The sequence below is a fragment of the Hemitrygon akajei genome, chromosome 23 (genome assembly GCF_048418815.1).
Source record: "Hemitrygon akajei chromosome 23, sHemAka1.3, whole genome shotgun sequence".
Taxonomy (NCBI): Eukaryota; Metazoa; Chordata; class Chondrichthyes; order Myliobatiformes; family Dasyatidae; genus Hemitrygon; species Hemitrygon akajei.
Window position 1 is genome coordinate 11814587 of NC_133146.1, and position 72089 is coordinate 11886675.

The window sequence follows — 72089 nt, forward strand, 5'->3', positions numbered from 1 at the left end:
CGATCAGGAAACTATCAATTTCCACATTAAATATACCCACAGACTTGGCCTCCACGGCAGCCTGCGGCAAAGCATTCCACAGATTCACTATTCTCTGGCTAAAAAGTTCCTCCTTACCTCTGTACTAAAAGGTCGCCCCTCAGTTTCAAGGCTGTGCCCCCACCATAGGAAACGTCCTCTCCACATCCACCCTATCTAGTCCTTTCAACATTTGGTAGGCTTCAATGAGATCCCATGCATTCTTCTAAGTTCCAATGAGTACAGGCCCAAAGCTGCCAAACGCTCCTCATGTGTTAACCCCTGCATTCCCAGAATCATCCTCGTCAACCTCCTCTGGACTCTCTCCAATGACAACATATAACCATATAACAATTACAGCACAGAAACAGGCCATCTCAGCCCTTCTAGTCCATGTCAAATGCTTACTCTCAACTAGTCCCACCGACCTGCATTCAGCCCATAACCCTCCATTCCTTTCCTGTCCATATACCTATCCAATTTTTTTTCAAATGACAATATCAAACCTGCCTCTACCACTTCTACTGGAAGCTTGTTCCACACAGCTACCACTCTCTGAGTAAAGAAGTTCCCCCTTGTGTTACCCCTAAACTTTTGCCCCTTAACTTTCAACTCATGTCCTCTTCTTTGAATCTCCCCTACTCTCAATGGAAAAAGCCTATTCACGTCAACTCTATCTATCCCCCTCATAATTTTAAATACTTCTAGCAAGTTCCCCTCAACCTTCTACGCTCCAAAGAATAAAGACTTAAGCACATCCTTTCTAAGATATAGGCCCCAAAACTGTTGACAAGCACAGCCAGACTGGTGTCTTATAAAGGCTCAGCATTATCTCCCTGCTTTTATATTCTATTCCCCTTGAAATAAATGCCAACATTGCATTTGCCTTCTTTACCACAGACTCAACCTGTAAGTTAACCTTCTGGGAGTCTTGCACGAGGACTCCTGACTCTCTCTGCACCTCTGAAGTTTGATAATAGTCCACAGTACTGTTTTTTTTTAACTAAAATGCGTTATCATACATATCCCAACACTGTATCTTCCGGTGGCAGGGAGAATGTAAAAGCTCATTACAGGCAGCGGAGGGAATTGAACCCCTGTCTTACGCTACCACGTGTCATAATTATAAAACCGCGAACTGTTCTTGTGACCGGCAGAAAGACTTTAACAAATTGAGGAAGTACTGATTGCCCACTCAGCAGCCAGCTGCCCCAGCTCACAAGGAAGGGGTGGAGGGGAGGGATGGAAGGGGGCTGGACTAGGGTTAGGGTTAGGGTTAAGCAAGGTCAGGCTGGGCTGGACGTTCCCGAAGCTCCGTCCCACCACTGGTGTCTGCATTATTCGGGGGCGGGGGCGGGGGCGGGGGCGGGGGGGGGGGTAAATTCGCACCTTGGGCCACGAACTTATCAATCACCCCCGCTGAGGACCACTTCTACAAAGAAGGGATCCGTATGCTCCACGACCGCTGGACTAAGTGTGTAAATGTAGGAGGGGACTATGTTGGAAAATAAATGTTCTAGGTTTTCTGAAATTGACTCCTTCTACCTTAGGCCACGAACTCATCAATCATCCCTTGTTTGTATCCTGGGCAAAGAAGCGAGCAGGGGCAGGAAAAGATCATTGCAGATATTACCCACCCTGCAAACTGTCTTTTCCAAAAACTCCCTTCTGAAGAGGCTATAAAGCTATTAAAATAAAAAAAACTTCACACCTTCTGAAAAATTTCTTTCCCTAAGCAGTTAATCTGATCAGCTACAGTATTCTCGTTAGACCCTCCAGCCCCTCCAACAATCTATTACCCCAGTCACTGTAAAGCACTGATAACATTTAACCACTTTTTACAGGATTGTTTGCAGTGGAGATACATGCGGGCATTTATATATTCAGGCACATTTTATTCCAAATCCCAATTTTAACCTCCAAGTTATTTTTATTTAATTCTTTATTCCTTATAACTGCTGAATATTGTATTTTTTTGTTGATTGTCGCGCCCCGACCAACACACCACAGCAAATTGCTAATCTATGTGGCGAATAAAGTTGACCTTTTACCCTTGACCCTTGATCTTTGATTTGGAGCCGGGAATTCGGATCCATTGCATTGACGTGGGCGCAAAACGTGATCCCCGAAATGGAGCAAAATTTACGCCGGGCTGAAATTTCGCTTCCTGTTTCAGCTTCCCACAATTCTGTAACTACCTTGCGGTGTATTCCAAGCAAAATCAGCTAATTTGTACACAATTATCTGCAGATTATAAACCAAATCCGTGCGGAATATTATGTCTGGCTGTGCGGTATAATCCACCCGCCTATCCGATCTTTAGCCTGCCGGCCATCAATCACCAATCTATGTATCTATCAATAATGGACTGACCGTCATCTATGCGTTGTTGGCAATAATCTACCCATCTACCTTTTGTTTTTGTGCTCGCTTTATGTGTCTATCACTTTTCATTATTTAATAGAAGTGCATTGCTCTCGAGGAATCATTTTAAATAGATCAGTGTTTTAGATTTGGCGGTGTTATGTGTCAACTGGAACGTCAGAGCGAGCCCGAGTCCATTTCTCCCAGGTGGGCGTAAAATGATCCAACGGCATTGCAGTATGAGGACGAGAGGGAAATTCTCTCCCTACGCCACCCGCACCCTCACCTATTCAATATTTATCTTTCGAACAAAACCACTGAAGCGTTTTGCCTTCAGACTAACACAGTGCCGTTTGTGGGAGCCTGGTGTGGGCGTGTCGTATCGACAAGTTTCAGGGCAATGTCAGAGAATCAGAATGAAAATCAGGTTCGATATCACTGGCATATGTCGTAAAATGTGTTGTTTTGCGGCAGCGGTGCAGTGTAATACATAATAAATTGTACTCTACAATAAGAAAGATTTCTTATCTCTGTCTCTGTCTCTCTCTCTCTCTCTCACACACACACACACTTAACGTTAGTGCAAAAAGAGAGCAAAAAATAGAGAGGTAGTGTCCATGGGTTCATTGTCTAGTCAGGAATCTGATGGCGGAGGGGAAGAAGCTGTCCGTGAAGCGTTCAGTGTGTGCCTTCAGGCTCCTGTACCTCCTCTTTGATGGCAGTAATGAGAAGAGGCCATGTCCTGGTTGACGGAGGTCCTTGATGATGGATGCCGCCTTTTTGAAGCATCCTCTTTTGAATATTTCGCCGATATTGGCGAGGTTGGTGCCGGTGATGGAGCTGGCAGAGTTGACAACCCTCTGCAGCCTTCTCCGCTCCTGTGCCGTGGCCCCTCCACACCAGGCGGTGATGCAACCGGTTAGAACGCTCTTCACAATGGTATTCCTGATTCTGATATCCCAGCAGTGCTAAACGTTCTCAAGAGGGGCTATCTAAATGCAAAATTCTCCTTTTAATTATTTCCATTTAGGTGTTCTTGTAAATCAGTCAATGAAAGCAAGCATGCAGGTACAGCAGGCAGTGAAGAAAGCTAATGGCATGCTGGCTTTTATAACAAGAGGAATTGAGTATAGGAGTAAAGAGGTCCTTCTGCAGCTGTACGGGGCCCTGGTGAGACCCCACCTGGAGTATTGTGTGCAGTTTTGGTCTCCAAATTTGAGGAAGAACATTCTTGCTATTGAGGGAGTGCAGCGTAGGTTCACAAGGTTAATTCCCGGAACGGCGGGACTGTCATATGTTGAAAGATTGGAGCGACTGGGCTTGTATACACTGGAATTTAGAAGGATGAGAGGGGATCTGATCGAAACATATAAGATTATTAAGGGATTGGACACGCTGGAGGCAGGAAGCATGTTCCCGCTGATGGGTGAGTCCAGAACTAAAGGCCACAGTTTAAGAATAAGGGGTAGGCCATTTAGAATAGAGATGCGGAAAAACTTTTTCACCCAGAGAATGGTGGATATGTGGAATGTTCTGCCCCAGAAAGCAGTGGAGGCCAAGTCTCTGGATGCATTCAAGAGAGAGTTAGATAGAGCTCTTATAGATAGCGGGGTCAAGGGATATGGGGAGAGGGCAGGAACGGGGTACTAATTGTGTATGATCAGCCATGATCACAGTGAATGGCGGTGCTGGTTAGAAGGGCCGAATGGCCTACTCCTGCACCTATTGTCTACACAATAGGACCCTGACACTGTTAAACACAAGGGATTCTGCAGATACTGGAAATCCAAGAGTAACGCACACAAAATGCTGGAGGAACTCAGCAAGTCAGGCAGCACTTGTGGGTAGGAGTAAAGAGACGACGTTTCGGTTCCGACAGTCCCTCGCCAAGATTCCTGATACCGAGCTGCGGTGTGATATGACGAGATTATAGTAAAATTCAGAACGTTGGGCAGAGTTCTCACTGTGGAAGCGGCGCCTCTGACTCTGTGACATTGACACCAAATCCATTCCAACTAGTCAAGTGGACCACAACACTACGACGGAAAAGTTTTTCCCACTATTGAGACTCCGCCCTTATTATTTCGCGTCCTCCAAGCCAGCCATAACAAATCTGACTCTGATATTTTAAATATTCTGGATTTTAAAAAGTCCCGTTGACCTGTACGAATAAGCAGTGGACGGAAGATCGGACTGTTGTGCCGGCTGTGAGTTCTTTGTTGAAGTGTATTTAACTTGGAAATGTATTTTCTAAAAATACCATGTGCTTTACAAAATATGCTGATAAGGAAAATGATAATTTTTTGTGAGATTAGGTAAACGTCTTGCACTTCTGCAACTCGGTCAATGAGTGCGTTTAAACAGGAAGCTCTTCCTGTGACGTGGGTAAAGGTGATGGCCAATCTGCGCACAGCAAGCTCCCACAGACGGCAAATGTAGTAATGACCTGCTTTACTGATGTTGGTTGAGGGATTAATTTTACCCGAGATTTCGTGTTTGAAGGGTGTCAAGATCACTGAAAGAGGCAGATCCGTTCCCACCCGGTTCCAGCGTTCGGAAAGAAGAAACGCCCGCTGTGCTGAATGGGTTCCCAACTTTCGACTAGGACAGAATTCCACGCCTTTTGATTGAGAGGTGAGAGTATTACTACTGAACATTTAAAAGTGTATAGCAATGATTGTTTATAAATGCAATCCTATGTGGGAAAAAGAAATATTAAACATTTCTAGCAATGCCTATTGTATGTTGTTATATACTGGAGAATACCGCCATCTGGTGGCAATATTGGGAATTCACTTTGATCGTAACAGGAAGAGTTGCTGGAAGTTTAAAAGTTCTAGCTAAGTTCATTTTTTCACTTTCAACTTTTTGACACTAATTAAAGCAAACGCAATTCAAATCAGATTTTTGCATGCTATATATACAGAACTGAAACTTAAGGACCACATGAACTGAAGTTTTGTATTATCAATTGCAGTTGGGTTTTAAAGCTCCTGGTTGCGATCTTGTCATTGAGAGGGTTCGAAGGGAATTAGACCCCCACCGCCATTTTCGTGAATTTACCCTCTTGTGGCTCATGTTAAAGATCGAGTGAAAACGCCAAGCTTTCTTTTAAGGGAAGTTGTGCACAACATTTACAAATACTAGGTTCAGCATGAGAGCATTTGAAATCATCCTAGTGATGACATTTTCGACAGAAGTAGGATGAAGTTTTGAGGGTGAATGGATGCTGTAAATGTTGCTATCTATTCGGGATGTAGCAGGACTTTAAAAAGACGAAAATTTTAAAAAGAAACGAGGCTGATATTCTATGGAAATCTTGAATGGAAATTGTGGTCTTAGCTTACAATTGAGAATAAAAGAACTGAACGCTAAATTTTAAAAGTAATCTACTTACCCAGTGTTTCTCCAGCCCTCTTCCCCAATTCAGCTTTTAAAAAATGTTCAGTGCTAATTGTAAATGTTCAAGCACAACGCAGGGGATAAAGAACGCGAATTTTTTTCCAATAGATGCTGCCTGGCCTGCTGAGTTCCTCCAACATTTTGTGTGTAACAAGGGTTCAAATGCGGGTAGAAATAGAGGATAGAGATGAAACCAAAAAGCCAAAGAGCCGAGAGATACAAATAAAGAAGAGAAAGGGGAAGCGAGTGACAGCGAGAGAGAGAAAAGAAGAGAGAGAAAGAAGAAAGAAGCGAGAGAAAAGAAAGGAGAACAAGAGAGAGAGAGAGAGTCGCGAGGTACACGCAGGAATAGAAAGAAACGTTGAGGCGGTCAGATACATGGAGAGCGTGTCGAGTCACAGTAATGAATCGCGTATCTAGATTAAAAAACGGGACAGACAGCTGTATACGGGAGATACTGGCGCAGGGAGAAAATCGCTGGTGGGGATAGGAGCTGGTCCGCAGAGAAGGGTCTACTAGACACAGGCAGAGCGGGACAGACTGAGCAAACGGCAGAGAAGAATAAACTGAAAGAGAGAGAGAGAGAGAGATGACTAGTAAAATGTAGGTTCCAATCCAGAGAGTGTTTGGGTGCGAAAAAGCAATGGTCGCGCCGATGCAGAGCCAGCGGTGGGATCAGACAGAGCCTCGCAAAGCAGTCTCAATGCTGAGTCTTGGAACAACGCCCGAACCCGGTGTGACAAAGGGGAACAGAGGCTGGCGCTTCTTGGCGAAGATGATCGCCTGAACGTGACCCCGCGATGGGACATGGCTGAGGTTGCAGTCTGAGCGAAAGCGGGCATCGTTCAGGGTCCGCAGTGTGGATTGAATGGGGCGATGTCAAATCACACCGGGAGTATAGTGACGAGGCCCATTCTCGTTTCGATTCACAATGCGAATACAGAAGCGGGGGAGGGGGTGGGCCGAACATTTCGGAAAATATGCTGATTTTCCTGCCGCGCGTTATCTTTAAAATTCTGTCGGTTGGGAAACCCGTATCGGATGTACTCCACAGATGTTTTATTGTGCGTGGTTGTGTTTGTGGTGACGGACATTATTGCCATGGCAACTGGTATTTTCCAACGTTCTCTTGAAGCACGGCGGAGCATTTCCACATACAAATACTAACATCATAAAACATCCCATGTCTCCCACCCCAGAAACCTTTGTAAATAGGCTGTGAAAATTGGAATTCAGTTTAATAACGGGTGATTAGAAACGCTTTGATGCCTCAGAGCGGAGAGAGTGAAGGCCCGTGTGTACTTTAGAACGGTGTAATAGCGGTGCTTGAACCTTGAGGCGTGTTGAAACTGTCTTCTGATCTTTTAAGTAAAAGAGAAATGAAAGAGGGATCGAGAGAGGGGCTAAGTTTCTCTAAAATGTAATCGGTGATGTAAATTGAGGATCCGCATTCACAGAGTGACGTGGTTTTGGCGAGAGAGATTTCACGTACCCAGCTCTCTGTAAGACCACAGGACGTAGGACTACAATTAAACCATTCGGCCCGTCGAGTCTGCTCCGCTGTTCCATCATGGCTGACGTATTATCCCTCTCAACTCCCTTCTCAGCCTTCTCCCCGTAACCTTTGACACCCTTACTAATCAAGAATTTATCAACCTCCGCTTTAACTGCATTCAATAACTTGGCCTCCGCAGCCGTCTGAGGAAATGAATTTCACAGATTTCACTATTCTCTGGCTAATAAAATTCCTCCTTGTCGCTGTTCTAAAGGGGAGCCCTCTATTCTGAGGCTGTGCCCTCAGATCCGAGCCATCTCCAGGCTATTATTTCCAATGCTCTCAAATCACATACATCCATGATAACACCCCGTATACCCAAAATGCACACACATATGCACACAGAAACACAGATAAACACATGAAGTTGTAACATGGGAAATCCCAGATACAGTCACATTGATTAATGTATTAAAACAACAAACACACACAGACATACGCATGAATATACATTATATATCCATACATATTGATTTTGGATGGCGGATGGAGATACATCTCTATCAAAGGAGGTGTAAGGCAGTCCTTTCCCCCTGCTAGCCTGCAGGTCACCCATGGGCAAGGTGTGGCATCTGCTTCGCCCTCCCCCCCAAGCAGGGCCATGTGAAGCCCTGGGAGCAAGTGGCGGATGGTCATTTGAGCAGCTGGTGTATATCACACGTCCTGGTTCTGTGTCCACTGACGCCAGGCAGACCATCTCCAAGGTGTATTGATCATGGCTGGGATCACCCGTCTTGTAAAGACACTGCCCAGAAGAAGGCAATGGCAAACCACTTACGTAGAAGAATTTGCCCACGTCATAGGACACGGCACATGATGATGATGATGTTGATGATGACATATAGATTATAGAATATCTGGCAAACCTACATAGAGATGCAGCCAGAAAGGGGTTTGTGGTGGGCCCGTTTATTTTTTTCACGTTAAGTATCAGTAATTTAGATAACGGAATTGATGGCTTAATGGACAAGTTTGCGGACGGTACAATGATAGGTGGAGGAGCAGACAGTGTTGAGGAAGCAGGGAGTCTGCCAAAAGAAAGTTTGGGAGAATGGGCGAAGAAATGGCTGCTGGAATATTGTGTAGGGAAGTGTATAATAATGCATTTCGGTAGAAGGAATAAAAGTGTAGACTAATTTCTAAACGGGCAGCAAATTCAGAAATCAGAGGTGCAAATGGACTTGGGAACGTTCGTGCATTATTCCCTAAGGTTAACTTGCAGGTTGAGGCAGTTGTAAAGATACCAAATGCAGTGTTAACATTTATGTCGCGGGAACTAGAATATAAAAGCAAGAATGTGATGCTGAGGCTTTGTAAGACCTTGGTCACTGAGGAGTTTTGAGTCCCTTATCTAAGAAAGGATGTGCTGGCTTTGGAGAGAGTCCAGAGGAGATTCGCGACAGTGATCCCGGTAATGAAACGGTTAACGTGTGAGAAGCGTTTGATGGCTCTGAGCCCGCACTCGCGCGAGTTTAAAAGAATGAGGGGGATCTAAGTGAAACCAATCGAATATTGAAAGATTTAGACAGAGTGGACGTGGGGAGGGTGCTTCCAATAGTGGGAAAGTCCAGAACCAGAGAGCACAGCCTCGCAATGCAAGGACGTCCCTTTAAGAACAAAGGTGAGAGGGAATTTCTTCCCCAAAGGGCACCGAATCTGTGGGCTTCATCGGCACTGGCGGCTGTGGAAGCCAAGTCACTTGAATATGTTTAAAGTGGAGTTTGATAGGGTCTTGATTAGTAAGGGTGTCATAGGTTAGGATTGGGAGGGGTAATAAATCAGCCAAAATGGAAATGGCGGAGCAGATTGGATGGGCCGAACAGCCTAATTCTGCTCCTATGTCTTATGGTCTTTTAGAGTTATGGAAATACTATATGCTCAATGCAGGTGTAAGGTATGTATATCCGATATTGTTACCGTATATCCTAATAAATATTTTGTCCTGATGAAGGGGTTTCGGCCCGAAACGTCAACTCTTTATTCCTGTGCATCGATGCTGCCCGACCTGCTGAGCTCCTCCAGCATTTTGCGCATGTTTCTCTGGATTTCCAGCATCTGTAGCTTGTAAAATATATCCTCCATCCCTCTTCCACTGCGGAATTGTACGGTTGCTCATCTAGTTTTTTTTTACCTCCTAATAAAATCCGCCAGTTAACAGGTGCAGACCGCTGCTTTGTAAACGAACAACAAGCTTTTAACAAACGTGCATCATGTGAGAACATATCCTCGCCTGTGTCGCTGCATTTGTGCTTTCTTAGTGACGCTGCGTTATGTGCCCGTGCGTGTGTGCGCGTGAATAGGGCAGAGCGAGAAAGGGCGCGCTGGCTTTGTTCAAACACCGCAGCCCACCTCTTCGACGTTGTGTCCTATTCATAGTCCAAATGAAGAGAGATGTTGGTGTCACGATATCTTTGGTTCGTGCCCCTTTTTTTTAGGGGAAGGGTCTGAGAGGTGAAAGGAGAAAATGAATGGGGTAATATATGTTATTCAGATCCGATCTGGCCACGCACACGACGTGTAGTTCAAGAGGCCCGGAACCCTGCGGTTGGAGGATGTGTGTGTGTGTGTGTGTGTGTGTGTGTGTGTGTGTGTGTGTGTGTGTGTGTGTGTGTGTGTGTGTGTGTGTGTGTGTGTGTGTGTGTGTGTGTGTGTGTGTGTGTGTGTGTACACGTACCATAAGGCGATATGATATAGGGGAAGAATTGGAGAATTAGGCCATTTGGCCCAACCAGTCTGCTGGGCCATTTCATTTTGACTGATCCGTTTTCGTCTCAGCCCTAATCTCCTGCCTTCTCCCAGTAACCCCTCACTAATCAAGAACCTATCAGCCTCTGCCTTAAATATACCCAAGCCCTTGGCCTCCACGCCGCCTGTGGCAATGAATTCCACAGATTTACCACTCTCTGGCTAAAGAAATTCCTCTTCCTCTTCGTTCTAAATGGACGCCCTTCTATTTTGAGGCTGTGTCCTCTGGTTTTAGACTCCACCACCTTAGGAAACACCCTCTCCAAAACTACGCTATCCAGGTCTTTCAATGCCCCCCCCCCCATTCTTCTGAATTCCAGTGGATACAGCGATCAAAAGTTCCTCGAGTGATAAACTTTTCAATCCAGGAATCTTCTTTTTAAACTCTTTTGAAGCCTCTCCAATGTCAGTACATCCTTTCTTAGAAAAGGGCCCCCAAACTGCTCACAATACTCCATTGCCTTATCAAGCCTTATAAAACGCGTGTGTGTGGGGGGGGGGGGGGGGGGGGAGAGAAATGACCAGGCTTCTTTGCTGTTGTCTTGTTGCTTGTTGTATACTGTTTTGTTATGTTCTGTGTTTGCCTGCTAAACATTGCGCGTACACTATGTTGGCGCCAGAGTGTGTGACAGCACTTGCGGGCTGCCCCCAGCGCATCCTTAGGTTGCTTTGGTTGTTATCGTAAACAAGGCATTTTATTGTACGTTTGATGTACATGTGATAAATAAATCAATCTGAATCTGACACGCTAGTGTCTGGTTTCATTCGTTCAGTGTGCTTTAAGTATCGGACGCGGAGTATTGCAATGAGTACACAATGCGACCGGTAGGTGGTTGAGTCATTAGTGAATATTGATTCTAAATCCAGCTCAAAGCTACAGCGCTACTGGGCGGCAATGATCACTGCACTCCCGTACTTCTCTGAGAAATGAGCACGTCAATGTTCTCGAGAGAGTCCACCGGATTTGCCCCTCTAGATCAGGGTTCCCCAACCTGGCTTTCACGGACCCCTCTGCTAATGGTCGGAGTCCGTGGCGTAAAATAAAAAGGTTAGGAACCCTTGATCCAGACAGAATCTTCAAACTGCAGTGGAGGTGTCTTCCCCTCTGCCAACCATTCAGCCCCGATTTCACATGGCGAATCCAGAATTCCAAATCAGGATTTCCATTCCGAGTTCCGCCCCAGCCGGGACAGACAGAGGGGAAAAAAGATGGATTGGTGCTCTGAAAGACTCGTTGAAAGGAAGTTTTAATGAAAACACTCCTCCTCCCCTTCTCTCTTTTTTTCATTCCTCACTCTAGCTTCTCCTTTACCTCTTCTCTTCTCCTCGCCTGTCTATCACCTCCCCCCTCCTCCTCCTCTTTCTCCCACGGCCTACTTGTCCTCTCCTATCAGATCCTTTCTCTTCTGCCCTTTCCCTTTGCCACCTCTCACTTCATCCACCCTACCTTTCCCTTCTCATGGCTTTACCTATCACCTTCTAGTCGCTACTCCCCCCCCACCCCCCACACCACCACCACCTTCTTGTTCTGGCTCCTTCCCCCTTCCTTTCCAGTGCCCTTTCCTTGGACAACATCGGTGGTGTGGAGAGGGGAGACTTGCAGCTTGGGCAACTGCCAGTCTTCCATTAAAAAAAAACCCTGCCCAGGCCTGCGCCTTGGAAACTTTCCAAGGCATAAATCCATGGTCTATCGAGACTAACGGAGTCACGGCCCGAAACCTCGACTGTTCATTCCCCTCCATTGGTGCTGTCTGGCTGCCGAGTTCCTCCAGCATTTTGTCTGGATTTCGAGCATCTGCAGAATCTCTTGTGTTTCTGATTTAATTGAATCCCGAGCCCGGGGGCGCTCAGAACGTTAAATCACAACGCACTGCAGAAGCTGAAGTCTGGAGCGACAACCTGCTGGAGGAGCTCAGAGGATCAAGCAGCAAGCAGCTGGGTGGGGTGGGGTGGGGTGGGGTGGAAATCCTATTGCTGGGACGTCAACAGTTCCTTCCCCCCCCCCTCCCCCACCGATGCTTACGGCTCGCTGAGTTTATCAGGGATCCCAGCCTAGACGTGCGCCAGCTCCCAAGTATTCCCCCAGCACCCCCTTTCCTGTCTAAAACTGTCCACAACAGACTCCTTCCTCAGCATCCACACATTATTCCCATCCCAAAGGAGGTCGCTCTTTGACAGGCCAGTTTGCGAGTGCGATTTGTCGAGGAGTTCTGCGGGCAAACAAAGAAGTGGGTGTTATTATTCAATAGCACTGTCGCCTCTGTTGCATTAAAAAAGCCAGCGAGTTCTCCAGCGTTCACATACTATCTTGCCCTGACAAATAAAGGTCAGTGTGTATAGATAGGATATATACTCGGTGACCTTAATGAACACGGAGTATACATCCTGAAACCCCCAAGCCAACAAGGGGTTAAAGAGCGTTTCCAAAAGACGACTGGTCACTCTTTTTCCTAGGGTGGTTAGTGAGTAGAAATAAATTCAAGGCCGCTATAGGAAAGGGTTAAATATATTACTGAGCACCTATATGCAAATTTCTGTCCTGATTACTGCTATTAAAAGTAATTCTGCATCGTGACACAGTGAGTAGATGGCGAGGTTAACCGTTCTGGCGGTTCGTGCTCCGCCCTGACCCGTTCTCATGATGTTTGAACATTCGCGCTAGGTGCTCTAGGCTCCTTCAACACATCAAATACAAGCTGGATGCTAGGTGACTTTAAGTTACCCCTAGCCCCCTAGCGTGGGTGGGTGGCAGGAGAAGGGGGTGGGGTTATTGACGGGAATGTGTGACAGAATAAGTTACACGTGTATACTACTCTGGTCAGCAGAATAATCAAAGGCACCATAACCCGGATGGGCCAAAGGTCCACCTCGTATAAGGAATGTTGGAAGTTCAATGAGCAATGCAGGTAAGCAAGCGGACAACAAAGCTTTCGTATTATTCTGCTGACCAGAGTTTTATCCACGTGTAAGTTATTCTGTCTCGTATTCTCATCAATATCCCCCACCCCACCACCACCACCTTCTCCTGCCCCCCACCCACGCCAAGGGTAACACAGTCACCTAGCTTTCTGCTTTGATTGTCCCAACTTGATTGATTTCACTTCCAAGGAAAATGAAACTGTTTCCCTTCTGTATTCTGATGTTAGTGATACAGAACAGACACACCGCTTGCCATTTGTGAAGCGTGGCTTGATTAAATTACTGTCCGCTCTGATAACACTTCCAGCTCGTCTCTGTGATTCGATTATTTTCCACGTGTACATTAACTAATTAACTACAGTGTACATTTCCAGCCGGAACAGTTAACAGTGTTTATTTCTGAAGGGACATCCCTCTCCTCTTCGTCAGACAGCAGATGATTCTCATTGTTAGCTGGACGCTGTAAACACTGTCTATGTTGCTTCAAGCCATTTGGCGGACACACACACACACACACACACACACACACACACACACACACACACACACACACACACACACACACACACACACACACACACACACACACACACACACACACACACACCATCATGTCTGGACTAGACTAGCTTACGGATGCAAATATTTCTCAGTATCCTTTCCCTGTACAGATACGTATCCGATTTGAAAGTTTCCGTTGAATCTCTCTCCGCCCTTTCAAACCGGGAATTCCGATCGATGACAACAATACGGTGTAAAGATGAAATAACCGCCAGCTCTCCGGTTGTCTTAACAATTGTCCGAAGTCTCTGGACTTTGGTTACTGACCCACTGTCACTGAAAACAAAAGTTCCCTGTTTACTGCACGAAAGCAGGTCGTGAGTTTGTGCAGCTTCGCTCCTCTCCATTATCATTATATCAATATGTATTCATTTAATGAACTTGCAAAGCCTGATCTCAGGTCATGTTACCTTGGACATAGGGCCATTTGAGATATTCGCCAGGTCTTACTGGAGAAAGTGCTACGTTTTAATTTCATTCGATCATTTAACTTTCTACCTTAACCAGGTGCTACCTTGATAATCGTCTGTCGGAGGTTCAGCGACCTGGCACACAGCCGGCACCGCGGGCTGATATTGAAAACTCAGGGAAAGGCCTTTGGATACTCGAAGGATGATAAATTGCGTTGGTAAGATGAGTGATCTGTTGAATTGGGGAAGGGGGAGATGTAGTTATTGTTTGCATGAATTCAGGTATACTAATCACGCAAATACTGAACTCAGACAATATGCAACTTGATATAATCTTGTTCATACTTAACAATACTTACTACACGGGATGTAATTCATTTTTTTTCATATGCAGTCGATTACCTTATTTTGTTATTCTTTGTAAAGTAATGGAAATGTAATTCCTAGCATCTTCCTCTCCCTTAGTATTCATTTCGCCTTCTGGTTTATTTTGTAACAAAAATGATAGAAAAGGGTTGCATTACAGAAGGTCAGATGATCTGATACCAATCTTAGCCTCTCATCGCATTGCAAACACTCACCATCTCTTGGTTAAAGTAGACCGCGGGCATCGCCACTCTGTCGCCACTCTTATTTACCTGGATTCAATGCGAGGATCTTATCCTGTTAATGTAGGTGTGTCTCACCGGTAGTGGAGCAGCCGGGAAAGTGGGCCCGTCTTCTGGACAGTCACCACTTAAAAGACCTTCCTATTGTTTCCAACCAATTATCTTCCCATTAGAGCCGCTCGCCCACAATGACCCGTCCATCTTATCTCTGAAGGATGATCGGTGGATGTGTCTGTCCCCTGTAAGCAAGCCGTGTCTAAACACATTGACAGGTCCAAATGGGAATAATGTATGACCACCTTTAAAATGGGATCTCAAAGCCAGTGTAACCCACACTGTCACATCCATTTCCAACACCTATGCGAGTTGCAGAATTTTCACTATCAGTCGTTGTCCGTTTGATGAATATGAGGTTCAAATTTCTCGTCGTTTATGTGTAGAGTCCTCTTTAAGCGCTACTAAGACCATTCCCCTCCTTCCGTCAATTCCATCGGGATGCTGAAACTTTATCAATGGAAACTAATAAGGTGTTAACTTCATTGTCCTGCAAAGCGCGTAGGAGTTTCTTACCGCAAAGCACGAAGAAGCGACATGAGTTGGTGGAACAAACAACCGGATCGGGATCACATCATTCACGCTTGTTAGGAGACGCTGCACTGGATAACGCCAGATTTCCCCAAACAGCAACTCTAGATTTCTTTGTAATTAATCGATTAGTAGAACTACAGGTGGCAAACAGATTTGTGAGTTGTTCTCTTTTATATTTGAGACGAATCGGAGAGCACGTGGGGTTAGAAAATGTGGATCCAGGAATGACGGTAAGAGCGGAATCTCGGGGAGGACAGAGGGGCTGGAACATCCTATTACCGGTGACGCGGCTTTGAATCACAACCCAGCAGTTTGTAAATCTAAATTTAGTTCAGTAACTTTCGAACGACAATTAAAGCTAATCCTACCTTATCTTCTTGTACCATGTTAAATTTGTATTAATATCACTTACTTTATTAAATATTAATTTTTGTAATTGCTCAGTTTGTCTTCTTATGCACATTGGCTCTGTGTGTAGTTTTTCATTGATTATTGTGTTTCGCTGTCCCTACTATCAATGCCCGCAAGGAATGTAGCATACGCACTTTGATAATACAATTACTTCGAACCGTGGATTACTTTAAAGAAGATATTCGATTTGGTTCGCCTTGACTCATGGAAGAAATTTACCAATCCTGATCAGCCAAGCCCTTCATAGCTTCGGGGCCTCAGAACTGTCCAGTATCCATCGAAATCACCTTGTAGGTTTCTTAGCTCAAGGGCAACTAAGGATAATTAAGGGCAACTACATGCCAGAATTGGGTGATGAATTAAGACCTCCGATCAATAGGTAGAACACTGTCATATTTGCTTCCAAAATTAAGCAGCAAGATATTTGTTGGGACTACAGCCGATTTCTTTCCAATATCTGGAATACTTTCTTCTTCGAAGATGTCAAACCCAGATAATTTTCTAATCCCGCCTGCTCTCCCATATCACTGATGCTTCTAAAAGGGGGAAAAAACGCAGTTCACGAATCTGTTCGCCATCTGCAGTTCTCCACCAGACTCAAAAACAGTTACTTTCCCCAAGCAGTAAGGCTGATCAACACCTCCCTCACTAACCCACCCCTCCACACCCTTACCTTCACAACTATATAATTTCCTATCAGCCACCCTATGTACTGACGCTCCTGTGCCTAGCGTCACTTTATGGATGTACAATCAGTCTATGCATACAGTATAAGCTATTTTATGTACTTATATTTCTTGTGATTTTATTAGTGCATCCGATCCGAAATAACAATTATTTAGTCCTCCTTTAGGTATTAAGGATTAAACACAGCAATTTTAATAATTGATTAATTACAAAGGAATCCAGAGTTGCTGTTTGGGAAACGTAATCTGACATTTTGCAGAACCACGTCTCCTATCAAGCGAGGATAATGTAGCACGTTTAATTGATCCGAGTTGTGAAATGTAGCGATGTGAGGTCAATTCACTTAATCCACTTCCATTACTAAATTACATTCGGCCTCGTTTAAACTTAACTGTGATACAGGGTTTAAACCTTAGGATCAACCCGCGAGAGCGAGGGGGGTGGGATTAATGTTCCTGTGTTGATCTACAGAGTTCAGCTTGTATTTTCACTGTATTTCTATATGTGTATTAAGTAGATTTCTATTTTCCTGTAATTCCTGTGCTTATCAATGAACAATTAGAGATTCCCGTCACTGCGCGTAAAATAAGTAGAATGTGTACGTGTTCACTATACTAGACTATGTAAAGTTGTGTGTAAGGATGCAATCTCGGTCACGTTAGCACACACCAATAATTTATATTCACGAATAGGACATGTTTCGTGTACTACTGGAAAATGAAGAATTAAATCTTCAGTTTTTTTCCCCCCAGAAATAAATCTTATTTGATCAGCATAGTATTTTTAACGTGCAGGAGAATTCGCCGAGATTATGTTTCTAAAAAAATATTTCAAGTATAGGCTTACATTTAAAATAACATTCATGTTTTCGCTGAGGGGAAGGGTTCATGCGAGCCACTCTGAAGTCTCGGCTAACTGTGATTTAAGAGCTATGCCTGTGAGGTATTACATGGAGTTCGGGGGGGACGTGACATTTCCGGCTTTCTCTCCAGCGCGTTCTGTTTTATTTTTGCACGCCATGTTGCTTTTTGCTTGCGCCCTTCTGGGAACAACACTCTCTATTCCTTCGGAGAGTCTGGATTCATTAAAACACGGATGTACATTTTAAATAGCAAAACATAAACAGCCCCTTAAATTTCTAAAGCAGTTTCTGTGCTTTCAATCTATCTATGAAACTCATTTCCTCTAGTACCTGCTATTTTATCATCTTTTTTACCCTCTCGCTGCCGAGAAAACTTCTTTGCCTCCCCTTCCCATTCTTGTGCCTCGCAATGTTACAACAAGAAGAGGAGAGGACTTGAAACTTTAAAAAAAATACCCTAGTAGACTTGCAACAATAATAATCCTGCCCGGGCCAGCTTGCCTCCCGCTGAATCCTCGGGCTTCAGACGGCGAGCTGCCGCGGAAACTCCCTCCCTCCCTAATCAGGCGCCTTTCAGCGAGGACACACATACAAAAGTTAAGATGGAGGGAAGGGTTGGGACAAAAAAAGCAAACAGATTTTGGGCATCGTTCTATTAATCAGCCTATTAAATGAGGCATATTTACCAACGTCAATCTCGGCGCTTTAGGGTTTTGTTTCGGGGCGAACTCTCCGTCCCTCCGACACACAACTTTTGTTCTGGAAACTAGTAAAAGCCATTGTACGTACCTTGCTCCCTAACTCGGACATTCTTTCAGTGTATTTAGGGCTCCTAATCACACCTCTCAAAGGGCTTTTCTCTCCTCCCTATATAATAACTTTCTCTTTTCACGGCGCTTGGCACATGAACAATTCGTGCCGAGTGTGGCAGGAGATGTCTCTTCCTTCCCTCTGTGCGACGCAATTTAGCAAAGACCATGGCCATACAAAAGCAGCTAGCTGGGCGGTTTTACACAGCATTTGAATAAACATTTAATTCGTTTATTTTTTTTAACGCACACACAGAATTAAGTTTTGTCCGGGGCTATATTCTTTTTAAAAGACTAACGATTTTAATTCTCCACACTTAAACTAGAAACAAAAAAAAAGTGACTTCAATACTTGAGATTACTTTTTATTACTTGTGAGTTTTCCCAAAGAGTTGAGGTGGTGTTTTCATACCTAGCCGAACTGCTGGCTCAGTACGAGGATCAGTTAAAATGTGGAGAAGTGCAAACAGGGTGCCCTGCAGTTGTCTTACTTCGCAAAGCTTTTAATCGCGCTTGTATGTTTACAGCGAGGCGTGTACTCTCACCGCCAGTTACCTCCAGGTACAAATGTCCAATCACCCAACACATGGGAAGATATTTTAACTGCGGTTTGTAAATGAACAACGTTTGTTAACATCCCTCGTGTTTTTTTAGATATAACGGAGCAGTCGTATACTGTAGTTGCCTATCAAAAAAACCATAACAAATATGTCTGCACAAAGTACATTTATGAACATATTGCACCTCAACGTTTATTTTTTAATTCATTTAGTGTATTCCAACAATTCTTTGTATAGTAGTATGTATTATACAAGCCGGGGAGGGGAATTCCTTCTCTAACAATGGCTATGCTATATATACAACTTTATACATGTCGTTTAAAATTTTTACAATCACAACTAAAGTACAATTTAGATGATCATTCTGCAGAATGCATGATACACTTTTTTTCGGAGAAAAATGTAGATACGCTAGTGGTTCTTTCTTTCTGGTTGGGAATTTGTAGAGGGCTCGTGGGTATTTTTGCTGATATCGTGTTTGAGGCGCTTAAAGCAAGCCTAGCCTCCTCCCTTTCAGAGGGGACTCTCTAAATGCCGCATGACTTCACAACGATGCGGAAGCGTTCTGGGGTCTGTCAGATCACCCTCGGAAATAGGGGCATCGATGATACCAATGGGGATGGAAGGCCCGGTTCAAACACTGCTTCCCTCTATATGGGTGGCCTCGAGTAAAATCCCATCGCGGTAGTTGGAAAACTTGAGATGTTAAAAAAAAATCAACGGAAATAAATATGGCAGCAGTTAAGGGCCCTAACTGTTAGGAAACCAATCTGGTCTTCTGGTGACTCCAGCCCCACATCTGTGAGGTTTCCTCTGACGTGGACAGGCCTTACCAATTGAGTTCAGCTCTAGAAGGCGGCAGGTCGCTTTGACCGAACAGCGCGGAGCGACGGGTAACAGATACTTGCACCCGCATCTGCGAGGGAAGACGAAATTATTCGTAGGGCGACTCTCTCTCTCTCTTTCTGCTATTCCAACCCAAACTCTCAGTGGGAGAAATGCTTGAATTGTCAGGAGGCGAGAAATGATGGGAAATGAACGTGATATTCCACTAACTTAAGAGTGTGGCTAGAATTTATCTCCTTTGTCTTGTTTCCTACCTCTCTACCCCCTCCCCCCCCCACCCACACCATCCTGTAATCATTGTTGGTTAAAACAATTCAGGAGGGCAGAAGATGGTCAAGGTTAGGGTGTAACATTGCTCAAAATGGTTAATATGTCCTGAGGAAGCCTAACATTCAATAAACCATACCGTGAAAAATTACACGATTTAGGAAATAATATGTAACATTATAGACAGGAGGGACATATCAATATTTGGCGCCCAGCTTTGCACCGGATGGCTTCTCCAGTCGGTGCTCGTGAAATGTAACGGTGGGTGGCCCTTTTTAAAAAAAAATTGTTGACCTTCACATAAAATGTTCAGAGACACCTGATACATCCAAAAACGACTAAGCTCACAAGACTCCTTACCAGGCCCTGATACCTTGCAGAGTTCCTTGGCAAGCGGGCATGGCTGACGCTTGATGTGACTGGGTCTGCATCGCGCTGTTCACGTTACCGAGATCCACATTCATAAAGGCATTGGGCGCTGAGGAAGGCTGCAGTGACGGGATGCTGGTGTATGTATAGTTCGCGTTATAGGCCGGGCTGCCGCCGTAACTGGCGTAGGAGGTTGGGTAGCTGTTGTAAGCATATGCGTTGGCTCCGACGCTGTAAGGACTGCTGTAACTTTGGGATCCTGCTATGCACGGCTTGCCGTCCCGGACCAGCACGGGAACGGCCACGCGCCTGGGCGGGGGTGGGTGGTGGTGCCCTGCCAGCTCCAAGGATTTGTCCTGGCGTTGTCTCTTGCACTTGTAGCGCCGGTTCTGGAACCAGATCTTCACCTGAGTGGAGGTCAGTTTTAGACTGTTTGCCAGGTGCTCCCTCTCGGGCGCGGATAGGTATCTCTGTTGCTTAAACCTCCTCTCCAATTCAAAGACCTGAGCTTGCGAGAAGAGTACGCGGGGTTTCCTTCTCTGCCTCTGCTTCGGACGCTCCGCATCTTCACTCCTATTATCCTCACTTTCTGGAGACTTCTTCAAGCTGCAGTTCTCTGGGCAAACACAATCCAACATTAGTATCAGGAATATTATAAACCCTAGGCACTATTGCCTCTTACGACAGGGTATGGGATTTCGAGATCCGGGAATATAATTTTCAAACTCGCCCAGCTATTAAATCCGGGGCGAGAGGGTTAATCTCCTTCAAAATAGATAGATTTAAGGAGGTGATTATCACCATGTTTGGAATTCAGAAATTGCTTCAAATTTCCGCCAAGGTAACATCTTGGGCTACTGAATCATTGATCTGATTTAAATTCACATTGTGGGTTAACATCACATGGAGCGTATTAAATAAAGCCTTTAAATTTCATAAAGTAAAATCACCCTAATCCTCATAGTTTTCTGAAGGAAAATTTCTCATTGAAATGCTAATTTTATACCTCGAGTTGGTGCATCCACACACCCGCACACCAACAATATTAAACACCTTAATTAAATACCTGAGTATTTAATATTTTAATTCTAGTCACTGATCACACTAAAAGTACACGAACACAGGATATGTATCTATTAATGAAGTTTGTTTGAATATATGCCTAAACACGCTGTTACAGAACAACTTAAAATATAGGTGTGACAGTGGGGCCAGCGAACACACTTCAGGGTTTTTCAAAGAGGCGGGATATAATTAGTATAAATCTCTAAGAGTTTTGGAAATACACTCGGGATTTCCACTGGAACCCAGTCTCCACTTTTCCGATTAACAACTATTCCAAATAACAACACAACTCTTTAAGTAAAAGTAACACGAGTGAATCTGCAGATGCTGGAAATAAATAAAAAACACAAAATGCTGGCAGAACTCAGCAGGCCAGACAGCATCTATGGGAGGAGGTAGTGACTACGTTTCGGGCCGAAACCTAAAAGTACATATTTTTAAAGTAAGACATCACCTAAGTAGTTAAATCTTGCAAGAGTACTATCAATACTCAAGTACGCTCGAAAATATAATTAACGTGTTTCTAAACTCCGATTTCATTATTCAAGGTGTTACATTACAAGGTTAATATTAACATTATATTTCCGATAGCTTTTTAAAGAGCATTAAACCAATAATGGGTAACTTCGCTTTAGCAGAAACACTGCGTCGCCACCTTCGCAAAATAAACTTTTGGGGGCACGTTTTTAAAGCACTTTCATCTCAGTACAGAAGCATTAAACGAGTAAACTAGAGGGTTGTCACATTGTTTCACGTTTCAATCAAACGCTTTACAAAGGGGGAAAAAAATGTTTTCAATTACTTACTCTTGTCCCGGTCCCTCACAGTCACGTCTTCTAGTTTGTTTCCGCACGGACTCCTGAGTGCTCCGTGAACATAAAGCTCGGGAGAAAGGCTCACGTCCCCCTGACTGTCTTGCACGGACAGAGAGTTCAGAAAGGAGATTTTCTCCTCGTCATCCGAGAAGGTGGAAATTTCTCCCGCGGCGTGCATGCAAGAAGACGGCGACTGGAACTGAGAGGTTAAATCCTGCCGCAGATGATGCGTTACTTGCTGGTGCGACTGCTGCTCCAGATTTAGGATGTCTTTCACCGAGAATGGCGTCGACGTGACCGGACTTGGAAGCATCATGCGACGAACTTAGTACTAAATTCGCCAGTTTAATCAACACTCTTCTTTGAAAAATCCAGCACGCTTTTTTCTCTTTCCTAAATTGTAATCGAAAACAAAAGATCTCAAACTCCCCGTAATTGCAAATCTTTCCCCCTGTGTCTTGTACAATTTTACATGCAGCCACTGTGGAGGAGGTAGGAATTTTTTTTGCCGCAGTCAATGGATTGATTGCACTCTGTGCAGATTCGCCGAGTCCAGTTTTGTTACTGCTCGGCCACCCCGGGAAGCGGGTGACGTCACAATGGAGCGGTGGGCGGGGCAAGAGCCCGGGGACGTCGTTTGTTCCCGATTGGGAGCGCAGGGAAGCCGGAAAGCGCGCGCCCAGCTGTTACCCGGTCGCCGATTGGCCGGCCTGACCGTTCACGTCTGCCCCCGACGCGATCCCACCCCCCCCCCTCACCGGGCGAAGGGAGGTCACGCGCCTGAACGCAGCTCCGCAGCCAGAAATGGACAGCGCGCGCGAAGCAGTGCAAGACTTGATTAAGGATAATAACTTTTAATCATTGCCTTGATATTGTGTAGACATTTACTTTAAAGCACAACACAAAACGAAATACACTTTAATCGATTACGTTTAACTCTTCTAATTGAAATACAAATTACCTGGAAGTTTTATATACTATGTATTTTAAAAGCTCTAAACTTTTCATATTTGTAATGAATACATAAGTAGTATGAATTAATTATGAAACATAGTTACTGGGAGCGATTAACTAAACAAAGCACAAAAATCACTGTTAATGGTGATAATTTTACTCAGTGAATAAACATTATCTACGTTATTGATTGTAGTGTCCTGGTAAGTTGTGTATCTTCTGCGCACATTAATGAAGCCTCGGCCGCTGAGTATACTCAAGACAAGCGATCGATTACGGAGAGCTAGAGAGACTAGGCAGAAAAGAGGCGCTGAGTTAGATCAGCCAACATCTTACTGAATGTCAGAGAGGCCGCAAGTGGCCGAATTACCGAATCTTGATACGATTTCTTTTTTTTTAATATGGCTGCTATTTTCATATCAAAGAATTATCCAAGTGCATATATTAATTTATAATATACAATGGTAAAAGTAATTAGGAGTAGATAAATTACTACAACTTATCTTGAATAATCAGTTCTCTGTAGCTGCCAGTATGCATCACAATATATAATGGGCATTCCCTTTTTCTGCATATTTCAAACACACCAATCACGTACCGAACATGGGCCAATAGTGTCACGTTCTTCGTTTCTTTTTGTTTTTCTCTTAAGAAAACCGAACCAATAATGTGTGCACCCTATTTCTGCCCCTGTTGTTTTTGGCCTCCGGATGTCTTGCGGGTTAAACAGTGGAACCGCGTTGAGGGCAGCGGGAAAGCGAGACAATGAACGATCGGCGTGGGGCGGGGGATCAACTTCGGGAAACGGGGAGTAATTTTTTAGAAATTTCAAACTAAAAAACCACGGCATGCCCGCGTGTTGTGGTAGATAAAAACTGCTTGGAGACCTTCGAAAAATTAGTCGACTTCAACACTTAATTTTCCTCTTATCTGCTTTTCCTTAGCGCGGATATAGAATCTCACCCACTGCTTAAAAGAATTCCGAGTAATGGGAAGATAATTTTAAAACAGCCAGCAAATTTTATAGGCTTTTTTTTAAAAAAATAGAAGCTTATATTATAACGGCCTCAAAACAACATTAGCTGAGGATGGAAATGTTGAACCTGGAAAACATTGCAGCAAGGGATCCGTCTTATCCCAGTAACCTTTCTCACCAGGACTTTGATGGAGGATTTAACTGCGAACCGTCGCCCATACTGAGAAAGGCGTTTTTATTGGGATTGGTACATATTTATATATATTGATCAGATGCCATTGTTTCAATGAAAATGCTGTTATCTGTAATGTTTCCAGAATTCAATAAACATTTTCGTTGTTCAAAAACGACAAAGGAAGTGTCATATAATTCGCCACAGTGTAAATTACTCCGTCCACTTCAATCATAATAGCCACCATCGTTGCTCACGTTGAATTGTTTACATTTCTGTAATCTGCTGTTTTTAAAAACTTGAGATTAGTGTTATCTAATCAACAATAGCTCTCATCCGTCTCTTTTCTTTAAAGCATCACGTTGGCGTGATTGTAAGAAACATTAACTGCAAACAGCCAAGTTTTGACTGTGCGTCGACGGTAGTTCTCCTTGCGGTAGTATTCGCCCAAAATCGGACAATTCAGCATTTCGTCCTGTTTTCATCGTAAAGATGTTGCTTGTTTATTACATTTAGAAGAAAACAGCGGAAGGTTATGTATTACACGCTAGTGCGCGGAAGGCTTCGTATTCGTGGAAACTTCTGAAATTTCTCTAGCATTAATAAAGTTGCGAAATAAATCTGCAGACATTGCATTCCTTTCAGTTAGCGCTCTCTATCTCACACGTCTGAAACAATCAGATGAAGATTGACAATTCGAAAAACATATTTCGCGACCACTTGTGTTTCCTTTCCGAAATAATATTTAAATAATATTTAAGTGCCAATTAATTCGTTCTCAATTTTGTTTATTTGGTTTTTTTGATTAAGTTTTGTGTTTGCACAATTTGTCAGTCTTTGTGTGTAGTTTTTCATTGATTCTACTCTACCTCTTTGTTCGACTGTGAATACCTGGAAGAAGATGAATCTCAGGGTAGTATTTGGAGACATATACCTACTTTCGTAATAAGTTTACTTTGAACTTTAATTACTCTGGTATCTGCATTAACTTTATTGCACGCATTTCCCCACACTCAACGATTCAGCAGCAGCTCCTGCCCCCATCAAATTTCTGGACCCTCCATTAACCATTGAACTTTACCTCACGTTCTCCTCCCTTTTTTAAAACTATTTACTAGTTTTTTTGTAATTTAGTCATTTTCTTTCTGCACGGTACCGTTGCCTTAGCAAATTTCACGTCAGGTAAGTCGGTGATAATGACTCCGTTTCTGACACTGCGGTCGATCGCATTCGTCGACTCTAAAACTCTCTAATGTCGGCTCTGTGGAACCGAACGCGGAAGTGTAGCTAAGTACGTTGCTGTTAATTAGTGGGTAATTTAATTTAGCATTATTCTATTAATTAGTTCAATTATTTGCAACCTGTTCCTCGCAGGGTCAACTAAAGCAGCAAGAGACTATTCATTAATTCAAGCCTTCAGCTAAAACAAGAACTACCATGACGCTACTCAGACCTGTCAGCGAACGCATTAATTCATTAATGCTTTTAAGGATTGGTAAAGAGCCGGTCTCAAACAATTAGAGAGGCTTCTACGTAGAGACAATGAAATTGGATCCGATTGGAAATTGTACCGCAATAAATAAAGAGACATGGAAATGATAAGCATAAGAAGTTTAAATCATATATCATCACAGGTAATCACTAACTAATTACTGTACTGTCTGATCATTTATTCCGATTTGAATTTTTGGCCAAATGTCTTTACTTAATTTTTAATCATTTTAATTTAAAATTTCTCCGAATTTACGGAAGCGTCCTTCATGTTTTAATCGTTTGCTTATTTCTCCTGAAGCACGTGTGATTCGCCTATAGATAGACCTGCTGAGAGCAGAAGTCACTTCAGAAGCCTGCATTATGCCAAACCGCAAACTGTGCCGATAACAGAGTGCAAAGTGTACTCTACGCGTAATGTAACTCCTCTCTCCCACCGCCTTCATTCCTCTATCAGAAATGGAAACTCTAACCTCAAACTTTGGATAAGCTCCCAGAGAAGCAGGCATGGACTTGTGCGGCGTTCAATCTGCATGAGGACACCTTACAATGGCGCTTACTTAATGCTGCCGTGTCGGTGTACCCAAGGATACACCACCGATGTTCGCCGACATCAGGTCGTTCATCTGCTCTTTCCGGACATACGCTTTAACGCGAGGAACGTTCGTCACACAAGCGGGCACAGTATTCTTTTAAATATATAACCTACGGGGGAGAGCAACAGAGCAGAGGCACGGTTTGAAATCATAAACATGGGAGACTCTGCAGATGCTGGAAATCTAGTCCTAATGTCGGAGTTCGGCTGTGTGTTCATCTCCATGGATGCTGTCTGGCCTGCCGAGTTCCTCCAGCATTTTGTGTGTGTGCGGACGGTTTAAGATGATTTATTTTTTACTTGCTCGGAAGTTAAATTGTAGAAGTAAATGACCGTGAACCACTTTCATCCACTTGGCTCCTCGTATATTGATGAACTACGATTTACTTTTGACTAAATAACGAGGAAGCTGGTGGACTTACAGGTCTTGTTTTTTCCCCCATTAATCCTTTCAGAACAAATTAGAAACATAGAAAACCTACAGCACAGTACAGGCCCTTCGGCCCACAATGCTGTGCCGAACATGTACTTACTTTAGAAATTACCTAGGGTTACCCATAGCCCTCTATTTTTCTAAGCTCCATGTACCTATCCAGGAGTCTCTTAAAAGACCCTATCGTATCCGCCTCCACCACCGTCACCGGCAGCCCATTCCACGCACTCACCACTCTCTGCATAAAAAAACTTACCCCTGACATCTCCTTTGCATCTACTTCCAAGCACCTTAAAACTGTGCCCTCTCTATGCATTCTATGCATACTCTTTACCTATATAATCTCCTTTTAAGTTAGCGTGTAATAAAATAATCAATGTGATAAGAACTAGTTTAACAACTGTGAAAATATATGAAAGTTACTTTCGCAATTCAGTACGTCTCATTTATCGATGCCTGCGAATGACACCCTCTTCCGTACATTAGGACGTTTCTGTGTTCCGATTAAACAATTTCGTTTCAAGTTGTTTCCAAAGGTTCAAACAAAAAGAGATTCTTCAGATGCTGTTAGTCCACAGTAACGCACATAAAATGCTGGAGGAACACAGCAGGTCAACAGTAAGCGTCTACTGTTTATATCGCAACATGGAGGCTGCCTGACTTCTCGATTTCCTCCAGCATTTTGCGCGTGTTATTTCAGTGTTTTAATTCTCCAGGGCCACAACAGGTAGCTTCATTAACGTATAGAGTGCAATTCTTCCGTCCTTTTCTCATGTCTAGGCGCAATAAGTGACGCAAGCTGCAACCTTTACAAGGCTAGCAATTTTACAAGCATCTCATTAACAGCGCAATTACCTCTATTTTCCGAGCTTCCATTTAAAAAGAGGTAGTGCCGTTGTACTTAGGACCGCGATCACTGGCCGCAAGGCATTGCTCAGTTTCCAAAAACGTTCAGAGGGAGAACATTTACCCGCTTCTCTCTAAATACCATTTCTATTTCAGGTGATATCTGGACTTTAACAGTCAAAGATTTTAGCTGGTCGACTTAATGTGTCGACTCTAAATTATGAATCTCCCCGCATATCCAGATTTCCCAATTTCCCAAGTTTCCAATATTTAACAATTAATAACTACGTTCTTGCTACTCCCTGCATTTTTTAACGTTTCCAGTGCGGATTCTCAATTCACTTTAGTTGCGGACAGAAACTACTGCACGAAACAGCAGTGAATGCAAACAACACGTTACATTCCACCCCTTTCTATCTATTTTCCCAGGCGTTCTTTGAAATTGACATTTAATAGGGCCATCACCGTGATGGTTGTCAAGTTATAAACTGTTAAAGCTATTGGAAGTTACCTTATTAATCTAACAATAATTTATAGGTCGATTCTGCCAACCTAGTTTACTATCCACGACATGTTAAGTAAATCTTTCCTAATATAAATAGTAGCGTTGCTTTAGATTTCTCCAATCAGTTTCACAACTCGGGGGAAGTAGTTTAATATCGCACAATCTCTATTGCCCGTGCTTGTCTTTTAAAGCCGATAATCTCTGGTTTATTAATACCTTATGACGTGAAAGGCACCCATCTATTTCAATTAAAATTCCTAAAGCTACAGAGCGTTGGCGGTGTCGGCCGATAGGATCTGACACTATCAAGACTGACTTTCCGTTCTGGAGAACTGCAGAATGGTCGTAGATTGGCAAGACCCTCTCTCTGCATGCTGGGGAGAGGTTTTACGAAGAGAGTGAGAACGAGAGTTGTTAAGCGACCTTAAAACCTCACTTTAAAAAAAAATGATAGAGCGACTGCAGATAACACAATCGCGAGTTTGGACAGCCTGCTAAATATACACCGCTTTGAATAGAAAGTTAGTGGTTAAAAAAAAATCCACAAGGGAACCAGAAACTCCGTGTGTTTACGACATCCATTATAATAAGGTTTTCGGAGGCCTCCTGTATATCTGTTAAAGTGCCAGTAGTTTATCCAAACTACTGAGCTTCGCACAGACTTAATAAGCACCCGCTCACCGTTACAGTCTTGCTACTGAGTGGACACTCCGGCCACGCAAGAACGAGGTGGCTGGAGGGTTTGGTTTGGAGCCTTAGCTTTTCAGGCCAGAGATCAGAGATCAGTCACCAAAAAATCCCCGAACATTCACAGACACATACACACCTTTATACACGCAAGAATGTGACATTAAAACCTCATAGAGAAACACGCGCGACATTCAGAGCAGCATCGCAAACAGCACACAATCACCTACGTTGACACAGTACATATACCATACAGTGTGTCATACCCACGCAGGCGCGCGCACACACACGGGCACAGACGGATGCGCGCGCGCGCGATAGAGACTCCATCCTTAGATTAGGACCAAACCCGTTACCAAAGTTTTAGCATGGTGCTAAGTAATTACATTAAATGTATACTGTGGTCTACAATATATTAACATTGACAAGAGGACGAGGTCAAACCTTATAACAGGAACAGAAGCGTTTCTTTTCTGACGTAAGAGATTTTACATCTGCTAAAAGAGGAAGGTTACTTATTTCAGCGCAACACTTCAAATACCGGGCATGTTAAATGGATTGCTCTGTAAGCCCAAAGGAGACTGGCAATCCTTTATCCCTTAAACTCGCCATTCCAAACAAGACGAGAAAAGATGTTTAAATTCAGATTGTTTATTCTCCGGATACATGAGCATCCGGGGCCTTTAAAAGATTATTTCCCTCCCTTCCAACAGTATAAACAAGAATTCGCATTGCCTAGCTATGGCCAGATAGCAATAAATCACAGGGCAGCTTTTTGCTGGGAAAATAGCTGCTGGCGAGACTTTACGGCGATTTTTTGTTGTTGCCTTGCGATTGGGAACCTTTCATTTTCCTTGTCTCATTAATTCCACTCTTTCCAAATTCTTGAAAATCTAATCAGTTACAGCTGAAGACGTTTGAGATCGCGTTTCTCCCTGTAAAGCTTCCCATATTGGAATTACCATCAAATCTATAATTATTACGCTCGTAAGCGGACCTGCGACTCAAAATATACTTCCTCATCTATGTGAAGTATTGCAGAGCATGTGTACGCGTAGCCATGTTGTTATCTACATTTGTAAGTGGGTTGGTAAATATATATTCCGTCTGTGTGCGTGGGCACCAGTAAGTAAATCGACGTATATGAGTTTACAATTTTGTGCTTATGTTGATAAATAGATCGTCAAGGTAGCTGTTGCGAGTCTCTCTTTGCAGTACGTATACGTGTAGATATTTATCTGCATAAATGTGGGGTCACGGGGGCAGAAAGCAAATCATGGGTGTTCGCTTTATGGTATAAACAGTAGTTAGTTGTATCGTGGATTGACTTCACAAGAAGAGTTGCTGCCTTCTTACAAACACTTCGGTAGAGTGGAACCTAATGGTAAAAACGCGAAATTTTTCACAAGTTTCCCTTAATTTTATTCACATGATGGTTAATTTGCAACAGGTTTATATTGTCACATGCACCGAATCGTACACTAAATAAATAAACAGGGATAATCACAAAAAAAAAATTATAGTGTCAGAACTACTAATGCACGCGTTCAATTAATCTACCTCATGGGTAATCAATAGAGTGTCAAATAAATTATCAAATTAGCAGAGATAATTAAGATGCTTTAAACCGTTAACATCCTCTACCTCACCTTTAAAATACATTGTAAGCACACGATGTTCAGCAGCTAAGTAATAAACGCAATATCTGACCCACCTCCCCCCGCCCCAAAAAAAGCTGGATAATGCAAGTGATACCGTTAGTGGTGTTTCCGCCTGACTTCTCTTCCAACGTTGGGAGATTGTCGCAAATCTTGTTTGAATAAAGGAGATTCCTCATATTATCGGAGATCCCTACGGCATTTGCATGTGTGCATGCTTTACCTGGCTCAGCAAGGTGAAAGAAAAAGAAGAGAGAAAAGCTACACCTGTCACACAACACGGCGCCACTGGCAAATGCTTGGGTGCTACTGAGACTCCAACAGAAGACAGCTTGATAATCCCCATCCGCTCGCCATCAACAATATCTTGTTTAGATTGAAGACTCCACTCTCTTCACAGCGCTCCCAGCCCAGACTGTTAGTGCAGACAAACAGCTTTTGTCTTTAAATGGAGAAACGGAGACACGAGCTACTTTTTTCCATGATGTAATATCTCGCCGACAGACTACAATCCTAATACACCCTAAACTAAACAAGTACAAGAAACAATAGGTAGAATTTCTTCCACTCCCTCTCCCTGCAAACAACCTCCCCAAAATGTTTCGCTTTGCAGTGGGGTTGTGAGGAAGTGAACGGTGTACCATTGTCACACACAGTGTACTAAAAACGCATGGGCAACACTTATTATTAATAAGACAATGCGAATCCACGGTGATTGCGCTTTTTTTCACCACCACTACAATGATAAGTCAACTCACACCAGCAGAGCGGCCGGTTGAGTGGTAGTGGTGCTGTTGATGTATATTAATGTAACAAAACAGTACTGACAGCATTGACTAGGAATGTAAAGAATGAAAAGGCATTGCAAGATTTACTCTTATATTTTTTTTAAAAATTACGAATAAGGTTTATTTTGTTTAAAAAAACAGCGGTGAGACATTAGCGACTACGGGCGTTTCGTGTTTTTAGTTTCTCCCTATCAATTCTGATGAGCACCGCAATTTAGAATTTGAGGGAAGAACGCACCATAATTTAATACCGTCTCTTTATTTGTAAATTGTATTTTTCCCGGCGTAGAACGGGGTTATTGTTCCATATTTCCCAATATGGCATCACATACGACAAACACTGGCTTTAAATAATATACATGCAAGCAAAATTAGGACTTCAGTATACAAGACGAGATGCATAACGTTGAAGGATTTAGAAAATCCCACGGCTTGGAAATTACAAAAATAAAAGATTGTGTTGAACTTTCATGAACGCAGTAAATCACGTGGAAAGATGCGCTATCTGTTCATGGGAAGGTTGTTATGAATAGACTTGGGCCTATTAATCTTTTCTTTTATTCGCCTTGACCAGTGTAAACTTGTGGGACGTGAAGTTACGAGCTTTGCGTGTATCCAATTTGAAGGCAAAATGAGCTACTACAAGGAACATCACAGCTAGTGCTGGTGCAGCAGAAATATTAAAACGAGGCGCCTTAAACATGGACAACCATCACTCTTCCAGGCAAATGAGAATTTTAACAAAGTCTCTACGACTGTCATGATATCAAATGTTAACGAATTTCCCTTCTCCACCTTCCAGACTAACTCGGGACATTAATAATCGCCTGAGGATTGACTGTTTTCACACGACTGCACGGGTTTTGTCTCAAACAAGAGAAAATCCGCAGGTTCTGGAAATCCAAGCAACACACACAAAATGCTGGAGGAACTCAGCAGACTAGGCAGCATCTACGGAAACGTCGACGGGTTTAGTCTATCAGCTCACAGCTTCAAGAGAGGCCTTTTTAAAATAAAATTCTGATCATAATCTTGTTCTCATTTGCGATAAAATCCAGAATCACCACATGTACAAACTTTTAGATGAAGCAGATCTTTGATGTTGTGCTCACCAACATTAACGTTTCACAGCGATATTTCTTTTAAAATATGATTTTCCTCGGGTTTATCATGCAGCCCAGAACCAGGCCATTAGGCCCATCGTGTCGGAGGCGACCACCTACACCAATTCTACAGCAGCATCCCGCCGCAAGGAATGTGTCATGCTCCATGGTAAATGTTTCCAAATCTATGTACAATTTTAGATGTGGCGATTTTGGGGATCATGGCGAATGAAAACAAACCTTTTTTTGTTGGGAATTTGTTTTTTTTCTCTTCCATTTTATTCTCTCCGCGTCCCCCTCTGTTAATTTAATTCAACTTAGCGATGTGGGGTCTCTCTCTGTTGAGTTGTGCACAGGGTTAACTAAATATACCATATGAATGAGCAGACTTTGATAACTGCTTATAATGCTCTCCATAGCACATCTGTAGAAATCTGTGAGAGGCTTGGTATGTCAGCAAAGACTCTTGCAAATTTCTACAGAACTACCGAGGAGAGAATTACAACTGGTTGGTATGGCAGGGCCAGTGCACAGAATCAAAAAGAGCTGCAAACTCAGCCAGCTCCGTCAAGTGACCAGCTTCCCCTGCATGGAGGATTTTCAAAACGCGACGCCTCACGATGGCGGCATCCACCATTAAGGACCCCCCCCCCCCCCCCATCGCCCAGGACATGCCCTCTTCTCATTACTAGCATCAGGGAGGAGGCACGGGCGCTTGAAGACTCATACTCAACACTTTAGGAACAATTTCTTCCCCTCCGCCATCAGATTTTTGAATGGATAATGAACCCATGTACACTACCACGCAAAGAGGAGAAAATCTGCAGGTGCTGGGAATCCGAGCAACACACACAAAATGCTGGAGGAACTCAGCAGGCCAGGCAGTGTCTATGGAAATGAGTACAGTGGACGTTTCGGGCTGAGACCCTTCATCAGTCCTGTCCACTTTCCCATAGATGCTGCCTGGACTGCTGAGTTCCTCCAGCATTTTGTGTGTGTTGCTTACACTACCTGGCTATATTTTCTGTTTTTTTACACTAATTATTTAAATTATTTTAAACATATATTTCTTATTGTAATTTATAGTTTTTAAAAGTTATTATGTAGTGCAATCTACTGCTACCTCGGAACAACAAATTTCACGATATATGCCAATTATATTAAACTTGATTCTAATCCCAATATTTACAATATATTGTACGCTTGAATGCATTCAGGATACATCGAAGAGAAAATTTATGGCCGATAAAATCGCTGATCTGAAATTCACCAAGCCTGTTTAACATGGCGCACCGCGCTGTTTGTATTTTGAGTCATTTAAAATAATATTTCAATTTAATCAAGCCTGCTTTTTGTTTTGTTCTGTTGTTTTATTTCACCCGTATACCCAGCCTCTATTGTATACACGCACGTCTAAATAATTGGTTGCTCACTGTTTGAAGCTAGAGAGGATGATTAGAAATACCCCGGCCACCAGTGGAAATCTGATTTCTGAGGAGACAAAACATAAACTCGAAATCTTTTTTTAAAAAAGCTGGGGTTTTAATTTATCTGTCGAATGACCGGTGACGAATACACTCGCCGTGTTCTAGCCTTGACATTTCGCGTTTCACCCCTGCTCTCTTTCAAATTATATCCCTGAGCCCGAGATTCTCACAATATCCATTTACAGTGGTCTGATTCAGACCACCAATCGGCCTCGATAAATTAGTAACATCACAGAAAAACAAGTGACTGGAATAGAGCGAGTGTTAATTCGCATATAATAGAAAAAAGTGTCCCATGTCGGGTAAGTTGCAAACTCGGGGAAAACAGAACTCCCTGAAGGATAAAGCGGCCTTCCACGGAAATTGTAAACTACTGGTGGACACTTGGAAGTTAGCAATCATGCATTAATGTTTAAATTATCGAGGCGTGTTAGATTTAAAGTTAGAAGCGAAGAAACACTGCGTGGGTGGAAAATTGACTACCAGCGGGCTCTGAATCCCATGGAAGATTAGAAGGTACCGACCTCTGGTTGTAACCATATCAAGAGTGAAGGTTAGGTTCGTTCTAATCTCTGATTAAGTCTATATTCTCCTTAGTAGTAAGAAATAGTTAGAAAAATAAGCACGCGTGTATACACACACACACACACACACACACACACACACACACACACACACACACACACACACACACACACACACACACACACACACACACACACACACACACACACACACACACACACACACACACACACACACACACAGATCCTCTTTGAAATATACAAAGATTTGATCGCCCATTTCCATTTACGGATGTCCTTGAAGCACCTTACAAAACAGCGTTTTAACAAAATAAAGGATGTTGTGGTTAATAATGCGATTGAACATCTAGTCTGTTTAAAATGGAGCAGAGTACTGTATGCATGTGACTCAACCTGAAGAGACCAGCGACTAGAAGAAGACTCAGAATTACCGTCCCAGTCACGGCTATGGATAAACAGTAGCTGCAGCCTTAAATCAACGTATCAAACACCGCAAAGTTCCACAGTTCGCAGAGAATTCGGAATCACTAAAATCCTACCTTTAATTTAGAAGGAAAATCTATCCTTGCTACTTACAAAAGAAAATCCAGTTCTCCATTATTTACTTACGCAGTCCCTCACTGGGAGGAATATGTGTACCATTGGTTAATGCGGGCTCTCTATACAAATAAAAAAACTTTGTTTACTATTTCTAACGAAATCTTCAAAGACCTCCAGGCAAACAAATACAAATTCGAAAGAGACTAATAAGTAACATATAAATGATCGGAATACCCATGAACTTAGCTTTTACGTACTTTTACGGGTGATGTGTTTAGACTTTACTGTAACCTCGGGCAGGCTACTCAGAGGCGCATCACCTCACAGACTAGCTATCCGGTTTCCCTCAGTATCCTCCTGCCCCATCTCGCGTCTACGGCGACAACGACAGTTTCAACTACCTTTAACGTGCATAACGCGCGGACTCCGATTCCACGACCTGGCGTATCCGTGCAAGAAAGGTGGAACAGCTCGCCAGGATTTGAAACTCTTCGTTTTTTAACAGTTGTTTACACGAACAAAAGAATGCTCCGCTCAGCTAGCTCACCGGATATAACCCTACCATGTCCGTGTAATCTTTCCATTCAAACGGAAAGGTAACGTTCTAAGGCCCCGACCTATCCCACATCGAAATATATATGATGGTTATTTCGATATAATTAATTATCTATAGTTACTTTTTGAAGTTTAGCAATTATCCATTGAGTGTAGAGTTCTCGGGGTTTTAGCTGTGATTAATCGTTTTATAAATGCTTTCAGCTAGATTATTTTAAGTAAGTAACCGGTTGTAGTTTTGAGATAGTGCAGTGAAGCAAAGCGGAACATAAATATGCCTGGTTCTTAAAACTAGAAAGCGATAAAGATTTGAATCAAATTATTATCACCACTGTGACGGGATTTATTTTGGGCAGCACTACAGTGCAAAGACATAAAATTACTATTGATTACAAAATAAATAAATAGTGCATAAAAGGTTTATTTTCTCGGCCCGAAACGTCGACTGTTTGTTGCTTTCCATTGAAACTGCCTGACCTGCTGAGATCCTCCAGCATTTTGTGCGTGTCACCAAATGTTTGTAGACCGTTCAGACATTTTTTAAGCGGAGGGGAAGAAGCCGTTTCTGAATTGTTCAGAGTGGCTCTTCCTCACTAGAAGAGGCTCCCTTTTATAACCTTTAAAGCACCATAACCGGTCACACCATCACAATCAGAACTAACATCTTTTGTCGAGAAGAACGCAGATTACACGGAGCCAACAAACATGGTCTGGAACAATTTTAGGCAATGAGAATGGGAAATGCTGGAGACACTCAGCGGGCCAGGCAGCATCTGTGCAGGGAGAGACCTTACATCGGTAATTAAGGGTTTGTGGGATTAATGCCATGCTGTGTACTTTTGCTGAATCCTAAATTTCCTCCTCATGCTTGAGTTGGCGCTGTTCCGATAATGTTGAAAGGGGTGTCAGGAAAAAGAAAGGAGCAAGAGAAACATTACATAACTAAAGAGTGGAAATAGGTGAGTTAGGAGTGCACTAAGTTAAACTTGACGGGAGACTTGCACGTGTGCAGGACAAAGAAGCTGCGGGCAAAATCATTGCAGACATTACCCACCCAGCAAACAGCCTTTTCCAGAAACTCCCTTCAGTAAAGCACTACAGGGCCATTAAAGCAAAAACCACGCCATCTTAAAGTTTCCTCTCCCAGGCAGTTAATCTGATCAACCATTCTAGTTAGCCCTCTGCCCCTCTATCTCTTACCCTTGTCACTGCACTGTAAACACTTTAAACCACTTTTTATAATGCTGTTTACACCGTAAATACACGTGTGTATTTATGTATTTATGCACGTTTTATTCATATCTATGCTTCTAATTATATTTTATACTAGTCTTTATTTGGAATAATTATTGAATATCTTTTTAGTGCATGTAGCGCCAACACACCAAGGCAATTTCCTAACACATATAAATGTGTATGGCGAATAAAGGTCAAAGTTCAAAGCTCTCGGTAAATTTATTATCAAGTACATATATCTCAGCATGTACTACTCAGGATTCATTTTCTTGTGATCACACTCAATAAATTCAATAATCATACAAGAATCAATGAAAAACCACACCAAACAGGGTGGATAACCAGCGTGCAAAAGACATCAAAGTGTGCAAATACAAAAAGAAAGAAAAGAAATTATAATATTAATAATAAGAAGTAAGCAATAAATATCAAGAACATGAAGTGAATAACCCTTGGAAGTGAGTCCCTGGGTTATGGAAACAGTTCTGTGATGGGGCAAGTCAGGTTGAGTGAAGTTACAGAATACCCACTGGTTCAGGAGTTTCATAGTTGAGGGGTAATAAATGTTCCTGACGGTGGTGGTGTGAGCCCTTAGACTCCTGTACTTTCTTCCTGACGGCAGTAGTGAGAAGACAGCATGATCTGGTCTCTGATGATGGATGGTGCTTTCCTGTGACAATATTCCATGTAGATGTGTTCAATGGTGAGGAGGGCTTTACCCATAATGGACTAGACCATATCCACTACTTTTTGGTAGTGGTTCCATATCAATCAGAGATACAGCCAGTCAATATACTCTCCATCACACATCTATAGAAGTTAGTCAAAGTTTAAGATGCCATGCCAAATCTTTGCAAACTCCCAAGGAAGTAGAGGCACTACTGTACTTTCTTCAAGCTGGGCCCAGGACAGAGCTTCTGAAATGATGATACCAATCTTACTAACTATCTCCACCTCTGATCCCACAATGAGGACTGGCTAATGGACCTCAAGCTTCTTCCTCCTGAAGTGAGTTTGTTGTTTTGGCATCACTCAGCAAGACTTTCAATCTCCCTCCTATATGCTTAATAAAGGTGGAGAATAAAGTTGATCCTTGAAGAGACTGCAAATGCTGAAAATGGAGCAACAAGCAATTTGCTGGACAAACTCAGCAGGTCAGGCAGCATCTGTGGAGGGAAAGGGACAGTTGGCTGCTTCCTAACTGACTGAGGTCCACCAGTGTTTTGTGTGTCCACTGCTCCGGGCTTCCAGCATCTTCAGAATTGCTTGTGTTGAAGATATGCTCATGTTCATTTCTCTTTGGAAATGACATTATGACATTGACCGGAGCTAAATTATGGGTCCATGTTTATTAATGTGTGTGTGTGTGTGTGTGTGTGTGTGTGTGTGTGTGTGTGTGTGTGTGTGTGTGTGTGTGTGTGTGTGTGTGTGTGTGTGTGTGTGTGTGTGTGTGTGTGTGTGTGTGTGTGTGTGTGTGTGTGTGTATGTGTTGGAGATGATTATTATTATAGAATATTTGTCCTATATAGCCAAGAGCCAGAATTTGGGATTTTTTTTTCAAATGTGTGAAGATCAGATGAGATTCCTTTGCCTGAGAGTTCAAAGTAAAATGTTAAGAAGCACATGGCATGTTGTAGACAGCCTTGTGATGAGACTGAAAGAGCTCAGTTAAATCCCCAGACATACATCAAAGAGGCAGCATTCTCACTAAAATACTCAATAGACACTGGAAGATCAGATGCATGGTTTAAATAGGTTAAAAGCTGCACAATTCCTTAAACATGCTGAAAATATAAATGTAAAAGAGAGAATAGCTCAATAATAATAATGTGTTTAACTGGTTCCACCCAGTTATAAAATCATGTAACCTTCATATCCCCTTCAAAGCAAGCTAGAAAGGATGGGGAAATTATTTTCTCCATGGAAGGGTGAACACTCATGGAAGATAAAGCATCTATAAAGTGAAACAAATAAATACTTATGAAGATAAGCTCCAAATACTGAAAAGCACCAAGAAGTGGGGCTGAGGATTCTTTTAGTGGACTCCCCCAAGCCCATTGGGCAGAATGGCCTCTGCTGCATTACGGATTACTGCAGTTCCATAGGAATGTTGCAGTAGCCGTGAGATTGACCAATCACTTCCCACCTAAAATCACACATGAATCTATTAAGCATTCATTTGAATTTCCTGACCTAAAATCTTGGGAAATTTTGCAGTACATTGTTATCATAATGCAATCCACATCATGGCTGCCAAGACTATATGTACCGGGTTTGTGTAATGGTATATGTATGGCAAGTACAGACCCTTTATATCTTGTAGTTAGGTTTGTGAGCCCAAGCTCTGTTGAATGTATTTTACAGTACATCGTTTAGGTACTAAAGTTTATTTGTTTAGCCTTTTTCAAAGTCAAAGTCGAGTTTATTGTCATACATGTAATGGCAGCATCACGAGAACATAATGTTATACAAGAGACATTCAAGGGAAAAAAATCAAGCACTAAACCTAAATTAAACACAACGTTTACAAGAAAGAGCACAATTACTGATCAAAGAGGTCACAATGTTGCTAAACTATAGTGATTAGAGTTGTGCAGTTTGGTTCAAGAAGTGAACAATTGAAGGCAACTAGTTGTTCTTGAGCCTGGTGGTGTGGGAGTTCAGGCTTCTCTTCCTTGTACCTGCTGCTGGGAGCTGTGAGAAGATGGCATTGCCCAGGTGATGGAAAATCTCTGATGTTGCGCTTTGGAGACAGTGCCTCCTTTAGATATTGCTGCTGCTGGGGAGTGATGTGATGGTGATGCCTTGGTTAAGCTCGCATGCAGCTTCCTATGGTGCTGTGCATGTCTTATTATCACAACACAGGAGATTCTGAGATGCTGGAAATCCAGCGCAACACACACAAAATGCAGGAGTAACTCAGCAGGTCAGGCAGCACCCATGGAAATGAACGACGCTTCGCACCAAGACCCTTCATCAGAACCGGAAAGGAAGGGGGGAGATGCAGAATAAAAAGTGGGGGGAGGGGAAGGAGGACAGGAGGGTAGGAAAAATAGAGGGCTGGAGAGGGAAGTGGACCATAACAGAAAGAGAAGTAGAAGATGGGGAGGTGATGGGCCGTTGAGAAGAGGTAAGAGGCTGGAGTGGGTAACAGAAGAAGAGGGGAGGAGGAGGAATATTTCTTTCATGGGAGGGAGAAATCGAGTTCATGCCATCAGGTTGGAGGCTACCCAGATAGAATATGAGGTGTTGCTCCACCACCATGAGGATGGCCTCCTCTTGGCATAAGAGGAAGCCATCACCCAACATGTCAGAAGAGGAATAGGAATGGGAATTGGAATCAAAATATTTGGCCACTGGGAGGTTCTGCCTTTGATGAATTGACAAAGCGATCCCTCAGATTGCCATGGGTCTCCCCAGTGCTCCAGTGCTGAGGAGGACACAGCAGGGAACCTCAGCAGATTTATGGGTGAGGTGTTGCCTCACCTGGAAGGATTGTCTGGGGCATGACGGAGGAGGTGAATGGGCAGATGTAGCACTTACCCACTTGCAGGGATACAGTTAGTGCCGGAAGGGAGATTAGTGGAGAGGGTATCATGGAGGAAGCGATCCCTGCTCACAGCAGAGAGAGGGGATGATCCCTGCGATGGCAAGGTGTTTGGTGGTAGGACACATTTGCAGATGGCAGACGTAGCAGAGGATGATGTGTTGGAATGAGGTGACTCATGGGGTGGCAGCTAAGGACAAGAAGGACTTGAGCACTGTTAAAGTGTCGGGAAGGTGGGGTGAGCACAGATGTTCGGAAGTTGGAGGTGATATGGGTGAGGGCAGTACCAAAGGTGGAGGATGGGAAGCTCTGTTCTTTGGAGAAGGAGGACACCTCTGATGTCTTGAAAAGGAAAGCTGCACTATGGGAACAGATATGGTGGAGACAAAGGAACTGAGAGAAGGGAATAGCTTTTTCACAGGAGACGGGGTGGGAAGAGTCAACATAAGTCAACATAACTGTGGGAATTGGTAGGTTTATAAAAGATGTCAGTTGACAGTTTGTCTCCAGAGATAGAGACAGCGAAAGGGGAGGGAGTTGTCAGAAACAGACCAAGTGAATATAAGCAACACACACAAAATGCTGGAGGAACTCAACATTGGCAGCTGGAAAAGAGTAAGCAGTTGACATTTTGGCTTGAGACCCTTCATCAGGACTGCGTTGCTTTGATTTCCAGCATCAGTGGATTTTTGGTTGCAAGTGTATTTAAGGGCAGGGTGAAGTTAGAGGCAAAGTTGATTAAATTGATGAGCTCAGCATGGGTGCATGAAGCAGAGTTATCTTGAATTTTGTACGTTCCGCCATTGATTGGACAAACTGGAAGTCACCACTTACCTCACGGTCCCTGGGCTGTGGATACGTTGGGACTTGTTCACTGGTCTCAAGCTTCTGATGGCTACTGAACAAGGCAGCATGAAATTCACTGTGCAAGGGAAACAGAGCCGGGGAGCAAAAATCTTTCTAATTCATCAATAGCACGTCCAGTCATTTACCTCCCAGGTTAAGTAGCAATGGATGGTGAGGGGAAAGACCAGCAGTACCATGAAGGATTCCACCCACCCAGCTCATGGACTGTTATCCCACTCCCATCAGAGAAGAGGCTACCAAGCATTCACATCAGGACCAGACTCAAAATCAGTTTTGCCCCCAAGCCATTAGGCCAATCAACACTAACCCACTTCACCACCACTGTATACACATCCAGAAGTTCCCAACCTAGGGTCCACGGACCCCTCAGTTAATGGTAGGGGTCCATGGCATAAAAAACTCCTGAGTAAAGAAGTCACTTTGTCAATACGCTATCAGTCTATGTATATAACAGTTACTTGTACATTGTGTTTTATAGGATTGCTTATATATATATATATATATATATACGTACACACATTGTGCATATTGTGTGAGCTCAGGGTGGCAGGGTGGAAATATGTCTCTCCCAAAGGAAGTGTAAGGCACTCCTTCCTTCCACAAACATGCAGGCTGCAGGTCACCCTTGGGCAAAGTGTAGTACCCGCTTAGCACTCCTCCCCACCCACCCCCCATCCCCAGCAGGGCCACGTGAAGCCTTGGGAGCGGCTGCTGCATTTCACAAGTCCCAGTTATGCCACCACTGATGCCAGGCAGATAATCACTGCAGAGTATTGATTATGGCTGGGGTCACTTATCTTTTAAAGACACTGCCGAGAAGAAGGCAATGGCAAACCACTTCTGTAGAAAAGTTTGCCAAGAACAATCGTGGTCATGGAAGGACCATGATCACCTGTGTCATACAACACAGCACATAATGAATGGACTATATATAGAATGCTGACAATCATTTTGTTCTCCTTTACACTTGTGTACTGAAGAATGATAACAAACTAACTGGAATCTTCAATCTTGAAGAATAAACCTTTGAGCTGAAGCCATAACTAGAAATCATTCTGTAAACTTCTCTCACCGAATGCAAGAAGTGTCAACGTGCCTTTGGGATTTATGGCTCCTTGTTATTGATATTGGTTCATTTCATGAAGTGACATTTCTCCCTGTGCTTCAAACTGGCTGCAAGCTACCACAATGCCTCAGGGCTACCCTGTGCTAACTTTTTAGAGAACTTCTTGGAGAACTACTGTATAATGTCTCTACTTTTAAGTAACTAAATCACATTACTGAATTCTCACCTTAGAACAACACAGCCTTTAAACAGAATTTCAGATATTCTGAAAAATAAATGGAAGTCAGTAGAAGGAAAGTGATTCATTTTGTAAAATATTAAATGCATTTTCATCAAAGTGCATTTCAGATTATTATCAGAATTTGAATCAGTGGATAAACTAATTAAACAAAGACCTCAACATCAAATTTATTTTATTGAATCAAGCATTTAGGTTTCAACAATGGTTTTAACAATTGGGAAATGAAAACTTCTGGCTTTATTTTTTAGTTGGAATTTTCAATGAATCCAGACAATTGTAAAGTTGAATGTTAATTATTTACACACACAAAAGTACCGGAGAACTCAGCAGGTCAGGCAGCATCTATGTAGAGGAATATAACTTCCCATTCTTAAACACAGGATATTCTGCAAATGCAGATATCCAGAGTAACACAGATAAGTTGCCGCAGGACTACTAGCTCCCTCAATGTGGCCCATAATGGTTCTGTAAAACACCTTTAATGGTGTAAATATTTCATGGTTCCTGAACTAGTGTCTTTAGCCAAGTTGTTCAAGTATCTATCTGACAATGTGGAAAATATTCCAAGATTTTTCTAACCACCAAAAGCAGGAAACTTCAAAGCTGAATAATTCCCATCCAATCAGTCTCCTGTCAATCATCAACAAATCGAAGGTGATGTTGAATGTGCTATTATGTGGCATAAACTTGTGGATAAACTGATTAACGATAATAGTTGGATTTTACAAGACCATTCAACTCCAGACTTCATTTTACCTTGATTAAAGAGCTGAATTCCATAGGTGATGTAAGAGTAACCACCCTTGACATCAATGCAGCACTTGACTGATTTTGCATCAAAATATCACCTTGGCCAAACTGATGACCATAGGCATCAAGCGGAAAATACTCCAGTGGTTGGAGCCATACATCGCTCAAAGGAAGATGGATGGTTGCAGCCGATGGAGGTCAATACCCCAATCTCCAGGACATCACTGCAGGAGTTCCCAGAACAGTGATCTAAGCCCAACCATTTCACCTGCTTCACCCACTGTAAGGTCAGATGTTCAAGGATGATCACTTCCATTCGAAAGGTGTAGTTGTAGCTTGTATGCAGTAACAGCTAGTCAACCTTCAGACATGGGCAGACATGACAAGTAACAGGCATGTAATGAAACATGTAACATGTTGCATGTAACAGGCAACGCCAACTCCAACAAGAGAGAATTTCACCATCTATTGGTATTGGAATTGATTTATTGTTGTCACATGTACTGAGATACGGTGAAAAGTTTGTCTTGCATAATGTTCATAAGAATCAAATTGTTACACAGAGCATTGAGCTAGAATAAGGTAAAACAATAACGACACAGAATAAAATGTAAAAGCCACAGAGAAAGGAGTTGGAGTGAACTCTACTGTCCCAAAGTGGAATGGAAGCAGATATACACTTAATCAGGAACAGAATCAGGTTTATTATCACTGACAAGTAACAGGAATTTGTTGTTTTTCGGCTGCAGTGCAATACATAATAATAAAAAATAAAAAGTCACAAAAAGAACTACAAAAAATGAATAAGTAGTGCAGAAAGAGAGCAAAGAGCGAGGTAGTGTTCATGGGTTCATGGACCATTCAGAAATCTGATGGTAGAGAGGAAGAAGCTGTTGCTAAAATGTTAAGTGATCATCTTCAAGCTCCTGTATCTCCTCCCCAGTAGTAGTAAAGAGAAGAGGGCATGTCCTGGATGGTGAGGATCCTTAATGATGAATTCCGTCTTTTTGAGGTATCTAATACTTCTGCAGTTCCACTCTCCCACTCGTTTTCTATATCTTTGTCCTACTCCTTTCCAAAAAAAGAATTTGACATTTACTTAATCTCCTCACAGCATCATTATTTGTCCTCATTTTGCCATTAAAAATACCAACCATCAATTTATTCCAATACAGGCTAGTATTAATTGGAAATCCATTCAATTCTTATGTTGGTTCTGATCCTATACCCATTTAAGTTTAGAAGAATGGATGGGGGGAGATCTTAATGACACCCTTCAAATACTGAAAGACTTAGAGTGGATGTGGAGAGGATGATTCCTATAGTGGGGGAGTCTAGGACCAGAGGGCACAGCTTCAGAATAGAAGAATATCCCTTTAGAACAGAGTTGAGGCAGAATTTCTTTAGTCAGAGGTTACTGAATCTGTGGAATTCATTGCCACAGATGGCTGTGGAGGCCAAATCATTAAAACAGGGATTGATAGGTTCTTGGTTAGTAAATTTGTCAAATATTACAGGAAGAAGGCAAAAGAATCGGGTTGAGAGGGATAATAAATCAGCCATGATAGTGTGGCAGAGCAGACCTGATGGGCCAAATGGCCTAAGTCCGCTCCTCCCTCAGTTGGTTTCATGCTCTAATTTTTTCAGGACATTTCAAATAAAATTGCTTTGCACACAATCTGTTCACTCTACTCATTGAACATGATGTGGTGGGAGGATTCTTGATGTCCTTCAGAACAGTTTACAAATAGTTGCAATACTCTATCTCTAAGGTGAGGCAGGCTGACATGTCCATTCAGACTGTTGGAGTGCCTTCATATTACAGGCCAGTGATTACTTTTTGCCAACCGCACCAACGCTGTGGAGCATGGGGGTGGGGGGGTCTTTAAGCATAATATGTGACCCAACTATTAACCACTCCGCTACAAAGGAGATAGAGTAGAAAGTACTCCACTGGGAGGTTAATATGTCCAATATAACTGGCCTTTGCACTTTGCTGGACTTTGCAAAGGTGTACAATCAAGAAAGCTCACCAACAGCTCTGCTTTCTGAGGAGGCTGAAGAGAGCTGGCCTGTGCACATCAATATGCACGGGTCTCTCCAGATGTGCAGTACAGAGAACTCTAACATGCTGCATCACCGCGTGATTCAGAAACCGCGATGCGGCAGACAGGAAGCCTCTACAATGGGTATGCTTCACAACGCACCATCTACACCAACCTACCCGCTAGCAAGGACATATATATATATAAATAAATATGCCAGAAAAAGGCCAGAGACATCATGAAGGATCCCAGCCACCCTACTCTTGGACTGCTTGTCCCACTCCCATCAGGGAGGATGCTACATAGCACCCATAGCAGGACGACCTGACTCAAAAACTGCTACTTTCCCTAAGCAGCTAACCAACACTTCCTCCCACTAACCCACCGTCCACACCCCCAACCACCACTACTTCACCGTTTCCTGTCAGTCACCTTATGTACAAATGTACAGTAGTACCTTCTGTACAGATCCAGAGTAGCAATTATTTTGTTCTCCTTTACACTTGTGTATTAGAAATGACATTAAACAATAATGAATCTTTAATCTAATGATGTAGCTATGAATGGGTCCAACACACAATATTCTCTTTTTCAGAACTTCACTATTTGAACGATATTCCAAGAGGTCTGATTTTAAGGGACACACACAAAATGCTGGTGGAACGCAACAGGCCAGGCAGCATCTATAGGAAGAAGCACTGTCGACGTTTCAGGCCGAGTACTTGGAAATTCCACACAGTCAGTAGTGGAGGTTGGATAGTTAAAGGGCCACTGCTACTTTCTCGCCCCTACCTTTGAGAATGAGAATGAGAAATTCTCAATTCTCATTTCTTGAGAAATTCCTTCTCATTCTACAGGCAAACTTGTTAAAGACAGACAGGAACTTCTGCATTAGGTCTCCCCAAAGAACACCATCCTTGACCACACATTACTCGTTGCCTGTGTTCAGGAGAATGAGCTTTGTTAAAATGTGTGAGTTCTCCGGTGGGACTTGAACCCACCCTTAATCTGTATGGAGACTCTGAAGGAATGACCTTCCCCTCTATAGTTTATAATACTTGTCTCCTCAATGGCTTATATACGCCGATGTTGGCATAGGCACCGCTTTGCTTCTGTGTGCAATACCTCCCAGTGACCAACCACCCAGGGAAACAAAGACTGTTGTTTAGAGGTACTATAAAAATATTTTTCCATGATCGGAGTTTGTTTGACAGGACCCTTAAACTATGTTTTATTCCTCCTTCCACTAGTTGTACAGATACAGTAAATATTGATATATGTTTTATTTGGAAGCTTATACGATAGTGTACTACAATAAAAGCTCGGGATAAAACACCCAGAGTATTTGGCATCCAATAACCGCCTGCAGTTGATTGGGCAAAATACTTGGACGGTATCTGTGGACAGAAACAGTTAAGGCTTCAAGTTGCTGACATTTCATCAGTTCTGGCGGCTTTGGATACATTTAATTTTGGGTTTCCTCCTGGAATGTACAATTCCAGTTGTCTCTTCACAATCTGATTAAGGTTTATTATCATTGGCAAATGTTGTGCAGCAGCAGTACGGTGCAATAAATTACAATAAGAATTACAATATATATATGTATAAAAAAATAAATAAGTAGTTTAAAAAGTGAGCAAAAATAGTGAGGTAGTATTCATGGGCTCATTTTCTGTTCAGAAATCTAATGATGGAGTGGAAGAAACTGTCTTTAAATCACTGAGTGTGGATCTTCAGTCTCCTGTATCTGTTCCTGATGGCAGCATTGAGAAGAGGGCATGTCCTGGGTAGTGAAAGTCAATAATGATGATGCTGTCTTTTTGAGGCATCGCCTTTGTAAGGTGTCCTTGATGCCCATCTAAGTTAGTCCCATTTGCCTGTGTTTGGCACATACTGTACCTCTCTAAACCAGGGTTTTCCAACCTGAACTAATAACAGTAAGCAAGGGGTCCTTGGACCCCAGGTTGGGATGCCCTGCTCTGAATTTTTCCTATCTATAGAAAAAGTTAGCAGTGTAGACAGTTAAATGCAAATCGCCTTATGCGATATGATAGGCTGTTCACCCAAGCATGGAACCTGGGAAGCATAAGCCGGAGGAAAAATCCGCCTCTATCATTGAGGACCCCCACCACACGAGAAATACCACCTTTTCTGAGGCATCTCCTTTTGAAGATGTCCTCGATGAGCCAGAGTCCGTGGTGCAGCTGGTTGAGTTTGCAATCCTCAGCAGCTTTTTCTGAAAACAGGGAGGACTTCCTCTCCTCTCTATTCTTTTTAAATGACTCCTTTGTGCATACATTTGTTTAGTGGATTTATTGGTAGGAAACTTTGCGTAGTGTGAAATTGGCTCAGTGAAGAGGAATCCACCCCGTGAGACAATCTGGGTGGGAGCTGTTCATCCCACACCACAACAAACAGTGGCTCCTGCAACTGAGGCATGGTAATTACTGGTAAACAAATAAACAGATTAACAACCTGATACTTCACTCTAATTTATCTCCGGGGGCTAGGGAACGGGATCTGAAATATCTGGATTGTGTCAGGTTGCCCTTTCAAAGCAGTGAGATGTCTACTTGTGTGAGGGAAGTGAGGGGTTATGCACTTTGTTAGGAAGAATAAAAGTGTAGCCTATGGGGAGAAAATTCAGAAATCGGAGGTGCAAAGGTGCCAGGGAGACCTAGTTCAGGATTCCCTCAAGGTTAAATTGCAAGCTGAGTCGGAAGTAAAAACTTAAGACCATAAAATGTAGGAGCAGAGTTGGACCATTCATTCCATTGAGTTTCCTCTGCCATTCAATCATGGCTGATTACTTTTCCCCCCTCAATCCCATTCTCCTGATTTCTCTCAGTTACCTTTGACACTCTTACTAATCAAGAGCAACCGTGAGATTGAGTTTAGGAGCCAAGAGGTAATGTTGCATCTATATAGGACCCTGGTCAGACCCCACTTGAGTGCTCAGTTCTGGTCACCTCATTACAGAAAGGATGTGAAAACTATAGAAAGGGTGCAGAGGAGATTTACAAGGATGTTGCCTAGATTGGGGAGCATGCCTTATGAGAATAGGTTGAGTGAATTCGACTTTTTCTCCTTGGAGTGACAGAGGATGAGAGGTGACCTGATAGAGGTGTATAAGATGATGAGAGGCATTGATTGTGTGGATAGTCAGAGGCTTTTTTCCAGGTGCTGAAATGGCTAACACGAGATGGCACAGTTTTAAGGTGCTTGGAAGTAGTTACAGAGGAGATGTCAGGGGTAACTTTTTTATGCAGAGAGTGGTGAGTGCGTGGAATGGGCTGCTGGTGACGGTGGTGGAGGTGGATACGATGGATGGTGGAGACTTCTGGATAGGAACACGGAGCTTAGAAAAATAGAGGGCTATGGGTAACACTAGGTAATTTCTAAAATAGGTACATATTCAGCACAGCATCGTGGGCTGAAGGGCCTGTATTGTGCTGTAGGTTTTCTATGTATCCTAGTAAAGGTGACAAATGCAATCTTGGTATTCATTTTGGGAGGACTAGAATATAAAAGTAAGGACGTAAGATGAGGCTTCATTAGATGTTGCTCAGATCACATTTGGCATATCGTGGGAAATTTTGCACCCCGTATCTAAGGAAGGATCTTTTGGTTCTGGAGGTGGTCCAGAGAAGGCTCACAAGAATGATTTCAGGAATAAAAGACTTGAACGATGTCTCCATGCATGTACCCAATGGATTTCAGAAGGATGAGGAGGGATCTCATTGAAACCTAATGATACAAAGGCCTGGATAGAGTGCAAGTGGAGAGTATGTTTCTATTAGTAAGAGAGGAACTGAGGACCTGAGGGCAAACCTCAGAATAAAGGGACACCCCTTTAAAACTGAGAAGAGGAGGAATTTCTTAATCCAGAGGGTGATGAATCTGTGGAATTCATTGCCACCCCAGATGGCTGTGGAGGACAAGACACAAGGTGTATTTAAGGCAGAGATTGATAGGTTTTGATTGGTAAATGTTACATAGAAAGGGATTGAGAAAAGTCAGCCATGATTAAACACCAGGAAGACTTGATGACCTGAATGGCCCAGTTTTGTTCCTACATATCTCAATGATTATTCAAGGTGATGCAATTGAATGTCGGAAAAAAATGTACAATAAAATACAAAATTTTATTGTATACATTTTATTTTGGTTACATAAATTTGATAAATGTTTAATTTAGCAGGTATCACTTCCTGTAACTGCATTAATTAGAACTCAGTGTCCTTTAGAGCAGCTGAAGGAATTCATAAATATACAGGTACATCATTAAAAACAAGCAAGTAGATAGATAGATAAATAAATAAACAAACAAAGACACAAACAGATAGATAAATAAGTAAACAGGCAGACAGATGAATAAATCACTTAATTTATTAAATGTTATCACAATAAAGAAGCCATTTTGATTTTCCAGCTCGCAGAGAAATCCCATCAGTCCTGTTCTCCCACTATCTCCCTGTAAAATATTCCTTCCCACAAGTCCAGTCCACCACCCACCAACATTGATGGTAATTCATTAATTTAATTTATTTAGAGATACAGTAGGGTAACAGATCCTTCTGGACTAATGATCCTGCGCTACCCAATTAGACCCAAGTGACCAATTAACCTACGAATCTGTAAGGTTTGGAACGTGGAAGGAAACCGGAGCACCTGGGAGGTGGTAACCCCATAGTCATGGGGAGAACGTACAAACTCCTTACAGACAGCGATGGGAATTGAACCCAGATCACTGGCTTTGTAATAGCAATACTCTAACTGCCATACTACTGTGCCACACCAGTGGATGGAGCAAAAACAAAATCAAACTGCTTCAAGAACTCAGCAGGTTGAGCAGCACCAGTGCGGGGAAGCTCGGGGTTGACATTCCAGGCTGAGGCTCTTCATCTGGGGGGCAGGAGGGAAGAGTAACGGAAGCTCAGTCAGCGTGCAAGACCACACAAGCAGCACCCGAGGTCACGACTCAGCATGGCTCCCTCAAATTGTGGATGAGCAGTGATAACCACAGTGCCAGCGTAACGTGCCCCACTAGGACTGTGCAATGTGATAATCATCATCATCATCACGTGCCGTGTGGGTGATCATCATCCCATGACCATGACTGTTCTTGGCAGATCTTTCTACAGAAGTGGTTTGCCATTGCCTTCTTCTGGGCAGTGTCTTTACCAAACACTGGAGCCATGGGATCCAAGGGGATCTTGCTTTGTGGATCCAGAACTGGCTTGCCCACAGAAGGCAAAGAGCGGTTGTAGACGGGTCATATTCTGCATGGAGGTCGGTCACCAGTGGGGTGCCTCAGGAATCTGTTCTGAGACCCTCACTCTTCGTGATTTTTATAAATAACCTGGATGAGGAAGTGGGGGATGGGTTAGTAAATATGCTGATGATATGAAGGTTGGAGGTGTTGTGGATAGTGTGCAGGGCTGTCAGAGGTTACAGCGGGACATCGATAGGATGCAAAACTGGGCTGAGAAGTGGCAGATGGAGTTCAACCCAGATAAGTGTGAAGTGGTTCATTTTGGTAGGTCAAATATGATGGCAGAATATAGTATTAATGGTAAGACTCTTGGCAGTGTGGAGGATCAGAGGGATCTTGGGGTTCGAGTCCATTGGACCCTCAAAGCAGCTGCGCAGGGTGGCTCTGTGGTTAAGAAGGCATACGGTGTATTGGTCTTCATCAACCGTGGGATTGAGTTTAAGAGCCGAGAGGTAATGTTGCAGCTATATAGGACCCTGGTCAGACCCCACTTGGAGTACTGTGCTCAGTTCTGGTCGCCTCACTACAGGAAGGATGTGGAAGCCATAGAAAGGGTGCAGAGGAGATTTACAAGGATGTTGTCTGGATTGGGGAGCATGCCTTATGAGAATAGATTGAGTGAACTCGGCCTTTTCTCTTTGGAGCGATGGAGGATGAGAGGTGACCTGATAGAGGTATATAAGGTGATGAGAGGCATTGATCGTGTGGATAGTCAGAGGCTTTTTCCCAGGGCTGAAATGGTTGCCACAAGAGGACACAGGTTTAAGTTGCTGGAAAGTAGGTACAGAGGAGGTATCAGGGGTAAGTTTTTTACTCAGAGAGTGATGAGTGCATGGAATGGGCTGCCGGTAATGGTGATGGAGGTGGATATGATAGGGTCTTTTAAGAGACTTTTGGATAAGTACATGGAGCTTAGTAAAATAGAGGGCTATGCGTAAGCCTAGTAATTTCTAAGGTTGGGACATGTTCAGCACAACTTTGTGGGCCGAAGGGCCTGTATTGTGCTGTAGGTTTTCTATGTTTCTAAGACAGGTGACCCCAGCCATTGTCAATACTCTTCAGAGATTGCCTGCCTGGCGTCATTGATCGCATAACCAGAACTCGGGATATGCACCAGCTGCTCATATGACCATCCACCACCTCCTTTGGTAGCGACGTATCTCCACCCCGCTACCAGGAATGTGATAATATGATACTTAAAAATTAAATATCATGCTGTACACAATTCATTGTCTCTGAGATACGGCCCACTACGGTGGGATCATTGGCAAACTTGTAAACAGAGATAGAGAAGAAGTTGGCCACCCAATCAGGAGTGTAGAAGGAGTAAAGTAAGGGGCTGAGGACACAGCCTTGAGGGGCATCCATGTTGAGGATGATCGTGGCAGAGGTGTAGCAGCCTGTTGGTCAGGAAGTCAAGGATGCAGTTGCAAAGCTTTGCTCATTACACAGGTCTTAGGCATTTATATATGGCTCGGATGCCTAAGACATCTGTACAATACTTAGTAATTTTATGTATTGCACTGTACTGCTGATACAAAAAAAAACAAATTTCATGACACCTGATTCTGATATGGGTCTCTATTGTGGACTGGGAGTGTGAAGGGGTGGGGAATTATAGAAACATAGAAAACCTACAGCACAATACAGGCCCTTCGGCCCACAAAGTTGTGCCGAACACGTCTCTACCTTAGAAATTACTAGGCTTACCTATAGCTCTCTATTTTTCTAAGCTCCATGTACCTATCTAAAAGCCTCTTAAAAGACCCTATCGTATCCACCTCCACCACAGTTGCCGGCAGCCCATTCCATGCACTCACCACTCTCTGAGTAAAAAACTTACCCCTGACATCTCCTCTGTAGCTACTCCCCAGCACCTTAAACCTGTGTCCTCTTGTGGCAATCATTTCAGCCCTGGGAAAAAGCCTCCAACTATCCACACGATCAATGCTTCTCATCATCTTGTACACCTCTATCAGGTCACCTCTCATCCTCCTTCGCTCCAAGGAGAAAAGGCCGAGTTCACTCAGCCTATTCTCATAAGGCATGTTCCCCAATCCAGGCAACATCCTTGTAAATCTCCTCTGCACCCTTTCTATAGTTTCCACATCCTTCCTATAGTGAGGCGACCAGAACTGAGCACAGTACTCCAAGTGGGGTCTGACCAGGGTCATATATAGCTGCAACATTACCTCTCAGCTCCTAAATTCAGCTCCACAATTGATGAAGGCCAATACACCGTACGCCTTCTTAACCACAGAGCCACCCTGCACAGCTGCTTTGAGAGTCCTATAGACTCAGACCCCAAGATCCATCTGATCCTCCACACTGCCAAGAGTCTTACCATTAATACTATATTCTGCCATGGATGGAAAAAGGGGAAGTGAGGGGGAGGGAGCAGGAAGCATCAGAGAGACACTCTGCAATGATCAATAATCCAATTGTTTGGAGTCAAATAATCTTGCCTGCTGTTTCAGGGCTGGGTGTGCCACCACCACCGCCCTTGGCACTCCTTCTCTGCCACCTGTCTCTTACACCTCTGGTGGCACTTCACTCTCGCCATTCCCATTATACTACGCTCCCAACAGATCTACAAATTGGTTCTTGTTCCACGTTGACAAATACAGTACCATGCAAAAGTCTTAGGCAACCTAACTATATATGTGTGCCTGAGACTTTTGTATTTAAGATTTGTCATAAATATGTATTGGGATGAGTTAATCTTTGTCTAAAAATATGCATATATTTAAAGGAAAAAATTAATGATTCTGTTTTGATGCAATGTGTAAATAAAGGATTGCATTGTTTTTATATATTTAAAGTTCAAGATTCATGATTGTGTAATGTAATTTCAGTGCACAAGTGTAAGAAGAGTGAAATAATTGTAATTCTGGATCCAATGCAGCACAAAAAAGAACTCTACAAAAGATAATGAACACAATAATAATACTAAATAAAACACACAATAAATATAAATACATAAGATAGCTTATATGCAGCAAATTACAGAAAATGCTGGAGGAACAGGTCAGACAGCATCCATGGAAATGAATAAACAGTTGACGTTTTGGGCTGAGACTCTTCTTCAGGACTGGAAAGGAAGAGGGGAAGATGCCAGAATAAAATGTTGGGGGGAGGTGAAGAATTAAAGCTAGAAGGTGATAGGTGAAGACAGATGAATGGGAAAGGTAAAGGACTGGAGATGGAGGAATCTGATAGGAGAGGAGAGTGGACCATAGGAGAAAGGGAAGGAGGAGGGCCACCAGGGGGAAGAGATATAATCTAAAGATTAAAGATTAGAGGACCAAAGATTTAATTGCTTTAGAGGATTTCTTCCTCTTGTGGGATAACGTCTTTCCTGACAAGGGGTGGTTTCACTCTGCTTGGCAGATAAGATTTATGGAAACAATCTCAGGATCTGGGGCTTCCTCTGTGGTGGTTGTAGGAGTTGTCTCAGGGACTGCAGGAAATGGTTCTGACAGCTCTGCACAACTTTCTTCTCTAACAATTGACACCTCCCTCCTCAACTGATCGATGTGTCATCTCCAGCTGACATCTGACACAATCTCTACAGTGGCCCTTTATCTTTCCAGGTACCCACTTCTGATCAGCTCACCAGGACAGCTTGACCAGGAGTGAAACATTGAAGCTCCTTGTTTGAGGAGCCCTCGACTTGTCTCAGCTCTTTGTCCTGCATACTCCTTCAGAGATTGTGTTTGAGGAGATCCAGGCGTGAGTGCAAAGGACAACCCAGGAACAGCACAGCTGGAGAGTTGTTGGTTGTGGAGTGTGGGTGTGCTGCATTGCAAAGTGCAAGAAGAAAATTGGCGAGCTTCTGATGCAGTATCAGTGTAGTATATTCTGCTGACATTGCTTGTTGTATGTTCTTTAGACTCCAGACAAAATTTCCAGCCAAGTTAATTGTAGCTGGGTGGTATGTTGCAGATGTAATACATATCTTATTCCATTCATTTTCAGGAATGACAGAAAATGTTCTACTAAAAAGTGTGGTCCATTGTCACTGACTAGGTGTCCTGGGACAATAGTCCTTGAGAAGAGGCTTCGCAATACATTAACTGTGTGCAAGGCTGTAGTGGAGGCTATTGGGAACACTTCTGGCCACTTTGTAGCTACATCCACTACTACCAAGAAATTTGTGCCCGTGAATGGTCCAGCAAAATCCACAAGAATCCTCTGCCAGGGCAATGCAGGCCATTCCCAGTGATGGAGAGACACTGCTCTTGGCATCTTCAGGACGTGCTGACATTCCAAACAGCACAAGGCAAGCTGCTTGATCTGCTGATCTATTCCAGGCCACCAGACAAAACTTCAAGCCAACACTTTCATTTTGGCCATGCCTGTAACATATAACTCCTTCAACACTTTAGCTCTCAGCTTGGATGGTACAACAACTCTCAATCCCCGTCAAGGACAAGCTCATCCCAGTGCTGGTAAAAATGGGAGAACTGGAATTTCTTGATGCACGTTCCAGCATTTTCAGTGGCCACAGAGACCTGAGACAGTGTGCGGTCTTTTCTAATTTCCCTTTGGATCATCTCTGCTGTAATAGAGAAACTTCCAATTTGCATTAGAAAGAAAACGTCAAGAGGCGTGTCCTCTTTTGTAAATTTTTCAGGTATTTACTTTACAATGGGTAAACAGGAAAATCCATCAGCATTTCCATGATTAGTCATCCTCTTGAATTCAGTCTTGTACATGTGTCCTTCAAGAAACAGAGCCCGTCTCTGCATTCATGCTGCTGCTGTTAGTGGAACAACCTTCTGTGGATTAAAGATGGATGCTAGTGGTTGATGATCAGCAATGAGGATAAACTCTCTCCCATACAAGTACTAGCTGAAATATTTTACGCCTCAAACCAGACTCAAGCCTCTCTGACATTCTGTGTGCAATTTTTCTCTGCAGCAGTAAGAGGACGTGATGCAAATGATATGGAGCGTTTACCTCCACCACTCATAACATGTGACCCGACTGCACCTATACCATAAGGTGAGTTGTCACAGGCAAGTTTCACAAGACAATGTGGATCATAGTGTGTGAGTACAGTGTCTGACAATGCAACTTTTTTAGCATTTCGAAAATCACCCCACACTGCTTTGTCCATTGCTATTTCTTCCCGATCTATAGTAATAGGGTGAAACACAGTAGCCGGTTTGAGGAGCCTGTTATAGTAATTGACAAATCCTGGAAAGGACCACAACTTTGACATATCCTTTTGTGTTGGGGCATACACCACTGTTTGAATTTTCTTAGCACACATGTGGTTTGCTTATGCATCAATGGTGTGACCACAGTAAGTGATGCTTGGTTTAAAGAATTCACATTTTTGCATTGCGCTCCGAGCCCATAATCTTTTAATCTTCTTTAATACTGCCTTGAGATTTTGAAGATGTTCCTTGTCATCCTTACTGGTAACAATAATGTCATCCAGGTGACACTGAGTGCCCAGACAGCCTTGCAGCACCTGGTGCAGGTGCAGATCATAAACACAGGAAATTCTGCAGTTTCTGGAAATGTAAAGCAACACACACACAAAAACTGGAAGACCTTAGCAGGTCAGGCAGCATCTATGTAAGCCAGATTAAAAAGGTGGAGGGGGGAGGGGAAGGAGAACTAGGCAGAGGGTGAAAGGTGAAGCCAGGAAGGTAGGAAAGGTTGGAGATGAAGGAATATGATGGGAGAAGAGAGTGGACCAAAGGAGAAAGGAATGAGGAGGGGACTAGTGATGCTGATAGGTAGGTAAGAAGAGCTAACAGGCTAGAGTGGGGAATAGAAGAAGAAGGGAGGGAGAAGGACTTTTTTGTACCGGAAGAAGAAATCAATATTCATGCCATCAGGTTGGAGGTTACCCATACAGAATATAAGGTGTTGCTCCTCCACCCTGAGGGTGACCTCATCTTGGCATAAGACATGTCGGAGCAGGAATGGGAATGGAGATTAAAATGCTGGGCCACCGGGAAGCTCAGATTTTGGTTGATGGAGCAGAAGTTTTTGATGAAACCATCCCCCAATTTGCATATAGTCTCACCATGAGGATGCCCCATCGGGAGCACCGGATGCAATAGACAACCCCGGCAGATTCAGAGGTGACATGTTGCCTCACCTGGAAGGACTATTTGGGCCCTGAATGGAGGTGAATTAGGCCGCTTGCAGGGATAAATGCTGGGAGGGAGATTAGTGAGATTGGACGAAGTGGACGAGTACTGCACCTGCCCATACACCTTCCCTCTCATCTCCATTCATGTCCCCAAACACGCCGGCGTATGCAATTCTGATCCACCCCACTAAACTTCAATGAATGCACAACCCAGAAGAGTGAAGACATTATCACTATTGAAGAAAAAGTTAACCAATGGAAGAGCATGACCTCCCATGGAAAACATCCCCACGGTCTGAGCAGACTAGACGTCAACAAGGACACGTCGACTCAAGAGTTGGATATCTCTTCCCAGAAACAGAGCAGTTCCTTGTGGCAGTACAGGACCAATTCAAGACAATAAATGTAGAAAATGCCAAGAGAAACCAGAAATGATCCAACACAGTACGGGATCCTGCAGCAGTTTAACTCAATCTGATTACTTACACAGGCACAATCAAGTGTTAAATATTATTCACCCAGGCTTTTAAATACAAACTCACACACCTCACTATAAATACAAGCTTGATCCAGTTTTAGAGTCAGAGTCCTACAAATTATATTATGACTGATCAGTTATTACAGATAGGGCAATCCATGATAGCTGTCCAGATATAATATTACAGGGTAAACAAGCAAGAACAACTTACTTAATAGATATAGTCATTCCAAACACACACAACATACAGAGATCAATAAGTGAAAAAAACAGAAATACGCTGAATTCTTGAGGGGAGCACCAGAGGGAGATGGAGAACACACCTTTGCCCACACCTCAGCGAGTTCCGCGTACGCCATGACGCTGAACTTTTCTTCCACCGGCTCCGTGTCCGAGCTTACTTCTTTGACAAGGACTCTCCTACCCCCACCGATGACCCTTTCTCCCGTCTTCAACCCTCGTCCTCTTCATGGACACCCCGCTCTGGTCTTCTGCCTGCTCTGGACCTCTTTATTGCTAATTGCCGATGGGACATCAACCGTCTCGACTTCACCACACCCTGTTCCAATTCCAACCTCACTCCTTCTGAACGCTCTGCTCTCCGCTCCCTCCACACCAATCCCAACCTCACTATAAAACCCACTGATAAGGGGGGAGCTGTTGTAGTCTGGCGTACTGACCTTGCTGAGGTACAGTGACAACTCTCTGATATCTCCTCTTATTTACCCCTTGATCATGACCCCACTAAGGAGCACCAGGCCATTGTCTCCCACACCATCACCAACCTTATCAGCTCTGGGATCTCCCATCCACTGCCACCAACCTCATAGTTCCCACACCCTGCACTTCCTGTTTCTACCTCCTACCCAAGATCCACAAACCTGCCTGTCCAGGTAGACCCATTGTTTCAGCTTGCTCCTGCCCCACCAAACTCATTTCTGCATACCTTGACACTGTTTTATCCCCCCTTGTTCAATCCCTTCCCACCTATGTTCATGACACTTCTCACGCTTTGAATTTTTTCAATGATTTTGAGTTCCCTGGCCCCCACCGCCTTATTTTCACCATGGACGTCCAGTCCCTATATACTTCCATCCCCCACCAGGAAGGTCTCAAAGCTCTCCTCTTCTTTTTGGATTCCAGACCTAACCAATTCCCCTCTACCATCACCCTCCTCCGTCTAGCGGAATTAGTTCTTACTCTCAATAATTTCTTTGGCTCCTCCCACTTCCTCCAAACCAAGGGTGTAGCCATGGGCACCCGCATGGGTCCCAGTTATGCCTGCCTTTTTGTTGGCTTTGTAGAACAGTCCATGTTCCAAGTCTATACGGGTATCCATCCCCCTCTTTTCCTTTGCTACATCAATGACTGCATTGGTGCTGCCTCCTGCACACATGCTGAGCTCGTTGACTTCATTAACTTTGCCTCCAACTTTCACCCTGCCCTCAAATTTACCTGGTCCATTTCTGACACATCCCTCCCCTTTCCTGATCTTTCTGTCTCCATCTCTGGAGGCAGTTTATCTACTGATATCTACTATAAGCCTACAGACTCTCACAGCTACCTGGACTATTCCTCTTCCCACCCTGTCTCCTGCAAAAATGCTATCACCTTCTCACAATTCCTCTGCCTCTGCCGCATTTGCTCTCAGGATGAGGCTTTTCATTCCAGGACGAAGGAGATGTCTTCCTTTTTTAAACAAAGGGGCTTCCCTTCTTCCACCATCAACTCTGCTCTCAAATGCATCTCTCCCATTTCCCGCACATCTGCCCTCACCCCATCCTCCGGCCACCCCACTCGGGATAGGGTTCCCCTTGTTCTCACCTACCACCCCACCAGCCTCTGGGTCTAACGTGTAATTCTCAGTAACTTCCGCCACCTCCAACGGGATCCCACTACCAAGCACATCTTTCCCTCCCCCCTTTCTGCTTTCCACAGGGATTACTCCCTACACGACTCCCTTGTCCATTCATCCCCCCCATCCCTTCCCACCGATCTCCCTCCTGGCACTTATCCTTGTATGCGGAACAAGTGCTACACCTGTCCTTACACTTCCTCCCTCACCACCATTCAGGGCCCCAGGCAGTCCTTCCTGGTGAGGCGACACTTTACCTGTGAGTCGGCTGGTGTGGTATACTGCGTCCGGTGCTCCCGGTGTGGCCTTTTATATATTGGTGAGACCCGACGCAGACTGGGAGACTGTTTCGCTGAACACCTACGCTCGGTCTGCCAGAGAAAGCAGGATCTCCCAGTGGCCACACATTTTAATTCCACGTCCCATTCACATTCTGATATGTCTATCCATGGCCTCCTCTACTGTCAAGATGAAGCCACACTCAGGTTGGAGGAACAACACCTTATATACCGGCTGGGTAGCCTTCAACCTGATGGAATGAACATTGACTTCTCTAACTTCCATTAATGCCCCTCCTCCCCTTCTTACCCATCGCTGATATATTTAGTTGTTCCCCCCCTCCTTTTTTAACTCTCTGCCCATCACTCTGCCTGTTCTCCATCTCTCTCTGGTGCTCCCCTCCCCCTTTCTTTCTCCCGAGGCCTCCTGTCCCATGATTCTTTCCCTTCTCCAACTCTGTATCACTTTCGCCAATCACCTTTCCGGCTCTCAGCTTCACCCCAACCCCTCCGGTCTTCTCCCATCATTTCACATTTTCCTCTCCCCCTCCTCCTTTCAAATCTCTTACTATCTGTCCTTTCAGTTAGTCCTGACGAAGGGTCTCAGCCCAAAACATCGACGTTGCTTCTCCGTATAGATGCTGCCTGGCCTGCTGCATTCCACCAGCATTTTGTGTGTGTTGCTTTACTTTTCTATATTTATCTGAAGAAAAGGAAGCAAAATGAGAGTCACATCATCATAGTAAACATGCCTGACTCAGCTGGGAGTGTTGTGAGTCAGAGTTCTTAGGAAATTTGGAAAGCCTTGGAAGTTTTCAACAGATGGATGCGGGTGGATACAGGGTGATGGGAACACAACTACAGTTCATCCTTTGGTAAAAAGGCAGGACATCCTCTCATTGGAATCATTTTCACAACCAGCATCAAAGCTTCAGGTAAATTGGTTTATTATTGTCACATGTACTGAAGAGGTGACTTACTGCCTTGCATTACAATAGTGCATTGAGGCAGTACAAGGGAAAACAATAGCAGAATGCGGAGCAAAGTGTTACAGTTAGTGCAGTCCTTTTGAAGGTCCCAGCCTGTTTATTCCTCTCCACAGATGCCTCCTGACCTGCTGGGTTCCTCCAGCATTTTGCAGGGATCAGGATTAAACCCGGGCACTGGAGCTGTGAGACAGCAGTTCTACAAGCTGGCTGTATGTACTCAGTGGCTGCTTCATCAGGTAAACCTGTACGCCTTCTCATTAATTTAAGTTCAAGTTCAAGTTTAATTGTCATTCAAACATACATGAATACAGCCAAATGAAAAGCGTTCTTCCAGGGCCAGGGTGCAAAACATGGAACCAAGAGTTGCAGCTGTGTAGGACCCTGGCCAGACCCCACTTGGAGTACTGTGCTCAGTTCTGGTCACCTCACTACAGGAAGGATGTGGAAACCATAGAAAGAGTGCAGAGGAGATTTACAAGGATGTTGCCTGGATTGGGGAGCATGCCTTATGAGAATAGGTTGAGTGAACTCAGCCTTTTCTCCTTGAAGTGACGGAGGATGAGAGGTGACCTGATAGAGGTGTACTTTATAATGAGAGGCATTGACGTGTGGATAGTCAGTGGCTTTTCCCCAGGGTTGAAATGGCTAACAAGAGAGGGTATAGTTTTAAGGTGCTTGGAAGTAGGTACAGAGGAGATGTCAGGGGTAAGTTTTTTATTCAGAGAGTGGTGAGTGCCTGGAATGGGCTGCCTGCAGCGGAAACGATAGGCTCTTTTAAGAGACTCCTGGATGGCTACATGGAGCTTAGAAAAATAGAGGGCTATGGGTAAAGCCTAGGTAGCTCTGAGGTAGGGACATATTCGGCACAGCTTTGTGGGCCGAAGGGCCTGTATTGTGCTGTATGTTTTTCCATGTTTCTATGTTTATACACAAGGCACAGATAGCACATATAAGATAGCAGTAAACATACAGTCACACAGAAATATATATATATATATATATAGCCCAAGTAACTGAGAGACTTGTCCTGTAAATTGATGGTAATGGGTGTTATTGGCAAGAGCAAGCAGTTCTCAACAGTCCACAGATGAATGGATGTGATCCAAGTGACTTTGGCCAGGGAATGATTGTTGGTACAGACAGGGTAGTTTGGGTATCTCAGAAACTGCTGGGATTTTCATGCACAATAGTCTCCAGAGTTTACAGAGGAAAGTGTGATGAACAAAAAAACACTCTGAGCCTGGTGGTCCTGGTACAGGTGCTATGTAGCCTCCTCCCTGGATGTGCTGGCATTGGAAAGGATCACAAGAATGATCCTGGAAAGAAAGTATTAATATATGTGGAGCTTTCGACGGTCTTGGCGTGTACTCAATGGAGTTTAGAGGAATGAGGGGCGATCTCAATGAAACCTATTGAATATTAAAAGACCTAGATAGAGTGGACACGAAGACTGTGTTTCCTATAGTGGGGGAATCAAGGATCAGAGGGCACAGCCTTAAAATGTCCATTTGGAACAGAGATGAGGAGGAATTTCTTAAGTCAGGGCATGGTGAATCTAAGGAATTCATTGCCGTAGATGGCTGTGGAGGCCAAGTCATTGGGAATATTTAAAGCAGAGATTGATAGGTTCTTAATTAGTCAAGCATCAGAGGTTACAGAGGGAAGGCAGGAGAATAGGGTTGTTGTTGTTGCTCCTTTCCACGCCTTGTGGCACTTTGGGCAGCAACCTTGCCGTTTCTTTAGCATTATTGTCTGTTTATTACGAGGCTGAGTTTCTAACTGAACGCTCAACACAGCATGCAGGGAGCTGGTCAGATTCGAATCCAGGACTATTCGCCTTGAAGTCCAATGCGAATGCCTCTACACCACAAGCCAGCTTAAGAGAATGGGGTTGAGAGGGATGATAAATCAGTCAGGATGGAATGGTGGAGCAATCTTGATGGGCCAAATGACCTAATTCTGCTCCTATGTTTTATGGTCTAACAGTGCTGGGTGTGATGGAGACAATAATTGGCTGGAGAGATATGGTTCAAAACTACAGACGTCTGGCTCGAAGACGAAAGGACAACAATCATAGCAAGGTCACTCTACAAAACACTATTCATTGGACAGGAACAAGCAATGGCTGTAGGTACTCATTTTGGGTTCAGATTAAAATAGGTTAAGATGAGTTTTTATGCTGTACATCAAAATATACAGTGAACTGCGTCGTTTGCATCAAATTAAATCAGCGAGGTTTTGTGCTGGGCAACCTACAAGTGTTACCACTCTTACAGCACCAACAGACAGTGATGGGAATTCAATCCTGATCTTCAAGCTGGTGATGTTAAGCATTGTGAGAGGGTGTATTTTTCATAATTATGCCCCCTCATATTTTAAACAGAGGTAATAACAAAACTGCTTTAACAGGAAGGATAAACGTTTGCATTGTTTTCCAGACAAGCATTATTGAGCAGAATGTTCTCCTGGCTAGAAACATCAGCTGCAGTTGTGGAATTTCCTGTGGATTCTGAATAGAATGCACTTTTGTACTGCTAACATTCAGAGTTGAGTATTTCTTGAGGTTTTTGGTGCAGTTTATTACTTTGAAGTACAATAAATTGCAATTGTAATAAAAATTGGATCTGTTGATTAATATTGATTTGCTGTGATTCTCTCAATCCTCTTTATTGAAACCAGCAAAAAGCTTGTAAATATTGAATGGCTTGGCCTGAAGGTTTAATGGATTTAGCAATGCCTATTCTCAGAAAAAATAGCAGTATTGAGATTCTCAGAGTTGTATTCTCTCTTACATTCCAGTATAATATGCCTGCTTCCATATTACGAACTGCTTCTCTCTGAGAGAAATCAAAATTACTGATTCCTTTCTTGCCTTTCCCATTCTACTTCTTGCTGCATTCATTCCCCATAAAACAGCAATTTTCAGTTTTTTCCCTTGACCGACAAACAACCAATGTGCAAAAGAAGACAATCTGCAAATATAAAAAAACAAAAAAGTGTTTCAACAGTGAAGTTATCCATGCTGGTTCATGAGCCTGATGGTCGAACAGTAGTAACTGTATCTGAACCTAGTGGTGTGGGATCAATATTCTGATGGATCTCCAGGAAAAAATCTTCCCTATTTAACCCAAGTATAAAGAGAAAATTCCATTATAAAGAGAACTGTTTAGCTTTTAATCACCCTTTTGTTCAATAATGTATACTATTATCATTAACCTGTCTTTTCCTTGTAAGTGCATTGCCCGCTCTCTGTCAAACACTTGCAGCTATTTTAATTTGCAATCTCGTTGCTACGTTTTAATCTTTCCACATTTAATGCAAAATTCGGATGATTAAAAATGTTCAATTTGACTGAATACTAATCATAATCAAAAGCAAATATTTGTAAACCGTTCTGAAGGTCATAACACCTCCCACCACACAACGTTCAGAATTAGAGTGAACAGATTGTGTGTAAAGCAACTTTATTTGAAATGGTGTTGAAAAATTAAGCAATAGGAGCAGGATTAGGCCATTTGGCCCATCGAGTCTGTTACACCATTCTATCATGGTTGATTTATTATACCCACCCCAACCCCATTTTCCTGCCTTCTTCGTGTAACCTTTGACATGCTTATCAAATCAAGAACCTATCAACCTCCACTTTAAATATACTCAATGACTTGGCTTCCACAGCTGTTTGTGGCAATGAATTCCACAGATTCACCACCCTTAAGAGTGATCACGTTGAGTCAGTTCATTCCAGGCATCAGTATTGAAAACTGACTTTACTAATGATGAGGGACATGGAGAAAGAAAACAAGAAAATAGGTATAACGCTCAGTGCAAAAGTAAGTAGTTTCACAAGCATCGTTTGTTAATTCTAGCAACTTAACTCAGTAGCAGATTTATTAATTAGATTTATAGATATGATTTACGTGGTGTTTCAGTAAAGAGACACACAGCCTAGTTGCCTGATAGTATATGTCTTCTCCAGGCTGCAGACACTCTTATGGATACTATAGTGTTGTTTGTCAGTAAAACAAATGACCCTAATATAAACACCATTATTCTGCAAATGTTATCCTGCCATCCATTAACAATGAGACATTTCCCTTCCTTTAAAAATAGTAATTAAAAAAAGTGCAAAAACACCTTTGCTTTATTCTTTTCCTCACAATTAGAGACTTATTTTAATTATTTTGACATAATCCAATTTTAAGTGTTGGAGGAGGAATGAGATTTGCCCTACAAGTTATCAGCAGACAACAGCTTTACACATTCATATAACACTCCCTCGTTCCAGTGTTCTGCTGGATTACAAACTCATTATTTTCTCACAAATCGCTGTGAATGAAGGGGACCAATTGGAACTTGCATGGTCTGTGATTGATAAATGTCCAATGATGCCCGGAAAGGCAGAACAGATTCGACAGGCTAAGTGGCTCTCTCTTTACCTCTGCTCCAATTTTAAGCTATGTTAATTTGCCTTTCAATCAAAAAATTGGATTCAGAATCAGGATCTGGTTGATTATCACGGGAGTATGCTGTGAATTTTTAATTTTGCAGCAGCAGTACAGTGCAATAGATAATATATATTATACAATAAATTACAATGAAAATAAATAAATAAATAATTAGATGGCCCAAATAGTGAGGTAGTGTTCTTGGGTTCATTGTGTGTTCAGAAATGGCAGAGGGAAAGAAGCTGTTCCTGAAACGTTGAGTGTGTGTTGGGGCTACTGTACCTCCTCTCTGATGGCGGTAATGAGAAGAGGACACATCATGGGTGGGGAGTGTCCTTCGTGATGGGTGCCGCCTTCTTGAGACATCGCTTTTTGAAGATGTCCTTGGTGCTGGGGAGGCGAGTACCCATGACAGATCTGGCTGAATTTACAACCCTCTGCAGCTTTTTTAATGGCCCCCTTCATACCAGACAATGATGCAACCAGTTAAAACTTTCTCCACATACATCTGTAGAAGTTAGTTGGAGCCTTTGGTTTCATACCAAATCACCTCAAGCTCAAAATTAGATCTAGCCACTGGCATGTCTTCTTTGTAATTGCTTCAGTATGTTGAGCCCAAGATAGATCTTCAGAGACAGAGATAGAGAAACATCATTAAAAAGTATCATTTCTAAATTAACGTTTTAAAACAACAATAATATCTTTCACTCTCAGCTTTAAACGTACAATATTGAGATAGTTTTTCAACAGGCTTAATTAAATCTAAATAATATAATCTATCATTCTGCAGCTGCGTAATTGTATAGACACAAAACCTTGCTGCTATTGCATAAACATTGGGTCAGGTCAATAGGATTTAAATTGCCATCTTAGTTACAGGTAAGAGCACAGGATTTGTTGGCTGATGTTCAATTGTGTATTCTGAAGTTTTGGACAGCCAATGCAGAGGTTCTGATCCCTCTGATATGGAGGGACGTGGAGAGAATGGATTCCACGATGACCAAGTTACCTTTATGTAAGTTAAAGACAGAGATTAGAGATGATTCTTATTTGTCACATGCACATTGAAACACACAGTGAATGCTTTATTTATGTCAATAACCAATAGAGTCAGTGGAAGTGCTGGGGGCAGCCTGCAGGAGTCATCATGCTTCTGGGGTCAATATGGCGTGCCTGCAGCTACTATCCCTAACGCACATGCCGTTTGGAATGTGGGATGAAACCAGTGCACCAGCACCATGTACAAGCTCCTTACAGACAGCGCTGGAATTGAACCCAGGTCACTGGCACTGTAAACTGTGAGTCCTTAAAAATCTAATTTTTAATATGACAATAAACTCAACTCTGACATTGCTTTGACTAATAGATTAGTATGACAAGTCTGAAACTTACTGTGTTTCCAGATGTCCTTGGAATACTCCATGTCAGACGATACAGTTTATTTAAACCTTGCAAGGTTCCTTTAAGACAGCCCTTGAAACCTACCTCCTCTTGGCCTAATGTCTTCTATTGGCTTCAGTTAAGCTGCTTCAAACACTTTGTAATAGCTTGACATATAGTGGGTGTAAGGAATCAAATATATTATTCTCTGTTTACGCCCACAAAATTTTATTCTTGTTAATGTGAATTTATGTGAAGGCACTTTAAGTGACTGGAATTATACTGACTTTGATATTCCATAAAGCAGTCAAAATCATTCACTTTTTCCATTTTTAATTTTGTTGTAATTTCCCATATTTTATTCTGTTTAAAAACTTAGAAATTTCAGCATGACACTAGAAATTTTACCCAGGACCTCTTTTGAAAATATCGTCGACAGCTCAATCTTTATGGAAATGAAATCATTTGGAATCAGATTCAGGTTAAATTATCACTGGCATATGTCGTGAAATTTGTAAACTTTGTGGTAGCAGTACAATGTAATATGTGATGATATCGAAGAAAACTCTACAGCAGCAAACATCTGGAACTCAAACACCACAGTACATTAAGCACATTCCTTTGTTAGTTATTTCATGTTCTTGTGAAGAATGCAGAGTTCAGTTATTAAATTTACATGACTAACAATTCTTAAACCATATTATTTTCCACTAATCCCTCTCTCGTGCTGCACCATCCAAAGAGAAATCAGTTTGACAGCACTGGCACAGTAGGAATTTATCAGCTTTTAATCACATAAACACACACTTCTTTCCTGCAAAATGGAGGGTGCCCTGCCCTATTTTTTGCTTAGCTTCAAAGATCATTAATAACCTTTCTGCCGCACCCAAGTCCTGGCAGCTTTTCCAGGAGAGGAAGGCAGTGAGAAATCTATTTTATTCTCATATAAAGGTTGGATACTAAGCCTAGTAATGCCACCACTAGATACCAGGGTGCTGGGTATAGACAGTGAGCTAATCTCCATGCGTATATAAACTTTAGCAGGGTCTGTTATTATTTGCTTGGAAAATTATAAATACTCCACCTTAAATATTTTGATATCGAGCATGTTATCTGTGTGGATATACACTCAGTGGCCACTTTATTCGGTTCATCTAAAGAACCCGGTGTGGTCTTCTGCTGCTGTAGTCCATCCACTTCAAGGTCCGATGTGTTGTACATTCAGAAATGCACTTCTGCACACCATGGCTGCAACTCATGTTTATTTGAGTAACTGTCGCCTTCCTGTTAGCTTGAACCTGTCTGGCCACTCTCTTCTGACCTCGTTCATTAACAATGCGTTTCCACTCCCAGAACTGCCTCTCACTGGATCTTTTTTGTTTCATGCTCCATTCTCTGTAAACTCTAGGGACTGCTGTGCATGAAAATCCCTGGAGATCAGCAGTTTCTGAGATACTCAAACCACCTCATCTGGCACCAACAATCATCCCACAGTCAAAGTCACTTAGATCACATTTCTTCTCCGTTCTGATGTCTGAACAGCTTCAACATGTCTGCATTGAGTTGTTGTCAAATGATTGGATGATTAGATATTGCATTAACAAGTCGATGTACCTAATAAAGTGGTCAATAAGTGTATGTTAAAAGGAACTACAAAGACAGTACCTGGTGAAGGCTTTCGACCTGAAACATCGATTGTCCCTTTCACTCCACAGATGCCACCTATTGGATTAGGGTGTAGAATTGTTGATTTTCTTGTCATTTAGTTTTCCTGTGCTTACTTGTATTTTTACATGGCTATCTATATGCACGTGGTCATTCAGTGCATTTTCCAGCCATCGTGGTACAGTTACGCACACAAAATGCTGGAGGAACTCAGCAGGCCAGGCAGCATCAATGTAAAGACCTAATGGTCAATGTTTCACGCCAAGACCCTCCATCAGGAAGGGTCTGATGAAGGAGCTCGGCCCAAAATGTCAACTGTTTACTCTTTTCCAAAGATGCTGCCTGGCCCGCTGTGTGTGTTGCTTTGGATTTCCAGCATCTGGAGATTGTCTCTTGTTTGTGATGGTATAGTCACTCCGTATTTTCCTAAAGGCTTCTTAGTTTCAGTAGCAGTGTCATATTACACGAATCAATACACACAAAATGCTGCAGGAACTCAGCAGGCCAGGCAGCACCTATAGAAAAAAAGTACAGTCAAAGTTTCAGACCGAAACCCTTCAGCAGGACTGGAGAAAAAAAAGAGAGAAGATTTAAAAGGTGGGGGGAGGGGAGAGAAACACAAGGTGATAGGTGTAACCGGGAGGGGGAGGGGTGAAGTAAAGAGCTGGGAAGTTGATTGGTGAAAGAGATACAGGGCTGGAGAAGGGATAGTCTGATAGGAGAGAACAGGAGATCATGGAAGAAAGAAAAGGGGGAGGAGCATCAGAGGGAGGCGATGGGCAGTCAAGGAGATAAGGTGAGAGAGGGAAAGGGGATGGGGAATGGTGAAGGTGGGGGCTTGAGGAATCAATGTTCATTTTATTGGTTAATTGTTATCATTGGAATCTCTGGTGTCTCTAAACTGCTCTTTTCTTTGTTCTCTACATACTTTTTCTTTCCTTTAATTAAAGGAACACAAGCAACAAGTTTTATGCCTTATTCTTGGACTTACAAAGAACGGTTGGATCACAAAGGCAGCAGGATCCAACATGCCTGAGCCACTGAGTTTCTCCAGTGCCTTTGTGTGTTACTCCAGATTTCCAGCATCTGCAGTCCCTTGTGTCTCTGGTTTAACTTAATTTGATTGCTGTCTTTGGCATTTTGGAGAAAGAGGCATGATCTTTTTGAAACATACAGTATACCAGCATGAAAGAGCTTGGCAGGTTGGGTGTTGAGTAGTTTTCATTAGCGGAAAGGATTTGAGTGAGAGCACATAGTTATAGGACTCAGAATCAAATTCATTTATTTATCACATGTACATTGAAACATACAGTGAAATGTACCATTTGCATTTACAACCAGCACAACCCAGGACATGCTGGGGGAAACCTGAAAGTGTCGCCACATACTCTGGCATCAACATAGCCATGCCCATAATGTTCAGCAGAAGAACAAAGGCAACAACAATGACAACAGCAAAACAAGCACCTTCAATCCTCTCACCCAGCCACTTACCCATACAGACAGACCTCTTAACACCAGGTTAGGCCACCTCTGGACTGCTTAGCCCCACATTTTCAGACTTGCAGATATTGGGCTCTCCAACCTCCAGTCTCTGGCCCAGAGTCGGAGAATTGCAGGCATCACGCCTCGAACTTCAGGGGATTCAACTTCAGTTCAGTGGGTAGTTAAAATGAAGAAATATAAGAATTTCTTCTCACAGAATGTGTTGAATCGTTGGAATTCACCAGCCCAGAGAACGGTGATCTTGGCCTTTGAGGTATTTAAAAAGGAGAGAACTATTTGAAAACGCCTTTGGGGAATTCTGGTCCATGGGGAACTGGCACAGAGGATGAAATGAGGTCTGGGGCAGAGCAGCCATGATCATATTGAATGGTGGGGTAGGCTTGAGGGGCGGGTAGTCTACTTCTGTTCATATTTTCTTGCGTTTAATTTGCTTGGTGGGGAATGTATAAGAATAGATGCAAAGACAGGTTTATGGACCATCATATATTGGACATTCTGCATGTAACAGATTAAATTAAATAAAATGTGCCAACATTTTTCTGTCAGGCAAGTCAAGATAAAAATGGCCTTGCATTTGATTAGATTAAGTGTATTCCTCCTGTCAACATAATGGAACTTTTCATTTGAAACAATATTTCTTTACTGTTTATTATCTTCAATCGATGTATGAAGCCTCCTCTCAATCAGAATCAGACTAACATATGTCGTGAAATTTGTGGTCTTGCAGCAACAGTGCAGGGAAATATATAAAAATATTGTAAGTCACATTAAGAATATATTTAATTTTATTTTACAAATGGTAAGTTAATAGTGTAAAATAAAGCAAATTAGTGTTCTTGGTTCAGAAATCTGATAGTGGAGGGGAAGAGGCTGTTCCTAAAACATTAAGTGTGGGTCACTGGGCTCCTGTTCCTCTTCCTTAATGGTAGTAAAGCAAGGTTGTCAAGTGTGACGTCTGAAATGTAATGTTAAGGTTCAACTCCATGCCATTTCTCTGCACTGCCTGAACATTCTCCTTGTAACATGGTTACCAGAATCAACAATATGTGTGGTCTGCAGTTTAAGTATGGCTTGCTCTGGTTTGGACTCTATCCCAAACCAAAAAAAAAAACAAGGTTTGCCAACTCCATCTTCCTAAGGAGAGTGCAGTTTTTAGGATTTGCTGATTCTCCCACTCCACCATTGTGTGGAAAAGGGCTTTCTGCTTGGTGATGACAGAGTAAGGTATCCCCACTGATCTGAGTTACAGTGGGGGGGGGGGGGGAACAAGAAGAAATGAAGTTGTTGGCAGTGGGGAGTTGCTTTACATGAGTATGGTAACATAACAGTGAAGCCAGAACTCTGGGCCATTAATCCAGCAATACAAGGGGGAATTCTACCCTAACAGCTGGAGAATTTAAATTCGAAGTATAAGCATAAGGAAGTCATGTTGCAGCTATGTGAAACTTTAGTCATCCAACATAAAACATAGAACACAGAACATCATAGCGGAGTACAGGCCCTTGGGTGGGTCCAGGATGTTGTGCTGACTTTTTAACCTACACTAACATCAATCTAACCCTTCCCTCCTACACAGATGTCCATTTTTCCATCATCCACATACTTTAAGAGTTTCATAAATACCCCCTGTGATCTGCATCTACCACCACTCATGTAGGGCATTCCACCCACCCACCACTCTGTGTAAAGAATATATTTTGACATCCTCCCTATACTTAGCCACTTCTGCCCTGGGAAAAAGTCTCCAGCTGTCCATTTGATATATGCCTTTTCTCATCTCGTACACCTCTGTCACATCGCCTTTCATCCTCCTTCACTACAAAGAGAAAAGCACTAGCTTGCTCTACCTATAAGACAGAACGTACTGTGTGCAGATCTGGTCACGCCATTATAGGAGGGATGTGAATACTGTGGAGAGGGTGCAGAGGGGATTCACTAGGATTCTGCCTGGATTAGAGGATATGCGCTATAAGGAGAAGTTAGACAGACTGAGAGTGACAGAGTCCGATCCAGAAGTTTTTTAAAAATTGAAATTAATTTTGTTCATAATAAAAACAATTTACAAGAATAAACCATGCAATGCCTTTGCATTCTTACGTACGTTCAAGGGCAATGTATTAAGCAGTGTTCAATAAATGTTTTATATTTTAATTTACAGATAAAGCATAGTAATAGGCCATTCTGGCCCTACAAGCCCACTCTACCCAATTGCACCCGTATGACCAATTAACCTGCTAGAACCCGTACATCTCTGGAAAGTGGGAGGAAAGCAGATGGCCCAGAGGAAACCCATGCAGTCACAGGGAGAACGTACAGACTGTGGCGGGAATTGAACCTGCATCGCTGGTGCTGCAATACCGTTACACTAACCACTGTGCTAATATGCCATATTTCTTAAAACCAACAGTACTGTTGCCACTCATGCCCCCCCACCACTCCTGGGATGGTACACCACAGCAATAATTGAGAGATTATGAGAACCACAGACAGGGCATATAGTCAGAATCTTTTTGTTGGGGTAGACCACCAAACACCAGAGGACATGTGTTTACGGTTCGTGCAGGTGGAAGTTTAAAAGTGAAATAAGGGGCAAGTTCTTTGAGTGTGTACTATTCAATGTGTTGTTATATATGAATTACGGTCTATTCCCAGGTTAAGACATATGGACACCTCTACATAAAAAAACCCATATATCATTAAAATTGAAAGGTTGACATGTATTCCTACAATCAGCAGAACTGGTTTGTTCTCATTCTCTCTCTCTCTCGCTCTCTCTCTCTCTCTCCCTCTCTATATATATCTATCTCTGTCTGTCTCTCTCACTGTCTCTATCTCTCTAACTTTCTCATTTATCAGTCTCACGTGCCTTTGAATGTGGAGGTGTGGCTACAGAATCGAATGATTATGTGCACTTCCCAATTTACAGAAAAAAGCTGAATTATGGATGTCCTTGTTTGTTACCCGAGGACAACCGAGCACATTTCAGACTCTGGTGATGTTGCACAAGCAGATTTTCTGGATTATTGGATATTACTCCTACTGATTTCCACATTTCACATATTTTACAAATTACGTAATGGCGTGAATTACAAGCTCAGGTTCCACTGGGGAAGTCAAAACCCAATATCAGCGAACCTGCGAATCTACTGGAGGCT

General features: G+C 43.0%; 1 protein-coding gene and 1 long non-coding RNA gene across 3 annotated transcripts; one reads left to right on the plus strand and one right to left on the minus strand.

Annotated features, from left to right (window-relative positions):
* Window positions 1-4835: 4835 nt before the first annotated feature.
* LOC140715154 (uncharacterized) lies at window positions 4836-26376 on the plus strand. The gene is made up of 4 exons (XR_012096073.1): window positions 4836-5016; window positions 14072-14192; window positions 25338-25597; window positions 25756-26376. It is a non-coding gene; the product is annotated as an uncharacterized lncRNA (long non-coding RNA).
* nkx2.3 (NK2 homeobox 3) lies at window positions 18662-30582 on the minus strand. Of its 2 annotated transcripts, XM_073026933.1 has the most exons (4): window positions 30276-30582; window positions 22998-23107; window positions 21853-22254; window positions 18662-20597 (listed from the first exon to the last, which is right to left on the minus strand). In XM_073026933.1, exons 3-4 carry the CDS (start codon window positions 22175-22177, stop codon window positions 19969-19971), a joined length of 954 nt encoding a protein of 317 aa, XP_072883034.1. In that variant the 5' UTR covers window positions 22178-22254; window positions 22998-23107; window positions 30276-30582; the 3' UTR covers window positions 18662-19968. The 2 variants fall into 2 exon arrangements, with proteins under 2 accessions (XP_072883034.1, XP_072883032.1); XM_073026931.1 differs by lacking the exon at window positions 22998-23107.
* Window positions 30583-72089: the final 41507 nt, after the last annotated feature.

What these genes read in the sequence shown, in the direction of transcription:
- nkx2.3 (XM_073026931.1), bottom strand. Translation starts at nt 22,177, where the DNA reads ATGATGCTTCCAAGTCCGGTCACGTCGACGCCATTCTCGGTGAAAGAC. An exon ending in TGTGAGGGACCGGGACAAGA is followed by an intron (nt 20,598 to 21,852) that starts GTAAGTAATTGA and finishes GTGTTTGCCCAG; the next exon opens with AGAACTGCAGCTTGAAGAAG.